Consider the following 72,089-nt stretch of genomic DNA (forward strand, 5'->3'; position numbering starts at 1 on the left):
AGTATATTTAATATATGTACATATTTGTTATTATTTCTATTAAAATGAGTAGAAATAAATAGTTTTTATTTACATAACAATATTAGTGGAAAGCTTGTGCTTGGAAAAAACATATTTGCTCCCACATAAAAAAATACATACACTGCTCCACAGAAAAAAAACAACTATAACACATTGTTTCTAACAGAAAAAAAACTATAACACATTGCTCAACACATAAAAAAACAACTATAACACATTGCTCCCCACAGAAAAAAAAACAACTGAAAAACACATTGCTTCCCGCAGAAAAAAATAACATTGGCTGACCCCCACAGAAACAAAAACAAACACATTGCTCACCACAAAAAAAAAAATCATTGGCTGGCCCCACAGTTAAATATAAACCACATTGTTCCCCCCCCCCAAAAAAAATTAATTGATGGCCACTACAGAAGAATATAAATCATATTTCTCCCCACAAAAAATAAAACCATTGTACAGTATACAAAGCAATTAGCAAGTAAGGCAAGGTACGCATGTCTAGATAGAAGCTGTTAAGAGGAGTGGTGCCTAACCCTTCCCCCAGGGTTAGGCACCACTGGGGGAAGGGTTAGGCACTAAGAGGGAGGGTTATGTTTAGGCATGAAGGGGGAACACAGGTTTAGGCACTAATGGGCAGGGTTAGGGTGTGGAGTGGGAAGGGTTAGGGTTAGGCTACAAGAACTGAGGGTTAGTGTGGGGGAGGTAAGTAAAGGTTTAGGTAGCATAGTGGGATTAGCGATAGGTTTTGGGGGGTGAGATTAGGGTTAGGATACCAACCATCGGGATGGATTAGGGTTAGTATACCAACCATCGGGATGCCGCTGTTGGTATTTTGACAGTAGGCATCCCGACAGTCATCATTACATACCGATTCCATTGAGCCTCAATTATTGCACCATCTGCACGCCTGAGCTTCCCAGAAGTGCTCAGCGGCAGCGCTTCCCGGTCCGCAGTACTGTTATCTGACCAGCAGCTCTGACCGCGCTGACCCTGCGGCACACTTAACAACCGCCCACGGCACACTAGTGTGTTACTGCACACTGGTTGAAAAAATGCTGGCTTACACCAATACTGACATGTGCAGTAACCACACGGTTATGGCATTTGCCTAAAGTCAGATGCAATAAAAATGTTAAAAATACAGAAAATAATCACAAAAGCTATAGTTTATTGCATTTTCGTTTAAGCTAGCTCAACATTGATACATACTGTATGGTGAAAAAAAATTAAATTTAGAGATGCGATAATAGGTGTTAAAAGTCTGAAATTTACAGGTCTCTATTGCGAATAATGATACATATGCCCCATAAAGCAACTAAATTTTGCAATAAAAATGTGATAACACATATAATACATGTATAAAAAATACACATATAATACATATAATACATGTGTGTAAAAATAGAGACGCTATAAAAACAAGAATATGCCTTTAAATGTTATTTCATCGCAAAAACATCTTTGATACATATGCACCTTATACTGAAGGTTAAAAAGTTCCAGTCCAGTAGTTCAAAATCTGAGTGTTGTTTTCATGGCTTAATAGTACTTCAGTGGTAACTAATGTTAACATCTGTAGTAGGAATGGTGATGGAGTTTTCCTGTGGGTATACTGACCTCAGGTTCCTCTTGGTGTGTCGTTCTGCTTGTAGGGCTGTTATGCGATTTTGAAATGCAATAGTGGTCATCTCTGTTTGTTGTTGCTTGTAGTAGGTTGTGTGAAGAGATAAGTTGAGGGTGTTGCTCCAGGGTACAGTTGTGGATGATACTATGTTGCACATAGCAAGGTAGAAATTTGTATTGGCAATCATCAGAGATGTGCGGTTCAGTTCTCCAGAAATCCGAATCAACCTGAATTTTGTGAATCCGGGTGAATCCGAGTCGTGGTTCTGATCTCCTGAGGGGATTCCGATAAATGAGGTCCTGATCTTTTCGTGTTTCGGAATTCGGATTTTAAATACGAGTTTTGGGTTTTGAATTGCAAAAATAACTTGATTTTAGCAGTTTTTAAAAAGTTTTAATATATACAGTATATATATATTTTTTGGAAAATCCAGATCCAAAACCAAAACACAAAAATGAATCCAGATCCAAAACCAAAACATAACTCTAGTTATCATTGTAGGGATGTCTTTGTTCTAGGAAGATGAAACTTTTCCGCTGCTGTATTACCCTTAAGTTTATGGTTCTTTGTCTATCAGTTGGCTAGGACTGATAGTGCCATGTGATTATAGTCTAAAGAGAGAACAGCTCTTTTGTTGTTTGATTTGCTTTTCTTGTGTTTCTAGCTCTTTTGTTGGTTTACTGCTTTGTATTCTATTGATAAAGATTTTAATGTAAATAGCTCTAATGGTACTATGTATGTTTATCTTTTTATCTGTTATGTCTACAGATATTAAATGACTATAGTTGTAACTTGTAACGAGCAACCTATAGCTCTTTTCTAGTCTGTAGCTCTTCTGAATGTTTATGGAGCTATTATATTGGTAGTTAAATTAAATCTGACAACTATAATACTGCTGTGCTTATTTATAATTGCTGTTTACATAAACATAGAGCTTTGTACATTCAAATAGCTGTAAGAGATTTTATAATGGATATTTATTGGTTATTAACAATTTAAAACAAATTATACGAATTATACTTAAATGCAGCAATAACTGTGACACTGATGTTTTCACTCAACATCCTATAACTGGCAGAAACAGCTCTCACAGACTAATCGGAAATTACTCTGGAGCTAAAGAGTGAGTGTCATTTTTAGTAGTGGTCAATACCGACATGCCAAAGGACGCCAACCTGAATGAGGTAAGTCCGGCACCTCATTAGCGTTAGCCGCAGGGGGGGAGGCTAAGGGGGTTAGGGTTAGATTTGGGGGGAGTTTAGCTTTAGGCATCTCTATGGGGGAGGGTTAGGCACCCCCCAGGAGGGTTAAGTTTGTGGTGCGGTAAGGGGAGGTTAGGGTTAGGCACGCCCAGAGGGAGGTTAGGGCTAGGCACTAGGGGGGAGGTTAGGGTTGGGCACCACTAAGGGAGGGTTAGGGTTAGGGGGGGAGTAGGGTAGGGATAGGGTACTTACCTGCCTTGTCGGGATCTTCTCCCTTCGGGCTGCCGGCATCGGGATATGAACCAGCGGCTATTCAGCCGCCGGGACTTCATACCTGTTCTGTCAATATCTTCTAGGATTTATAGAAAGCAGAAATGTTCTTTCATGACTTTCAAACTTGAATAGTTGTTGTGCAGTATCTGGAAGACACTGGTCACTTCTAACAAAAGAAAATATTTTACTAGCTTTCAGCTTGCCATTGGTCTGGTATATATCTATTATTTCCCCATAAATAAAGATGATTACAACTTATGTATTTGAATATAAAAATCTTAATTTGCATCTGAAGCGGGCCGAGAGCCCCCTAAAGACATCACAGGACTCACACATGATCCAAATAACCAAAATGATTTGAACACCTTAGCAGTACAAAAAAAATCATATTTGAAGTTTATCTTATATACAGTGGCGTCCCTCCCCACGGTGGCACCAGGTGCGGGGAGGGCGGTAGTACGCACAGCGAAGCTGAGCGCTAGGGAAAAAAGGGGTGTGTCCTTGTGGGTAGGGGGTGTGGCCTCACGGCTGAACCCCCATTGTAATCACTTCAGGGGGGTCCAGGAGGTGCGGACTGTCCCTGGGGACCACTCTGTGTCCAGTGCCGGCTCCCTCACTATGGGGTAGATTTACTAAACTCTGGAAAGTGATACATTGGAGAGTGATAAACTGCCAGCTAGTCAGCTCCTAACTGTCATGTCACAGGCTGTTTAAAAAATGACAGGAGCTGATTGGTTGTTAGTTTATCACTTTCCAGAGCTTAACACATCTGTCCCACAGGAGCCAGGTTCTGCACATAATGCTACGGTGCAGCACCCGGTTCATGTCTCTGAGGAGGAGTGGGCACTTTGGTGTCATCCCTCGGCGGGTGACACCTAGGTGCATCCCACACCTCACTTGTAATGCCACCGCTTATATAAAGTACATGTATGAAAATCACAGCAAACTGACATTTTACTATAAGATAAATAAAAAAAAACTTTTGCATTGCACCTTGCACAATTTCCTGAACATTAACCTTTTGGTGCTAAGGACAATATACAAATGTACGCCTTGCATTTAGTATCACTTTTAATCGGGATACATTAAATACTGTACATTTTCTGATACTTGTTAAGTTTCTGTCTCTTGTAACTGTGGATTCTAAGATTGGTATAATGACAAACTATTACTATGGTGATATGAATGCTTTTTAAATAAGATGTATTCCCCACTCCTCATTCTAGGTACTTTAGATTGCTAATTGTGTTTAAATAAATTAATACAGTCTTATAATTGACATTTCTTAACCAAAGCCATACCCAATCTTTAAAAAACCATGTAGGGCCTTAATTGTACACAGGCTACATTCGTAATGTGGATGGATTTACTAATGAATACTAATGGGACTGTATGTATGTCTTCATGCATTCGCAACACCCCACTTCTTCCATGTACGAAAGCAACTGTCACCATTAGTATCAGCACTTACACCTACCCCATGCTATGTGTAAACATTCTGTTTAAAATAGGCATCTCCTCGGTATATGCATGACTCAGAATAGGATGCAACTTTGGCTACGTGCCCATGACACACCCATGAGAGTTGACACCCAGAAATGCCCATTTCATGTACGTTGTGAGATGGAGATAGTATCTCTGGTTGATTCAAAGTTGCGTATGTTTGCTAAGGCGCTTGCGCAGTTTTCTAAAACACACTAGATGCGACCACATACGGACCTGCATCTCTGAAACAGGCCCTTATTGTTCATATTAAAATAACGGGGCCGATACTGTCTCTCAAGGCAGGGCTGCGGAGCAGGCTACTGGAGGGACAGGTGGTTGAGGAGAGAAGCTGTGGGGTGTAGGGGCATTACTGTGTCTGGCATAATGTATAATAGGCATTACTGTGTATGGCATAATGTAAAAGGGTATTACTGTGTGTGTCATAATGGTTTAAGGGGCATTACTGTGTGGCATAATGATGTATGGGGCATTACTGTGTGTGGCATAATGGTGTATGGGGCATTACTGTATGTGGCATAATAAGGGGGGGAGCAAATTACTGTTGCCCCGGGTGACAAAAATCCTAATTTTGGCCCTGGCTACTCTCTAGATGCTGAGTAGACTGAGCAGTTAGAGAATGTATAAAATGATTTGGACCATACAGGAAATCCTGCAGTTTGGATCTGAGCACTGTATCTGATGTGTGTACAATTGCAAACCACTGGTTAAACCACTGCTTAGTCAATTCCTCCCTCTCCCGATACATTTCTCTCGGCACTCTGAACCTAGTTTAAACACCACTTCTACTTTAATTGTATTTTGTTCATTAAATCCTAAAAAAATTAATTGTTAAATGTCTTCAGCGCATAACCATTATTCCTCTGCCGATAGGAGTTTTAGATTCAGAACATTAGTGTAACAATTTCATTCCCACAATGTGAACTACAGCACTGCAATAATGCTTTTCATCCCAAGTAATATTTTGTAATTCTAGACAGGATGACAGTTCTGGAGATGAGAAGCATAATGTATTCTTGTAGTGTTTTATTGCCCATAACTCCACTTGAACATGAGCAAAGGTATTGAACCATAAGAGGTTCAACAGTTATGCTCAAGTTTCACAAGTCTTATATACAAGACTATCACAGTATGTCTCTCTGACTATCCTTGTACAAGTTTAAAGACATTTGTCTTACATATCACTGCAACTGTAGAGGTTTATCACAAAAGTCACAAACTTGCTATAAACCAAACATTCTCAACCATAAAAAAAAAAATTCTCTCCCTTTCATTCTGTTCTTGAGATGCTAGCTTGCTTTATATCCCTATAATAAAGAATAATATTTGCTGATAATATTTGTTGTTCAAGCAGTTTTGGCAACGCAGAGAGCAATTTCTCATCTTTTAGTACAGATATAAAGCATTATGGAAACTTTCCGGTTTAAGTCAAAGGGTCACTAAACAATTCAAAATGTACATATACAATTATAACCAAATTGTTACATTTCTTTGTGACTAAAATTAATCTATACATATACTGTCATCACCAGGCCACAAATAACAGTTTGCTTGAACTGTTAACATTTCCTATGAGTACATTATTAAATGGCAATTAATGTTGGACTTAAAAACGTGTAAATATAAAAACATATAGGTTTGTCACAGCAAATGATATTATTTATAACATACTAGTATTTGGAATTATGAGTGAATTACTTGTGTCAGATTTTATCAAAACATACACTGGCAGATGCCAGGAACTCTAAACGCTAGTATCTGTTATATTCTGTGCTGAGTGTAGGACTTCCTAGCCAGATTCTTAGCTCTTTTTCAATGTATGAAATTAAAAGATTCAAAGTGAAAATAGTTTTACTATTTACTTTGATGTAGTAATAGTTTAATAACAGTTATAATTTAAAAACTGTTGTTTTCATTCTTATTTTTTCTGAAATTATGAATATTTTGTTTGCCTGAAATACCTGTGAAAATTATTTTAGATGTTGATGTAATCAACATCTTACTTTATTTATGTATTTATGTATGTATGTATGTATGTATGTATGTATTTATGTATGTATGTATGTATGAATGGCCAAACTCTGAAGCTTTGAAAATAAATGTAGTCACTCAATGAGGCATATGAGCTTTCTTCGTTACTGCCAATGTTGTACCACACTACTTTACCTCTTCCATTCCAAAACAATATTTTTGTTAGCGTTGGCTGCTCTCAAAAGCAATCTAACACCACCTTTACATTTGGTAGATGTGGTTGGACCTCTGTGAGATCATCACCAGGGTGGGTGGCAGCATGCTATCTTTATGGTCTTAACATTTTTCATTCTTCTAAAAAACAAAACCTTACATTGAAATAGACCCTTTTGTTGTACAAAATGCTATCAGTTTTTTCACTTTACCTGTCAGTGGCACTTGCCAGCCACCTTTTGTTACATCTTGTGTAGGTAAGACCAGGATGCCCCAATCTTTCAATTAGTTTAGGAACCTTAAGCATCAAATGTAGAAAATGAAATCACTTATTTAAAGTCATAACTGAAGTGTAAGTTCTCATGTGGTTTCTGAAACTGCACCAAGGGATTTTACCAATCTCTATGAGACACTTCAACATCCTTCGTTTCTTGTACAACCACCATAGGACATTGGTGTAAGAATTGTCCAATGCCTGTTCATCATCCCCAAGAGTGAGTTTGCAATTTCTTAATCAAAAATGCTAAGTTACACCACGGTGTGCTCTATATTGGAACACAACTGAGGTTCAAGAAGCACCAGAACCACATATTACCAAATTATACTTACTTTGAGGAACCCTATTGGAAGGTTATTGCTGTTCTTGGCTGCACACTTGAACTGTCATCCCCAAGATATCTACTGGCACAAGTCATTTGTATGACTTCATCATTCTGTTTTATGTGCTTTTTCACTGCCGGCATTATCACAGCTATCCTTTCTTTCATTTGGGAGGACTGCTCAATTACTCTTTTTTAGGGGTTGGCTTGTCCCTTCTATGTCTCTTCTATGTCTCTTTTGCTATATCGAACAGTCCCTCCAAATATCATTTGTATGAAATTATAATGTGAAAAACTGATTAGGACATTAGGAAAGCAACCAATCAGCTTCTAGATGTCATTTATGTAGTACAGTCTTAGAAATGACAGTTAGTATCTGATTGGTGGTTATGGGAAAGTATGATCTCAATTGAAGTGTTATGCAACAGTATAGCCTATGGTTACATATAACATAGACCATTATGAATAAAATATACTCGTAACCTTGGGCATATATTTCCATAAGTTAATTTCTACAATGGATAAAGGAATCAAGGGACTATGAAAATATAACACTTAGTATTAGACTGGCACTCTGGACATGGATCACAATATTATGTTGCATCTCTATGTACCCATAGCCACAAAAATCTTTATAAAATCTGCTCAGAGGATTTTTATGTAATATACCTTCCCTGGATTTTCTGGGTAATGCTGCTTGTGTTATGGTTCATCTCACCTCATTTGAGATCAGTGCCTCCACCCAAACCTTGACACATGGCTATCTTGGGATAATGTCTGGGATCACGAACATCAGGGAGAGATTTAGGTAACCCTCTGCCCTGCCACTTATTAAGACCACAAAAGTAACAGTAATGGATCATAATGTTTTGTTGCAAAAGCCGCCAAGGCCATGTTATGACCATGAGTAAGGCTTAACACCATTCTCGTCTATGGTTTAGAAATTTAAATCTATTCCATTATCTTTCACATGGTGCTGCAAATCCTGTTTTATATAAACCTAGTTGAAGTACCTGGCATTACCCGGGTTTAAATCTTCAAGTTATTAAGTTAGGCATTCCAGGCCAATTGCCACCCTTCTGTGAAGTTTTCATCTAAATCCATCCATTGGAAGACCCAGAACAGGCTCCCCGGGTCAAAGTTCTACCCAGTGGACACCAACGGGAGTTTCGACTGGAAACTAATAACTAAGTTATTAAGTTAGACATCCTAGACCAATTGCCAGGCATCCCAGACCAATTGCCATCCCTCCGTGAAATGTTCATCCAAATCTATCTAGTGGAAAACCTAGAACAGACTCACTGGGTCAAATTTCTGCTCAGCGTATACCAACGGGGGGTCCGACTGGAACCTCAAGCCCCTAGTATGTCTTCTGGGATCCAATATTACCACTCTGCGAAGTTTTTATCCAAATCCATCCAGTGGAAGGCTCAGAGCAGGCTCCCCGAGTCAAAGTTCTGCCCAGTTTACACCAACTGCAGGTCCTACCCTAACCCAGCTAAAACCTGGCCAGGAACCAACTGGACCACTTCGCGTTGGTTTCATCTCAGTCGGTGCAATGGTGTCTGAATGCATAACTGGACAGACCAACAAAAAGACCAATGAATTTATATATAAGGAAAAAAAACCTAAGATTGGAATCTACTAGTTTAAAGGTTTATGACTTTACATTTCTCAGTAGTGAGTGAAATCCAGAACCTTCCCAGATTTTCATGCCTACTTAAAAACTCCAAGGCTAGACAAGGAACATTGACCCCTTGGGTAGATGGTGGCATATTTCAACAGAGTAGTCTGTAATGGAAACACAGTCAAGCAACAACTTTTCCAACATCTACTTTTATTAATTAGGTTGCATTACAAATAACTAGGGGTGTGCACCGGCCACTTTTCGTGTTTTGTGTTTTGGTTTTGGACCTGGATCTTTCTTCGTGTTTTGGATCTGGATTGGATTTGCCAAAACCACCCTTCAGTGTTTTGGGTTCTGGATTTTGTGTTTTGGATCTGTATTTTTTTGGAAAAAAGCATAAAAACAGCTAAAATCACAAAATGTTGGATTCTTTTTGTTCCTATGCTATTATTAACCTCGATAACATTAATTTCCACTAATTTCCAGTGTATTCTGAACACCTCACACCTTACAACATTGTTTTTAGGAAAAAAGGTTTCACCGAGGTAGCTGGATGACTATGCTAAGCGACACAAATGGGCACACTCTAACAAACCAATCATTTCAGCGACAGGGTCTGCCACACGATTGTGGCTGAAATTATTGGTTCATTTGGGCCCCCACAAAACAAGCTGGCAATTAATCTGTCCCTGCACAAACGGGCTCTATAGAGTCAAGATGTCGTCCTCATCCACCGATTCCTCACCCTCTTCAGTGTTGTCCTCATCCTCAGAGAATATTAGTTCATCCCCGCTGGAATCCACCACCACAGGTCCCTCTGTACTTTATGGAGGCTGGTCTTCCTGGAAGAATTCATAATTAATTTTGATGAACATCATCTTCTCCACATTTTGTGAAAGCAACTTCCTACAACTTTTGCTGACAAGGTTACCGGCTGCACTAAAAACTCTTTTGGAGTACACACTGGAGGGGGGGCAACTTAGGTAAAATAGAGCCAGCTTGTACAGGGACCTCCAAATTGCCTCTTTTTCCTGCCAGTACAGGAAAATGCCTACTTGGATGCTGTCACCGATGTAATCCTCCACCATTCTGTCAATGGAGACAGTATCATATGCAGTGACAGTAGACATGTCAGAAATTGTTGGCAGGTCCTTCAGTCCGGACCAGATGTCCAAACCGGCCCTTGACTTATGACACAGGCGCACGCTTGGCACTGCTACTTTGTTGATGCACATGCGGCTAAGGCACACAAACACAGAAAAATATATATTTTTTATTTTTTTGTGCACTTTGGGGGTTACACCACCCTTCAACAGATGAGCCAGCCGGCCCTTGACTTATGACACAGGCGCACAAACATAAAAAAAGAGGGGTTTTTTTGCACTTGGGGGGGAGCACCCCTGATGGAAAGAGCACCCCCTGGAAATACTACAGCACCCCTTTAGGACTACAGCCTATATGGCACACTGCACACAAGTCACAAATACAGAAAAAAAAATTCTGGCACTTTGGGGGTTACACCACCCTGCAACTGATGAGCCAGCCGGCCCTTGACTTATGACACAGGCGCACGCTTGACGCTGCTACTTTGTTGATGCATGAGCGGCTAATGCGCACACAAGTCACAAACACCGAAAATTTTTCTTTTTTATTTTTTGGAGCACTTTGGTATTACACCACCCTTCAACAGACGAGCCAGCCGGCCCTTGGCTTATATACAGGCACATGCTTGGCGCTGCTACTTTGTTGATGCACATGCAGCTACTGCGCACACAAGTCACAAATACAGAAAAAAAAATATTTTTTATTTTTTGGAGCACTTTGGGGTTACACCACTCTTCAACAGATGAGCCAGCCGGCCCTTGATTTAAGACACAGGCACACGCTTGGCGCTGCTACTTTGTTGATGCACGTAGGGCTACAACGCACACAAACAGAAAAAAAAAATTGTTTTTTTGCACTTGGGGGGAGCACCCCTGATGGACAGGGCACCCCCTGGGCAACACTACAGCACCCCTTTAGGACTACAGCCTTTATGGGATACTGCACAACACAGCCCAGCCAGCCCTTATGGACTTTGGAGTGGACACAGCCCCTATGGACAACAGCAGCACAACACAGCCCAGCCAGCCCCTATGGACTTTGGAGTGGACATAGCCCTTATGGACAACAGCAGCACAACTCCGACCCTCCCTCTTCACTGTCCACAGCCAGAGTGAAAAATGGCGCCGACGCGGGGACCTTTTATAGCATCCAAAACCCGCGAGATCCTACTGCAGGATGATGACGTTTTGCCTCGATTTCAGGTCCGATTCAGGTGGGAAAACCCGAGCCTGACTCGGTTCCCGCCTCAGATCGGGGGGGATTCGGGGGGATTTGGAATTCAGAAATCCAAACCCGCTCATCCCTACAAATAACCAAGTAAAATAAAAAAAATATATAATTGCTAATCATGTATAGCTCTAACCGTGCATTCATTAATCTAGGGCCTATGCAGTGCCATGAATATAAACAGTCCTTATCGCCATGGACAGTTTCATTAAAAAAAAAAATTCCCCTTTAATGCATTTAAGATAACTCGCAGGTACAGCGGTGGTGATATCAAAATGAATAGATTGTCAGTATGTAGCGCTGAGAATTTTTTCTGTTTTTTTTCGCAAGGATGTGTAGTATTCCTCCCTCTAGAAACACATTGCATGTTCTTAATACCACGATACATAATTCCTTGTGTAAATTTCTTCTTGCAATCTCTATAAGGAATATTTATTTGTGACTAGCAATAATATAAAAAAAAGTTACCCGTATGATAAGATATTATTCCAGCAAACAAATAGTCAATGCAAAAAACACCTTCAACACGTTATTGCTTATCTTGTTTCATAAAACAGGTGCATAGCCGCACCATAAAGCCACAATCTTTAAAGAATGATGAATACAGCTGTCAATCATAGTAAAATAAATCCTAACTTTCTTTATTCCATAGAAGGTGCCTAACCGCACCGAAGAAATCCACAGTATTAAAAACAATGATGAATACATCTGTCCATCTCAGCAAGCGAATGCAAGTTTGCTTACCTTACCTTGGGAGTGACGAGCTTAAGATCTGAAACTGGCAAGTATGTTATAAGCCCGGGAGCTCGGTTTCCTCAGCCGTTACTTACCTCCGTTGTCTGATTAAGGTGTGTTAGGAATACTTAATCCCATAGAAAGATGACCACCTGCTGGCTGCCAACGCATTTTAATCCTACCGGGTTTTGGTTAGGATTTCTCTTTTATTCTTCCACAGTTCCAATACATACATTGTTGGCGCTTTTTAAAATAACATTCCTGTTATCATTTAAAGATATATAAATACGTATTTGTATTTGTACAAATATTCTAGGATATAAGATTTTCTCTTAAAAAAATATTTTATAAAGAAAACACAAAAGTTGATAATGAAAATAACATCAGTACAAAAGTAGGAAAGTTTTGTAAGAAGTCAGCTTTTAACCCTTTACATACAAGGGGATGTTTTGTGGTAACCTATGGTAAATTGGTAATGGAGGATTTAAAAATAATGATCAAGCATGCGCACAAGGCCAGATGGACACCGGTAAGTATCACCCCTACTTCAGAAGTTTAATTAATAAATATCTACCGTCACAATACCTGTCCGGCCTACGATGATGAATAGACCCCTAAATCTTAGGGTAAAAATAAAGTCAACCATTATTCATATATTTCATGCAAAAGCAGGTAATCTTTTCCCTTCATGTATTTTTTTTTTATTGCAAAATAGCAATTTGTTCCTAGCTCTATGGGGCATATTTATCACAATCCACATTTTTAATGCGGATGTGCAAAATATTTTTATATCTTAAAATGTTATTGAATAATCAGAAAAAAACATACATAAGTGATAGAAGATTAATCACAATAAGAGAGTAGGGGGTACATTTACTAAGGTTCGATTTGGCATTTTGAGTGATTTGGGGTGCGATTTTCATTTCAGTTTGTATTCGATTTTGCTTTTGGGTATTTACTAAAGGCCAAATCGAATGTAAAATCGAATTTCAAATAGAATTTTAGTCAAATCGACCTCAAATCGAACATCGGTAAAACATTGGTACTTTTACATAGCCCAACACAAAAAACCCTTATTTACTATCATTCGATTTGAAATCGTCCTCAAAATCGGACTTCAAATTGAACTTCAAATCACCAAATTAATAGACCTACTTCATGCTTTCGATTTGAGCATGAGCAGGTCGGATTGACACGGATACATGCAGACATCAGTGAGATGCCTGCATGTATCTGACTGTAAAAAGTAAATAAAGAGTTAAATGTTTAAAAAAATGTACGTGAGGTTCCCCCCCCCCAAAACAGAACCAGCCCTGGACTTTGCAAACCTAGGTCTGGTTGACTAAGTACAGGGTCTCCCTCTACTTAGTTCAACCATCACTGGGCTATGGGAACCAGGGCTGGCTCTGGAATTACAGGGAAAAATTTGTGTAGGGTCTTCCTGTAATTCACAAAACCACCACTGGCTCCCATAGCCCAATGCTGGTTGAACTAAATAGAGGGAGACCCTACGTAATTTTTTCCCTGTACTTAGTCAACCAGACCTGGATTTGCAAAGTCCGGGGCTGTTTCTGTTTAGGGGGGACCTCACGTCTTTTTTTTACTTTTAACTATTTGGTTGCTTGTTACAGTCAGATACATGCAGGCATCTCACTGATGTCTGCATGTATCTGTGTGAGAACGAACTGCTCATGCTGAAAGTGAAAGCATGTAGCAGTTCTATGCTGTCAGGGATTTGCAGTTAGTTTTGAAGTGTGATTTGCCATTCGATTTGTACGTGAACATGCCAAATGGAACAGCAAATCACTGTTCAAAACCCGACTCAAATCAAATTAAATTTGTTTTGCAAATCACAAAACAAATCGAATAATAGTAAATCTGGCAAAATCACTGGTTTTGCAACATTCGATTTGAGTCGGTTTAAGAAGAGCTAAATCACTCTTCAAATCAACCTGCAAATCAACCTTTGATAACTTTGGCGGTAGATTTCTGCATGTGTGGGACACCAGGAATGGGACCACAGGAGAAAAAAAATGCCATTATAATTGTCAGGGAAAAATGAGGGAGAGAGGAAGTAGGAAGGCGTGGGTATGAAAAAGTGTGCATGTCAGGATGAAATATCAGGGTTGGGGCACACAGGGGATGGAGAGGTGTGCCTGTTAGAGTGACATTATATACAGGCAATTAAGGTTTAGCGAAACCAGGAGAAGTAGTAATAAGGGTAAAAATATAGCAAATACAGTGGAGGCTGAGTAAATCATTTCAACAGCTAAACAGAAATACAGATAGTGGTCCAAGTGCTTGTATTTATATATAGACTAGCCGCAGGGGTTGAGAACAGTACTGACAGAGAGACGTGGAAAGCTGCTGAAAATGATGTAATTACAATGGGCAGCCACCAGAGGGAGCTTCATGCACAGGAATAAAGGCTAATAATCTTATTAATTCAATTCTACCATTTAGTGCCAGGAGCAATCATACAAAACAAAAGGAATTGCCCACCAAATTCCTATTTCAAGAGCAAACCGTGTCAGCACTATAGTAAAAATAGAGAGAGCAGTTAAGGCAGAATGATTACCATAGAGAGCAAAGGGACTATAACCAAGGGAAAAGGAAGACCTAACACTGAAAGGGAGCTCACTAACTCCATAGAGACTCACCATCACAGCACAGGATAGAGGTAGGGTGGGAATTCTGCCTGGTTCTAGGGCCAGGGAGCAGTAGCTCAACCCGGAGGCACTGGTTGCGATCCAACCGCTTGTGATGATTGTGTTTTAAGATTCTTTATAAGTATGTCATCACTAAATTTCTTTATGCAATGAGCACTATAGAACAGCCAATTCAATCAGGAATGGTAATTAAATAAATGTCAAACACCTGTCTCCAATAGAGATCATTAGCCCTCTATCTGAATGCACCTGCTTCTTGAGAAACGCGCTTGAAGGTATAGGTGCTGTCCCTGCTGCACTGTGCTATAGTTTCCCCCACTGCCCTTTGGATAAAATTCTTGCTTGGGATTTCAATTAACATGGACTTACAATCCTTTTGTATGACCCACCTGAGTTTGGCCTGATTCATTTACCTTGCTGCCACATGCCAGCCGGAACATTGTGATCCTGTTCCAGTTTACCAGCTACTCTATGATCGGCCAACCCGTGAGTGAGACTCCCTTTCACAGTGTGACCATTGCTGGAACTTCTACTTACTGCCAGTGGTACTGTCGAAACTGGATTATTGGCTGAGACAAGATCAGTTTAAAATTGAATCGCAGCGACACCATCTTGCGACTGGCCGCAAGACGCCATTTTGCAAATGGCTGCCTAAGCGCCATTTTAGATAAACTCACACTTTAGTACATGTGGTGATAATACTATTAGCATCATGCGATTGCATCCGTGACATCGCCATAAGTTACAGCGTTTCACCAAAAGCCCATTTCATGACTTTACATAGTTTGGGTGTTCTGGATAAAGTGCATATTATTATATATTGCATTAGCTAGAACAGAGCAAATGGTCACGTGATAACTAGCCTGTGCAGATAAGCTTCCTGGATAAAGTCTGCTCTCACTCCTGGTGGCCCGGCTAGAATACACACCTTACATTAACAGGCTTCCTGCAATCAAATAACTTCAAAGCCAAGAGTGTTGTCTTAGGTTTGGGTCTTGTAGCTGGGCTAATTTGCATCCACACAAGAGTCTGGGAGAATAAAGGGTTTTTCTTTTGAACCTGGGAAAGGTGGGGGCTGCTGAGAGAAGGGGCATGTGGAACTATAAGGCTCAGCATTCAACACTGCTAGATGTTCACTTAGTGAGATTTAAGTGCACCATTCCTCATACACACATTAATACGCACAATTGCGCTGTTAACTAGTCGCATATTAGCGAATGCATAAGACCTTGTATGAAAACACTGTTTTATTAGGTTCATGCGCACGCATTTGCCCCTAGTTAACTAGCATCTTTACATCACACCCCGCATACTTACACATTACATATCCACAAAAAAGGTTTAATAAGCCTTAAGGTATTAAAGATTTAAGTTTGTTCAGTTAGTATAAATGCTGTGAAATAAAGATATTTGATAACTAAGGTTTTATATATGCTAAGAAAGCCGTGTTTGGTTTCGTATTGATGCGTACTCTTTCAACAGAATTCCGGTATTATCGGTGTGGAGATCGCATCATGCATTCTCAACTTATGGACCGCAGAGTCTTCAAGCAACAAAATGTATATTATGAACAACTGTTAGGATGTTGCATGGGGGCGGGAGGGCAGAGACCCCCAGTTGTTAGAGGCTGGGATGAGTCTATTTGATCCAGCCTGTTAAATGCTCTGTAACAGATGCTTCCCTCCTGGGAACCAATGGCATAAGCAAGAAACTTCTCTATTGTCCTGTCTGTTCTGGGGGGGTATAAATATGTGTGCTCCAACACTGGGTTTTTAGTCTTCTTGCTAAATGCTGACTGAGGGGTTTCTTGCTGATGCCTAACATCTGGACCAGAATGCACTGCATATGTATACTGTACTTGGGTCTGTATTATTCCTTTGCACCAAATTGTGTCTGGATCAATAGCATGTAACTGACTGTACTTTTACCTGAATAATACTTGTGCTTTGGAACCACAGATTCCAGGTCTTAAGTCTTTATTTACTGTATGACTGCGTACGCAAATTAGCGTCATCCTTAGAGGTTTATAGGTAGGATATTAGAAGGTATAGGCAGGGGTATATAGACGTTCTGATCCAGTATCATCAGATGGGGGCTCATCGAGTGAAGTCACTTACCTACTCACACGGCACATACGGCTATTGATATCTCAGCAAAGGGTGGAGTGGCCACATGCAGGGTTTTCCTGCAACCGCTTTGTGCTGAAAAATCGCTATCCATTTTTGTGTGAGCAAAGGAAGCTGACTAGAATCCAGGGACAAGAGAGGAAAAAGTTTGTTTTCCTTTGTTGATAGAACCTAGCATTTAAAGGGGTGCAGCAGTATTGAGTATGCGGCTGAGTGGCAGTTTTGCGCACAGTAAAGATGCACTTTTGCATACGCAGCTAAAAAGTTGTCATACGGTTGTGTGGTAGTCGCATTATTTTGTATGTGACTGGTCGCACAATAGCGTATACATACTTCCGGTTGTGCTGCCACGGTGTTTAAACAAAGCCGTTGAGGTTTACATTTTTCAATTGTTATCAATATCTGGGTTAACGTGTATTTTTCTGCGCAGGAAAAAATGTGTAACAGTGAGTATTTGTTGGACAGTTAAGGGTATCGTATGATCCTTAAGGGCTAGGTGCAAGGGTTAGTCTAGCATCTCGGTAAGTAGCTTTACCATTCTATACACAGTAGCAGGTGTACATGTTGTCTTTGTTGTAGAGAGGTGCATGGAAGTGGCCGACATATAAACTTCCATAGGTGTGGAAGTTGCCTTACTAAATCTTATCTGGGTGTGGAAGTTGCCTTTTTCAAATCTTATCCAGGTGTGTGGGCGCCGCCAACTTAAATAGTCCACAGGTAAGTGAAAGTATCTTGATTGTCTTTCACCAGTTTAAATCTTTATTGAAAAGCGTAGGATTTTGTCTCAGAATGGGAGCCATGCAAACACTAGAGATGTTAGACAATGATGTGCTGCTAATGGAGGCGCCGATCGGATCGGCCCGTCGTATTATGCATACTAAGTATGGTACTTATGCAATAAAGTACTGTGATGTATGGTTTAAAATGACGGTGAAGAGTGTTAGACCGTATCCCAGAATTGGTAGTTTTGATAAGGATGTATTAGATAATGTCCGGGATCACATCAGTTTGATGCGCTCCCGCGAGGAAAAGGTCAAATATTGTGAATGTTTAAAATTGTGGCAGCATGAAGGGGATGCGTGGCTTAAAAATGTGCAAGTGACGCAAACTAGCGTCACGAGCACATTGCCAGAGAATACATCTGCGACGCTAAATTGCAATACGCGCGAGCCGCAAAATGGCATGCACGTGTGGCAAGGTAGCATTGTGCAGAGTAATGCCAGCAGTTCACGCTCACCTCCCCACCTTATGTGGATGGAGGTGCAAGTACAGTTACCAAAAATACCCATAAAAATGTGAAAGCAATTTGTACCCTCTCTTAAGCAACCATAAAGAAAATGTTTATGATGTGGATGATGAACCTATTGTAATGTCTGCCATTTCCCATGCTGTGCAAATGATAGATGCTGCATCACCACAATCATGGGTGGTGCCGCCATCTCCATCGGTAACAGCAAGGGAAGTGTTAACACCCTCTGCACCCGTAGAGGAAGTTGTTCATACCATACGTAGCAGCAGCAGATTAAACCCCCAGCCAGGTAACCACAGGTAGCAGCACTTCCTGTCTGCATTCCATTCGGATGATAACTGTTCCGAATGGAAATGCAGATGCGAACGGTGTAGTGCCCATGAGGGAAGTAGTAATGCATTGTCCTTGGACAAGAGCAGAAATAAATTCCATTATAAATGATTTCCCCGATCCCAAAAAGGAACTAGCCAAATGTCAAAGATTTTTGAGGAATTTGGGTAGTTCCCATGAGCCAACTAATAAAGATTGGCGTGTGTTGTTAAGGGCCTGTCTGCCACGCAATACCGACTTGACAAAATTTATCACGGATTGTGTATTGGATGGTGACGTTCCCTTAACAGACCAAGTAAACCAAGGTAACATTTCCCGCATTGTAACTCAATTGGGTATATATTTTCCAGTAGTAGTTAACTGGAACAAAATTTTCACCATTAAGCAAAAGGAGAGTGGATCTGCAGAAGGTTATTGTGACCGGGCTCTGCAGGCTATCACCCAGTACACTGGGTTAGAAGATATTAAAGATAGCACTCACCACAGGGGAATGATATTCATGGTACTCATGGATGGTCTGAAAGACGACTTAAAGACTCAGGTTCAGACCTCACAACCTGGCTGGAGGGGAGTCACAATAGATACACTCATAGAATCTGCCATAGAACATGATAAAAATATCACAAAGAAGAGAGAGACCCAGAGCAAAAAACTACTGGCTGTCAGTATCCAAGCTCTGGAAGGAATGACAATAACATCACAGCCAAACGACACACCTGCACCCACACACACACCTGCACCTGAACAATTACACGTCCTCACCAATCCCACACCATAGCAAACACATCCTTACCCCACATATCATACACAACCACAGGCCTCATGCTACCCACAAACTTCATACCTCCCACCATACCCTTATCCTCCATATCCTTACCCATACCCACCACCTTTCCCTCTTACTCAAATTCCATCAAAAATCTTTTCATCCATCCCTCTCAAAAACATGTTTTAACTGCAACCAAGCGGGACACATAAGTAAGTACTGCAAAGTAAAGAACACCACACATGAACACGGGTTTCCCATGGGTTCATAGGCAACCCCAGTATCTTCTCCAAGGCCTTATATGACTGTTTATAATCTTTTCAATCTGCCAATGTAACTGTTCTAATGTAAAATGTGGACGATTTATTGTTGTAATTTTAGGTCATGTTTAAATGATATTAAACTGTTGTGCTTTATCTCCCACTCTTAGGACACAAGGTTGCTAAGGATAAACGGCAGCCATGCCAGGCTAAGGTCGACTACTCGGAATACTATCCAACCCAGTGGCCCAGGCATTATTTAGAGCAGTAGCTATTAATAACAAGATTTAATTGCAGGAACCTGTATGCAGATACTATATCCCTAGAATTATTAAAAATGATGGGGGGACTTATTGCACAGGCGACATTTCCAAGAACATGTGTAAGGTGATGGGTAACAACACTAAGATTATCCCAGACTGTCTTTTCCTTTATTTGCCCCCCTTTGAGATACTGTTCAAACAGGCAGCCTCATGTGAAAATATGATAATGAGGTTACTGTGCAGTGTCTCAAGAAGATGAATGAGAATAACCGAAACTGAACGTGTTATTAACTAACATGTCTAATGCAAACTGTCATGATGTCAAATCTGGAGAATTTGTTATGATCCAAATTTTTTTTAGCTCAGGTTGTTTGACTGGTCGGTGGAAAGGTCCGTATCTGATGATACAACATCCTCAAAGGGTGGCCAAGGAAGATACGTGGGTCAATTCCACTCACTATAGGGAGGTTAACCAACCAGTGGAGATACAAGGTGGAGACAAGGCCGATAATGTGGACCTGTCGATTGCGAGCTTGTGCCGGAAGGATTAAAAAGGTGATGGTGAGATATCTGAGCTAATGAAATGTGTAGATCAGTGCTTCCAGCAATGGAGTGGTCTGTTGTGGTTATCCTAGTTCTTTCTTCCAGAAGTTTCTGTCATGATGATCTGTTTGGGGATACCCAGTTTCTGTGATGGGGGACCGATAAAGGAAATGTGAGCTGATGGCAGAGCTGATGGAGTGGAGTCAGGAGGAGGAGTGCTATACCAAATCAGGGGAGTGTCTGACCAATATTAGTATTGTAATTGTTATGTTATTTTGTTATTTGGGAAGAATACTTCCAGAAGTTATGACCCTCAAACATGTTGAAATGCTTGGTATACATAAAAACACACCATCACCATATCTTCACATGCAATATGAACATAGAGGCAAAAGAAACATGATACCTGGTGATGTGCATAAAGCCACTCAGTTAATTAGTGAGACAACTGGCTTTCAAGTTTTAGTCGCACTGGATCCCACCAGAATTGCTCGGGGTACATTAAATTTTAGATATATTCAGGAACTTGCTAAATTGATAGATAATATCACCGAGATGTACGATGACACATTCAGGTATACAGGGAGAGAACTGCAAGCGTACAAGAAAGAACTGGTGCAACACAGGCTAGTGTTGAATTATTTAACTGTTGTTACTGGAGGGTATTGCGTAACGTTAGCCACCCAATTTGGAGTAAAAATGTTGCACCTATGTCACCAATGATACCAGCGACCCTAAGGAGGTGATAGACTGGAGGATGGATGAAATTCTGCAGCTAAAATGGGAGTTTCATAAGAGCCATAACGCTTCAGTGGCTGAAGTAGGGGAGAAGATAGAAGTATGGGTTTCATGGCTGAACCCAGTGAAATGGTTCTTAGGTCTAGGGGAATGGGTCCAGGAAGTAATCGCCAGCATAGGCAAATTCTTGATCCTTATACTAATTGTCATCATAATAATTGGCATATGCGTCCGGTGTGTTCCTATTTTGTTGAAGTGTGGAAAAATGTAAAAATAGAGTAAAACAAAAGAACGAAACTATGATGGTGGTCAGTAATGACAATATGAATACCGAGGTAAATATAGAACTGCATTACAACCCTGAACTAGGAAATACCATCATTTAATGTATTATATTTAGACATGCATAGAATGTATTATTGAAATGTTATTTTTAAAACACCTCAGATAATGTAAAGTCTAAATTCCCCTTCAAGACTGCTTTTATAAGACTGGTGCATCCCCACATCTTTCACATGATCTTCCAAGATCCGCGGTGTGCGTATAATAGTAGTTTTATGTCCCCACTCAGAGACACATTATTGATGGATTAAGAACCACCTTGTGCCATCCCATAATAACACTAAATAATATGTAACTGCAAGCCTAAATTAAATTCTAATAGCAGATTGTGATAGCATGTTGTTCGCTATCAAACGGTGGACTGTCGAAACTGGATTATTGGCTGAGACAAGATCAGTTTAAAATTGAATTGCAGCGACACCATCTTGCGACTGGCCGCAAAACGCCATTTTGCGAATGGCCGCCTAAGCGCCATTTTAGATAAACTCACACTTTAGTACATGTGGCGATAATACTATTAGCATCATGCGATTGCATCCGTGACCATCTCCATAAGTTACGGCGATTCACCAAAAGCCCATTTCATGACTTTACGTAGTTTGGGTGTTCTGGATAAAGTGCATATTATTATATATTGCATTAGCTAGAAAAGAGCAAATGGCCACGTGATAACTAGCCTGTGTAGATAAGCTTCCTGGATAATGTCTGCTCTCACTCCAGGTGGCCCGGCTAGAATACACACCTTACATTAGCAGGCTTCCTGCAATGAAATAACTTCAAAGCCAAGAGTGTTGTCTTAGGTTTGGGTCTTGTAGCTAGGCTAATTTGCATCCACACAAGAGTCTGGGAGAATAAAGGGTTTTTCTTTTGAACCTGGGAAAGGTGGGGGCTGCTGAGAGAAGGGGCATGTGGAACTATAAGGCTCAGCATTCAACACTGCTAGGTATTCACTTAGTAATTGAGATTTAAGTGCACCATTCCTCATACACACATTAATACGCACAATTGCGCTGTTAACTAGTCGCATATTAGCGAATGCATAAGACCTTGTATGAAAACACTGTTTTATTAGCTTCATGCGCACGCATCCGCCCCAAGTTAACTAGCGTTCAGTTAGTATAAATACTGTGAAATAAAGATATTTGATAACTAATGTTTTATACATGCTAAGAAAGCCGTGTTTGGTTTCATATTGATGCGTACTCTTTCAACAGAATTCCGGTATTATCGGTGTGGAGATCGCATCATGCATTCTCAACTTGTGGACCGCAGAGACTTCAAGCAACAAAATGTATATTATGAACAACTGTTAGGATGTTGCATGGGGGCGGGAGGGCAGAGACCCCCAGTTGTTAGAGGCTGGGATGAGTCTATTTGATCCAGCCTGTTAAACGCTCCCCCCTGGGAACCAACGGCATAAGCAAGAAACTTCTCTATTGTCCTGTCTATTCTGGGGGGGTATAAATATGTGTGCTCCAACACTGGGTTTTTAGTCTTCTTGCTGAATGCTGATGAGGGGTTTCTTGTTGATGCCTAACATCTGGACCAGAATGCGCTGCGTATGTATACTGTACTTGGGTCTGTATAATTCCTTTGCGCCGAATTGTGTCTGGATCAATAGCGTGTAACTGACTGTACTTTTACCTGAATAATACTTGTGCTTTGGAACCACAGATTCCAGGCCTTAAGTCTTTATTTACTGTATGACTGCATACGCAAATTAGCGTCATCCTTAGAGGTTTATAGGTAGGATATTAGAAGGTATAGGCATGGGTATATAGACGTTCTGATCCAGTATCGTCAGTACTGTCTGCGGTTGACTCAGACAACCATTGGAGCATCACGCTATCCGCCCAAACAATTGGGTGTGAGTTTCCACTTTCCCAGCGATACTATTTCAGCAGCGCAAATCATTTGGAACTGCTCCCGCTTGCCGTCGGCTCACACATTCTATATTTCAGTACCTAAGGACAGTAATCAAAGGGGGATATTGGATATTTATATCCTACATCTGTGAGTATACTATCTCAGCATTTAATTCAAGCAAACAAGAGTCCAGAGACTTAATAGAGTATAATAACACGAACATTACTGTGTCTTTTAAATGTGTTTAGCACTTATGGATCATTAAGAAAAGGCTGACCTCTTAGATCTATGTTTCTGGACTGATACTAGTAATTTTGCTACTTTGTTTATCTTGAGCTCTCTTACATAGTATCATTATAACCTTTGCTTAAGCAGTGCAATGTAGTGGAATGTAGTTGTCCTGTCAGTTCGATTTGAATCCATACATGATGTTCTGACTCACTATGAGTGCTGCTCTTTCAACAGCTGCTGTCCTCCTTTGAGATTGTAGGCTCTCAGCAGGTCCTATCATGATCCAGCGGATCATGGTATACAGTTCAACTGGAAGGTCATGGATGTCACTGGTGACCTGTATGGTGCTTGCATCCTCGGCTGCTTTGGTAAAGTTTGCAATGCTTTTCCTTATCACGCGTGCTGCTCTGTAGATAGTGTCCATGTTGTCCTCTTCATTATCATGACTGTCCATTGCAGAATGAACCATGCTTTTCTCGAATGCCTCTGGGCAAAAGATAATTGTAGGTTGGGTCTTATAGGGTGCACAAATGGTGCACTCTACCAATTAGCATTTTGATATATAGGTGAAATAAACGTTATTACACCCCCAATAATAGAGAATAGCTGACTTCCTTTGATTTTTTGGCAGACATGACTTCAGGTGTGGCAAGGCATTGAGGATGTTTTCTTTTAGCTACTTTGTATTGAATGAAGGTACGTGATTTTCTAAACCTTCTATGCCAAGCATATTGATATATGTGGTTTTGATATCTTCCATAGGTAGGTATACTTGGTTCTGTGTTTGGACATCAATGAGGTTGATCAGCTCGAGCAGACTTGCATGCTGTAACAAAGGTACTTAGCTGCCTGTTCTGCTTCCACTGGTGCTGGCATGACGCTGTCCATAAAAAACATACTTTGTCCTGCAGGTTTTGTGATAGTGAACATCAATTGAATGTGCATCACCTGGTGCAATGCATGAGGTCAGTCTTGTTTCATTATTGCCTCTTTCAACAGCTTGTTTAAGAGAGTTGCCAGTGTTGATTGCCCTTACCTTATACAGATGCTCATCATCATCTTTCTGACAGAAGAAACATTGTTCCTAGTTCAGTGGACTTGTCTGTGACCTAGTGAATGGTGTTGAATAGCCGGATGTTGCTGGGCCTGCTTCATCCATTTCAGTTTTTCCTATTTTCTGTCCTCGTTTCTTGGCAGTGTGGAGGCCAGTAGCTAATGCATGTGCATTACGGTCATGGGCACGTTGGATTTGGTCCTTGTTGATTGCATTTGCAAAGCAACAATGATGATAGACTGCTTGATGTGCACAGAGTGTGTTTACTGTACAGCTTTGCAGTCATCGGTGAACTTCAACGTAGTTGTCATCATGCACACTGGCCCTCTCTACTACTACGTCCAGCGCACGCTGGTAGGCGTCTATCCGTGGATGTACTGTAGCACCAACTGTTCATTGTCAGCACCAGACTGACAGAGTATACACTGCTTCCAGTTGATAAACTCCGGAGCTGGACATGTAGCCCCTTCAGCAGCTTGTGGATTGTCACTCATGTTTAAAGCCTACAACATAGAAGACAGAGCAAAAAAAACATTACAATATAATATAATCCAACAACTGCTGTATACCACAATATGTAAACTACAATATAATACAAGAACTGCTGTAACAATTGTCTCAACACATTTGCAACATCTGCAACTAGGAGCATTTGATTCTTTGGCCCTGAAAATGGTAGTTCAGCTGTGAAAATCAAATTTCTATGTTAGTTAGAATACGAGTTATAGACGAAAACATTGTTTCCAGCAGCTATTTTGTAAATTTCAAGATGGCGGCCATGTATGTATCAAGGCAAATGGAAACATTATTTTTCTGATTGCTTATACAATAACGTTTACAGAAATGTATAGATTTCCTCCACAAAAATCCAACGACAGTTCAAATTCATATTTAGTGAACCTGACTATATAGCACATCTTCCTCTAATGGCTCAGGCCACGCCCCCATGCTAAATATTTTTAGCACAAATTTGCACTGTGAAATTTTATATTTTCATGTGAATTTACACTTAAGCTCTTGCCAGGAAATAAGAGCCCATCGTATCCCTCTGCTTCATGGTTCAGGTCCTCGGAACACACTGTGCATGTGCAGCCTTTGGAGAAAGATTCAGGGGAGGATTCAGGGGATCCCTCTCCAAACAAATCCCCAATACAGTAGCCCATAGGCTACTAAAGGCTCTGCAGTCGGAAATGGAGGGTCCCTCCATGGTAAATCCAGGGGATCCCTAATATTTGCTTTGGAAATTCTTTTTTTTCGGGGGATATCCTGCAAATATTAATTGATAAATAGGCCCTTATATGAGAGACTAAATGCTGTCCCTGACATTGCCTGGATTTTTTATTCTCTCTCTCTTTCTATCTCTCTCTTTTTTCCTCTCTCTTTCTTTAGCACTCACCTTAATCTTTTTCTCCCCTTCTTACTCCTTCTCTCTTTTCTCCCTCATATGTATGTTTCTCTTATCAGCACTTGATTTTATTATATAGAAGCATAACCAGCCAGGGCTCTGTAGAGCTTCTGCTGGTTTTTAAAATACAGGGGACAAAGGGCCCGATTCAGACTTGGGAATAGAGTGAGATATTTCTCTCAACTGATCATCTTGGTGAAACCATGCTGCACTGCAGGTGGGGCAGATGTAACATGTGCAGAGATATTTAGATTTGTTGTTTCCAAACTGACATCTAAATTGTAGAGTAATAATAAAGCTGTGCAGTATTTGTGGACTACATGCAAAAGCAGCCAGTATTTACCCCACATGTAAAAATTTATGTATTTACACCCCTTGCAGTACAACATGGTTTGTTCAGGTTCACAGTTGAGAGAGATATCTCTATTCCCAAGTCTGAATCATGCCCAAAATGCGTAGAGATCCCCTGTATTTTAAGAACCAACACTAGGCTATGTAAAGCCTGTCCTGGTTCTAAAAATACAGGAGACAAAATGTGTAGGGGTCCCCTTTATTTTAAGTACCAGCACAGGGCTTTTCTAAGCCAGTCCTGGTTGTGGAAATACAGGGGCAAAACGAGTAGGGGTTCCCTGTATTTTCCATAACCAGCATCGGGCAGGGGTATAATGCCACAGCCAGGGGAACTTTTTCACCGAGTCCCCTGCCAAAGCATTACACCTGACCACTAGTCAGCCCAGGCCAGGGATCCCTGTGGAGGTGGGGACCCCCCCAATAAAGTGGTCCCTTCTCCAGGGCACCCCAGGCCTGGGCTGGTAGCCCAGGGCTATCCCCTACAACCCTGGATGCTGGGTGTCGGGTTAATAGTGTAAAATGTGGTGTAAAAATAGAAGTAAAAATATAGTCTTTTGCACTAGAACTACATGTCCCAGCAAGCCTTCCCCGCATGCTGGTACTTGGAGAACCACAAGTACCAACATGCGAGGCATTACGGACCCGCTGGTACCTGTAGTTCTACTGTAAAAGAAATAAAAAAAACTACAAGACTCACATACTGTGACAGTACAATTTTATTTAAACATACATCCACAGTCACATACACACTCACACTCACTATCATACATACTCACCTAGTATCCCTGTAGCCAATCACGTCCTTTTGTAGAATTCCACGAATACCTGTAAAAAATCCAGTATGGACAGGAGGATGGGTATGTGTTTACAATGATTTGGCCAGGGGACCCGGTGAAAGGGTTCCCCTGGCTGTGGCATTATACACCCACTGGTTATGGAAATTACAGGGGACCCGTACTCATTTTGTCCCCTGTATTTCCACAACCAGGACCAGCTCAGTAAAGCCCTGTGCTGTTAATTAAAATACAAGGGATCCCTATGCATTTTGACTCCTGTATTTTAAAAACCAGCACAGGCTCTAAAGAGCCCGGGGTGGTTATGCTTGTGAGGGGAAGGGGGGTGCATGTAATTTTTAAAAATGTTTTTTTATATGTATGCAAAGTAACATGCACATATCTCATACTCGCTATCCTGAAGCCGGTCTATTGTTTTTGCGATTTCACAGTTGGTAATATGTGCGAGCGAAGCTTTCACACTTTATTACATTGCCCAAGTTATCTTGAGAATGGGAAAACATCTGGATGCGAAATGCTGTTTTGCGAGTTATAGTAAAGCCCCAAAAATTTGAGTTTTACTATAGTCACACCCTATTACATTTGCGAGTGAGTAAAAAATGCGAGTTTAGCGCAAATTCACACTCTTTTACATTTGGCCCCATATCTCATATTTTAAATATATGACCATCAACAATTTTATCCCACTAAGAACAGTTGGTAACAGTGGGAAGATACTACTATGTTTACAATTGAGACTGATCGATAGATTGGGGAACAAGACCCCTCATGGCCACAATATGGATTATAAAATGTTTTCTTTGAACTGATATGTGTCCATTTAAGGTACAGAGAATGTACATTTAAGGCACAGTGAATGTTTGTCTCTGAATTCTTTTGAGATTACTAACTAATATGTCATGGTTTCATTGATCTTTTGCCCATGGTTTCATTGATTTTTGCAGTCTGGTCTGATATTATTTGTCTGTCTATAGTTCTACCTGGTCCTATTTAATTGTCCTGTTTTATGAATTTATTTCTACTATATTATGATTTACTGCCTATGTTATGGTCATATCTAATGGCCAACTTTATATAATGTCCTCCTTGGTCCCATGTTTGTATTACTGTACACTGAAGAGACAAAAGTCATGGGAAAGCAGTATGTAAAGTAGAGATGTGCAGGCTCGGATTAGTTTGGATTTTGCTGCCAAATTCTAATTTTCTCGACAAAAAGCTAATCTCAGAAAGAGGCGAAACATCATCTTTCATGGACAAGCATAATCTTTCATATACTTTTGTCCAGGAAGATGATGTTTGTCCATGAAAGATGACATTTTGCCTCTTTCTAAGACCCGATTTTTGGCCAAAAAAATCCGAATTTGGCTGGAAAATCTGAACTAATCCAAGTCTGCACATCTTTAATGTAAAGGTAATAGTAGGTGGTGTCACCATACTGTGAGATGTCCTGACCTGCATCAGCTGTGAGTCAGTCTGAACACTGGCTAGACAACGTGAATTATCAGAGGTCGAATGGGACATGATAATGGGTGCCCAATGGATATGACATTCCATTTTCAAAGTTGTGTGGACATTAAACATTCCTTGATCTACAGTGTCACATGAGTACTGGGAATACCTCAAGGAAGCAATACCACCCATCGTGGACAGCACAGAGGCCGTCCATGGATGATTGCAATCAGTGGTGTCTGGCCAGAATTGTTCGACAGACAAGCGCCACTGGCTCAAATCGCATCCATATTCAATGCAGCAGGTAAGTGCAGTGTTCTTTAGCTTCCATGGGATATGGGAGCAAAAGACCCACCAGAGTGCATCTTTTAACACTATGACACTGGACACAATGCCTCACATAGGTTCGTGACATCACTAATTGAACCATGGAGGACTGGCAACATGTGGCATGGCCAAATGATTCATAGTTCAAGTTGTTTTGGGATGATGATAAGGTTCAGTTGTTGCGCAAACACAATGAGGCCATGGACCCCAGTTGTCAACAAGGCACCATGCAAGCTGTTGGTGGTTCCATTATGGTACAGGGTGTTGTCACTTGGCAAAGGTTGGGTCCGCTGGTCTGCCTGAACAAGGTTATTGACTGGTAACTGCTATGTTGCATTGCTTGTTGACCATTAGCAGGCCATCATGGACTTCATGTACCCCAACAATTCTTAAATATTCTAGCAGGATAATGTACCATGTCTTCAGACCCAAGTTGTCCAGAATTAGTTTGATGAGCATCCTGGAGAGTCCCAATGAATGATGTGGCCACCACGTTCACCTGACATGAACCCAATCAACATGAGCCAAATCGAGTATTTATGGGACATGATATATAAAATAGGTAGTAACTTGCACCCTAGACTGCTGCTAAGTACAACTATTAGGAACACCAATCCTATAAACTCTATTATACACAAATGGAGTAGTTTACAAGCACTGTATATAAGGTATCTTTAATCCGATTATTGACTCCTTTCACACCTTCACACATGAAAAAAGATTATAGATTATGCCCTACAGCCAATGCTTAAGAAAACTCCTTTGTATTTTAAGGATACCATTTCTACAATTAATAGATTAGCTGCGGTAAGATGGGGGTCAAATTGTTTTCTTATTACCTCTGATGTTACATCATTATATACAATTATTAATGATGAATTGGGTTTGAATGCCACTAAGTTTTTCTTGGATAAACAAGAGTTCTCAGATGTCTATAAGAAATTCATTTTGGAAGGTATGTCTTTGATTTTACAGTATAATTTTCTTTGGTTTTATGATTAGTTTTATATACAGTTATCTGGTACCACAATGGACACCAGACTGGCCCCAAACTATGCCAAACAATTTATGGCCTCTTGGGAGGAACACTCCATCTGGAGTGGGCATGAGTTTGGTACCAGCCTGGTGTCCTGGATGTGGTACATAGATGATAATTTTTTTATTTGGCAAGGTGATAGGCAATCATTGAAGGAGTTTTATGATTATTTGAATACTAATTCATGAAATATCTATCTTACATTCCATATCAATGAGGTAGAGATTCATTTTTAGACCTCATTGTATATATTTATCAAGGATCAATAAAAATTAGGAATTTTAATAAACCCACTGACTGCAATTCCTTCATCAACTCCAACAGTAATCATCACCAAAACTGGAGAAGTATTTCCTTCAGCCAGTTTCAGAGAATTAGAAGAAATTGCACATGGAGCTGTAAGAGTCCTGAGCATCAGTTTTGAAACAGCAATTTATCTCCAAAGGGTATGATAATGGGATGGTGGATATAGCTATGGAGAAAGCTAATAAAATGGATAGGAGGAGTTCCCTGGAAGGCAGAGGAATTTCTGCTAAAAAGGAAAAGTTGATTTTAAGATGCCATTCATCACCAGATATCAAAGCCAGCACAAACTGATGGAGAACATTATTAGGAAACATTGGGGAATCTTGACTAGGGATCCAGCTTTCACTGAATATATAGGGAAACAACCTTTATTTGTTTATCAAAAAGAAAGAAATATCAAGGATAAGGTTGTTAGCAATACCTTTTCTATTCCTAAAACCACTAGTCTTAATAAGTCCAAAGGTTTTTTTAGATGTGGTACGTGCACAATGTGCCGGTTATGTAAGAGTAATGTGAATAAAACCACACATTACAAATCCACACAAACTAATCAATCTTAAGAAATAAAAGATTTCATAACTTGTCACAGAAAATATTGTTTATATTTATTGGAATGTTCATGTGGATCCTAGTACATTGGGAAAACATCCCATATGCAGAAAGAATGACTAGCTGAGTATGCACAAAACACTAAGAAGGGCATGGTGTCCCATAATGCCTAATTTCATATTTAACAAAAGCATTAATGTGATATTACTCAATTGTCATATACAAGTAGTACATCCCAATTGGAGAGACAACGGTAGAGATGTGAGATTGACAAAAGCCGAAATGAAAAATATTTATACATTAAAAACATTGTCCCCTAGGAGACTGAATGTAGAATTTGAGGTTGACTGGATTTGGGGTGAAACTACATGTGCCTTAGTATGAATTTCTATATGTATTATTGTTTATACTATTATTTGTAGTGGTGATGTTTTATGTTTTATCCTTTTTTATGCATTTTATTTGAATGATGAGCACAGATTCAGTAGGATTATGGGCCTCCTGATGATTGTATTCCACCTGATGACCACTAGCTTGGTTTGCATTCCATCAGATAACCATTTCCAGTGCATCGTGTTCCACCTGAGAATTTCGGTTCTGTGTGTTCCATTCACCGGAAGCCAGATGGCAAACTCCATTGCCACATATGGAGATTTACAGTGGCACCTCTGTCTGTGGGAACATAACTAAATGGAGATTTCAGCAGGAGGAGAATAACAGGAAAGGACAGTTCTGGTTTTGATAAGTGGACTTTGGCCACTGATTACAATAAAGACCAGGGGTTGATGGTTACAGAAGCTCTGTTAGTATCATAGGGATATAGACTGTGTGTAAAGGATTCTAGGTCCAGTTTTTAAACATATGAGAAAATAAATGAACCAAAGAGATACACAAATAGGTGCTAAAACAGGTGTATACTTATGATGTCAAATCATAAAACATCCCCTGGGGATTACAACATATGCTTCTTTCTTTGTTAATTTCTTCCTTCTGAATCTCAAATCTTTCCCTCCGTGAGGTTTATACATAAAAAAGGAAGAACATAGAAAGTGTTACTAGTGTGCAACACATTCAACAATATGCTGAGGAGGACAAAGATTCACACATATAGATATCTAAAGAGGGTATAGAGCATACCCCAACTCACAAGGAAAACACAGTGTAGACTCCCATAAAGGTATCTTTACGTAGGAAATACTTTCACCAGTGTATATCAAACAGTGAAAGGTACTGCGTACCATTAACTCACTAGAAAGTGGATGAAAAAGGTGGAAAAAGGTTTATTTTATAATGGCGTACCCCACTCACACAATATCATACTGTATGCTTGCACATCAAGGTTTCTTTAGGTAGATTCCACCAAATTTGGATCCACTTGTGGTACAGTATATATCCCAAAAAGAAAGGTATAGTATTCCAAATGTTGCCGATCAAAAACATTTATTCATATACAGTCCATAAAAAATTGGTACCCCAATGACAATGAGTTCAACAGAAATATAATAAAAGATATAAAAAAATACAATGAAAATACAATAAAAAGGATGTTCCATACAATGATCACAGAGAGGAAAAAATGAGTATAAAAACAAATAGGCTTCTGGAAATCCGTTTTTTAAAAGTCACAAAAGTTTTTAAATGCAAATTCCCAGGAATGACATACCTCTGGATCAAACTAGAAAAAAGCACACTTCCTTATAGTCGACATTTATGCTACTCGTCAATCTCTTTGTGACTACTATATTATATTCAAATAATAGTATTTGCAAACCAGATTATTTTGGGGAATGAAAGCAGAAAGAGCAGAAACCTCTGAAGGGAACATAACCCAATCCCCACCCCTCCCCAACAAGATTTTGATTTGGGGCAAAGTCATTGTAGAGCATTCACTCATCTTTACAGCTCTGAATAGTAACATATATTAATGTGATTTAATATGGAATATGCTATTATATTATTGAAAAAGATTTGTTCAATATACTTGTTTATATATGTCAAAGATAAATGCTTAATGTAGTGTATAAGTAACTGTAAAAGCAATAGCTTTTTTAAGTATGACATTTAACAGTTTAATTAAATTGGCTTAAGAAAATTAAGAATTATTGAAATTTTTATGCACTTAATGTACTTTTTAGATTAAACAGTAATGGTATCCTATTGCAATTTTAGCAAAATTAAGCTATGAAAAATGTGAAATTTATATGCCTTCCAAAAATGTAGAAGCATTATAATTGCTTTAGCCCTCATTATTTAATTGACGTGTGAAAGGAAGGTCATTGAAAAAAGAGAGGTCATTTAGAAGCCTGCCAGTGTAAACCCAATGACTTTTGCGAATACTCTGAAAATCAGTTTTTCTAACTAGAAGCCCTTTTGCTTCCATACTTAACACATTTTTTATTGTTTCAAAGGATATTGCTCTTTTATACACAAATATTAACATCCTTATTTCTAAAATGCCTCTTCTGGCTTAACATTATTACGACTGACCTTTTGTCAGAGTCTCTGTGTCACCCCTGAGGGTTGGAATTGGCTTGGGCAGGCATGGGAGGCTGGAGAAGCGTGTATAATCGATGATGTAGAATCGGACAGGGGCCAATGATGTAAAACGGATGATGTAGAATTGGATTGGGATCGATGATCACAGGTATCAGGCTGGAACCAATGGTAACAGGTATTGGACTGGAATCTATGGTACCAGGTTCCAGGTACTGAAACCGATGGTAACTAGAAGCTAGTCTCTTAGTTAGACCAGACTGGAACAATGAGGTAGATGGAGACTTGCATTCACCAAACTGAAACTGGATTTGGACCGACTGGGACCGTACAGATACAGAGTACCAGGGAACTCAGGACAGAGCTATGACTTCAGCAGAAGCGATGTTGTACTGGCTATTTTGGCCAGTCAGGAATTGGAACTTAAGCATTCAGGGACTGGATGCTGCAATCAGCTGGTCTGGGAGCAGCACTCTGAGTGATGGAGGAAAGTCAGATGACTGAGTCCAACATGGCTGCACCCATACTGAGTTTTTGAGGGAACTCTAGTGTGCAGCCTGTGTGCTGTGGAAGAAGGGGCATATCTATAATGGGTGCATTGTGTGCGGTGCACATGGTCCCCCGAGTCCAGGGGGGGCCCGCACTGCACACCCTGCAGTCATATTTTGTAAAACTTACCTCCCTGAGGTCCCGTGTTGCCTCTCCCAGCGCTACTCAAATGCGGGAAAATGGCCGCCGCTGCCATTTTTCTGACGTTTTGCGCATGCGCTGTGAGGAAATCGCTGGGAAAATGGTGCGGCGCAATTGCCACGGTGACCTGCACATGTGTTTTAGACTACGGGCACACTCTAGTGCACAGAGTCTATTGATTCTGCAGTGGCCAGCCAGCCGCATCAGTCAGCTGCCGGTCGCCGAAGTGAGAAGAGGGGGCCCATGACAGGGGATGCACACGGGCCCACTCCTTTCTTAAGATGCCCCTGTGTGGAAATGTAGAGAGAACAGCAGACACTGAGAGCAAATGCATCTTCAATCTCTGCAGTTTAAGACCAGCACTACTATTAGGACTTCAAACACTGTTCTAGTCAGGAATCGGTAGACATCACAGACAGAAGAATTCTCAGGTGAATAATCAGCCTGGAAGGAATAGCACAGTCTAATGCTCACATTGTTGGTATTGCAGCCTGCATGCTGAGCAGACTTCCCAGGCAAATCAGAATATCCTGTTCCACAGGACAAGTGGCAGAGGTAAGTGGAGGTGGACCCCCCCACCCCCAGAGAGCTGCAGCCACTGTGGGAGTCTGTGACTCAGATCATGCAGTGCCACCGCATGCCCCCTTCACCCTTGTTATGCCCTCTCCTTTGCTCCCGGCTCACAGGAGTAGAGCTTGTGGAACCAGGAGGGAGCTTTATTAAGGTAAGAGGACATAGCAGGGAGGTATCTTTTCAGATCTCTATGCTGTATCGGGTGCTGTACGCCATCTCAGGATGGCGTACAGTATCAATGTCAAGTTCCAAAAAAAATGCTTTTATGGAACTTGACGAATTACATAATTTCCACATTCCCATACTATAGTATGAAGACTGTGGAAATTATCAGGGGACAATTGTAACCAGGAGATATCAGTGATATTTCCTGCGTTACATGAATGATGAATAACCCTGATCCTTAATTATTTTTTTTTTACTGAATACATTTTTATTAAAGAGAACAGCTGTACATGTTAAATACAATAATCCAAGTTACAGTATAGTGTTCATAAAGTACTATATTTAGATTAACTTCAAATCAAAAAGGAAAAGAAACACAGAATGAGGGGGAGGGGGCAAAAACTAGAAAATATCATCAGTACATTTATAAGAAAAAGGCTAATGCATACACCCTATGGAGATTAATGCAGAAACAATTACAATTAGATCCCTAATCTTGCTTGTCATAGAAAGAAAACGAACTGCGATTAATGGAGAGCCAGACTTGAGGAAACATGGTTCTGATGATTAATTTCTACAATAGATAAAAATTTTAATTTTCACCTGATGATGAATAGACCCCTATGCCTGTTATTTCAATCTCTTTAGGTACATTGTGATGTACTGAAGAAAAATATACAGGAATAGAATGTAGAGCACTCCATTTTATTATATTTCTCCTATGTTCTAGGAATTTGCATTGTAAAGGGGGTGTAGTCCTGCCAATGTTTTGGTTTTTATGTGTACATTTAAGTAAATATATTACATAAGAGGAGTTGCAATTGATAAACTTTTTAATAGGGTAGGAAAATCCTATGATAGCTTGAGAGAAAGTGGACTATTATCGATTATACAAGTACAGGTGATGCAAGCGGTACATCCGCATTTGAAACATCTGTTTGGTTTGGCAGAGAGCCAACTGGTGGACTCCAAAATATACTCAGAGCTGTCCAGTCCCTTTTTATTTTTTTTAAAACTCAGTGCTAGATGATTTTTTAAATTGTTAAACTTTTTAAAAATTTCACAAGGAGCTGAAGAAATTACTTTTTTGAGATCAGTATCAGTTAATAAAATAGGAAAATTACGCTTGATAATATTTTTGATCTTATTTGAACAACTATTAATTTTAGAAACTAATCTGGGGCATTCAATAATGGTGTTAGAAGCCTCTTTGGTTCCATCTTTAGGAATAAAGAGATCATCTCTTTAATGATCTAGTTCTATCTAGAGTGTCAGAACGCAGAGAATCAGGATATTTTATCCTCTTGAAAACTTCCAACAGTACCTGTGCCCGAGAATCAGCTTTGAGGTTGCATTTATCAAGTATGTTCTATAAAATAATACGTAGGAGCTGATTGGTTGCCATGGGTAACTTTTCCACTGGCACACTTCTCCACGCTTTTCACTGCTTCATACATCTACCCCACAGTGAATCCAAGGTTTACAATGTGAACTCTCATAGTGTAAAAAGTTGTGTCAACTTCTTTATGAGTAACTATCCTGTCATCCTGAACCATTAAGGTGATATCAAGGAAGGAAATAGTGGTCCTATCAAAAGAACTAGTGAAGGAGAAATTAAATGTGTTTGAATTAAGGTGTGTGATAAATTGTGTAGCAGAGTGTCCATCCCCATCCCAAATGAAAAACAGATTATCAATGTAAGACCATAAGCACCAGTCTGTAGCCCAGCTCGCTCCCCCACACATGCACATGCATGTCCTCAAAGACACCCATGTATAGGTTTGCAAATTTGGTGAAGGTGTGATGTGATTGACTTCATCACCCTGGCAATGGTATACGGGGTGTAGGATCGACCAAATACATGACTGACCATTCGTACAGTTGATACTTCCAGTAAAATCTTAAAACCTTCTGTGGTTTGGAGAAAATATAATGGAATGAAAAGCATCCCATAAGTCTATTTTTAAGCAAAAAACTATTTTGATCTAGGAGAACAGGTTTACCTTGTAGACATTATATACGGAATTTTTTGGGTTTCAAAAAGCAGTTTGAAGCCTTAACATTTTATACTTTTCTGAATGACACATCTGAGTTCATGATAAGGATTGTATGGCTTATCCAACCATTTAGATAAGGATTTTCCAGCTCTATTTTGCCTTGGCATAGTGCTAGTTCTAGTGTTTTAGAAGATGAGTGCCTCTTACATAAGGAAACTGCACTAATTGCAAACTGTAGGCAAACCAAATAGTTTTTTTCACAACAACTTGTTTATGGTAATCTGTCTCCATCTGTTTAGGGAATGTGACAATAAAGAATGTATACTTACTGGTATTGCATCCTCTGGTAGAGGTTGAACAGTTCAAGGGAGCTGTTCCTCTAGAGTCACAAATTCTAGCTGCAAACTCTCCTCTGTGAGTTCTGGAATAGCCTAAATAAGTATGGTTCAAACTTCTGGCCATAGAAGTATGGGCAACCTTGAAGTAAGGGCTATCTGAACATTCCTGAGTTATTTCTTTAAGATCAGAGAAATTGGGAAAATCTAGTGATCTGGGTGCTTGACTTGAATGCCTGCTCTGTTAAGACATCTAGACCTTCACATTTTTGTGACAAAGTTGAATGTTTGTCAAACAATCAAAGTGTTTCTGCCTTTAAGAGGGCATATATCTAGAAGCTACTATCATTACCAGAGAACAGGCTCATTCACCTTCATTCTCTCCTTTATATAAAATGTACTAAAGTGGTTCTGCTGCATCAGAAATTGTAAAATACATTTTCCTTAGAGTCTTTTCTATGGAATCTGCCAATTCTAAGCTGGGTTAATGAGTAGGTAGGTCAGGAAGTCCCATGTGACTTCTGATCAATATTATCCTCTGATTAAAGAAGCTGCCAACTTGATAACTTTTTCAGATTCCCTATCTACTCTACGCTAGAAGGAAGATGTACCTAGCCTTGGAGAGAGATAAATTGGTGAAGTTTCCCGAAGCAACTTATCAGCTTTTAACTGTCATTAATCTAGCACAGTTTTTGAAATTACAATTATAAATTGATTGGTTGCTTTGGACTACTTCTTCAATTTATCTCTCTCCATGGCATGATACATCTCCCCTTTTGAGAGTTAGAAGTAAAGGAGGAAGGACTTTATGAATTAGAAGGATCTGATATGGCTATACTGTATGTTGAGAACAGTGACGGATTTTACCTCCAGTATAATCCGCCACAGCCACCCGCAGTGAGACAGTGAGTCTTCCCGGGCACCGGCTTGCTATTAGAACTATCTGCTAATCACAGCCAGACAGGTAGTCCCAAGGGAAGTGTTTTCTCCCCCTGGGACTGCCAGTCCATGCTATGATTAGCTGAGAGAATCTTTCTCTTGCCTTGCCAAGAGCGCTATCTGGGTTCTAAGGGTGTAGCCTGTGCTGACCCTAGGAGCCCATGCTTCTGTGCATACGCAGATCGCGGGATCTTCCAGGTGTATTGCGCCATGCACCTGGCAGGAGCCAAAGAGAGAAGAGGACAAAGCCGGCAGGCAGCCCCCCTTCCAGGAAAAGGTAGGAATTGCCGCTGGTTGAGAACCCTTATTCTTTGGATGGGTTTTTTCATATGACACTAGCTACGAGCAACACTGTTACTTTTGCTCTGGACAACAGTTACTACCCTGCAATGGACAATGGACCAGATGATTCAGATGTGGATACAATGCCATTGCGCATGTGTGTAATCCGTATACACAGCAATTGAATTGCAATTACGCTAACACTGTGAGTGACAGGTAGTGAGTGACATGTAGTCTACATTTGGGGGAGGTAACATGGGATGGATAGAAAATGCAGGAGTGTCGAGCCATTTAAACACTATTTTCTGGGCGTCCATAAATTAGCCACTGTGTCCTTGCTCGCAGCAGGAGACCCCTCGGTATGTCTGTAGACCTGTTGTGTCTGCAGCATCTTAGATTAACTCAGAAGGCTGATGGCCACCTGATCCTGTTCAATGTTTACGATATTTCCGCTTTTGTGTGAAAGTGGATGTGAGATGCTTTCAATGGGCGTCTCTGTGCACTGGATGGTGAGTGGTGCATTAGCATATTTTTGCAATTTGCTAATCATTGATAGATTGCAGCTGCAATGGCATTTGCATCCACTTCTAAATCAGGCACAATGTCAGGGAATGACCATGCATCTATCTGTGTCATTTTCTTATTACTGGAAATATCTTTGAATTTATTGATAATAATAAACATGTGTCTGCAGCTTGTGCTTACCTTAGAAATAGATTCATTATGAGTCCTTTCTTACCTGAGAATTTTAGGAAAGTTTTCTTAACAGATTTGTTTCCTTTTTTTTTCTTAATAATAATTTCCTGTGAGGAGAAAGAGTAATGAGCATAAGGCCTGATTCCGAAATTTACGCTAATGCAATCCCAGCTGCAATTTCTTACAGACCACATAAGTAAGTGAAAATATTCTAATGTCTACCAAAGCATAGGGATGCCCACTGCTCCCGGAATCGGTATGCTTCACCGCCAGACCCATGCCAGGTGGTTGGAATCCCGACAGCGGCATCCCGCCAGAGGAGGAAATCCCGATAGTCCTAAGGTAATTATTGACTAACCTATTTCTACCCCCTAACCCTAACCTTCCCTTAGGGGTGCCTAACACTAACCTTCCCCCCCTGTGCCTAACCCTAATCCCCCTCTAAGTGCCTAAACCTAACCCCCCCTTCCCCGCCACCTAAAGTCCCCCGGGGGAGTGCCTAACCCTAACTCCCCCCGGGGGTGCCTAACGCTAACCCCCCTTCCCCTAGCCTAACCCTAAGTCCTCCCCGGGAACCCTAAACCTAAACCCTCCGCCCCCCCCTCCGCGGCTATCCGCGCTCAGCACCCAGCGTCCCTTCGATTGGGATGCCAGGCGTCGGGTTCCCGGGATATGTCTAATGACAGGCGTCGGCATATCGATGTCTGTCTTTAGACCCTTGCAGGGATATGACAGTCGGGAAGCTGACTGTCGGGATTAGGTCCGCCGGCTTCCCGACTGCATACCCTGCTGCCTTCTCTGTGCAATGACGTGCGTAACATCGACGCATATCGGGAAGTCATATAGCTTGTACAGTAAGACAAGTCTGACCTGCCTCAAACACTGCAGGTCTCCTGGCATGCGGAGAGCTCTCATGCGAAAGAGATTGCAGTGGCTAATTTATGCATGCCCATGTAATGGAGTTTAAATGGTCAGGTATGCCTGTGTTTTTCTAACCACCCTTCGGTTACCTCCCACATATGCTGACTACTGTACCTGTCACTCACTTTGTGAGTGAATCCTCTGTGTGGGCATAATCATAATACAGTCGCCTTCCATGCACAGTGTGGAATTTGCACATGTGCAATGGCTAACAATCGCTCGATCTGCGTAAATATCGGCATTGCGTAAATCTCGGAATCAGGCTCATAGTCACCTGCCTTTTATGACCCTTTCTGGGGTCCATTTTGACATTTATAAGTGAAAAATGCAGTGTGTCTGTGTCTGAAATTGACACTGCATCATCCATTCTGATGCACTGACAGAAAATCTGATCCAGTGAAGTATCTAAGAGGTCTATTTATCAAGCAATGAGAACTGTGGGGAAGTGAACCAATGCTGAAGTTACCTATAGTACCTAATAAACTTTCAAGTAGCATTTATCAAGTACAGTCTATAAAATAATAGGTAGTAGCTGATTGGTTGCTATGGGCAACTTCACTGGTTTACTTCTCCACACTTTTCACTGCTTGATAAATAGACCCCTGAGCATTCATCCGCTGGAGGGAAAGCTTGTGAAGTCAACTGACAAGCTCCATGCTCTGCGCATGCACATCCTTACTGCTTTGATAGATAGGGACGTGATTTTCAAATAATACTTTTCCTTCCTTTTGTGGAAAGCCGTGCTGGGATCAAGTGTCCAGCACTTGTGCAGCAAGTAGAGATGTGCTCCTTGCGGGACACATCGGCGTCCGGTGCTGGGATGCTGTTTCTGCTTCCAGTGCTGGGTAAGCACAGGTGACATGCACTGCGGGCAGTACTAGGCTCCCAGTGCGGGCTTACTGCAGCCCGCCGCCCAGTAGCCGTGAAGCAGCGGCTGGTTTTTGGCTCTGGCTTGTGGTTCAGCAGCCAATAGGTGGCAGACGAGATGAGCCAATCGCGGAGAGCCACGTAATAGCCCCTCCCACTTGTGGTGTCTTATATTAGACGCAGCTGAGTGGGAGAATTCAGTCCAATGGCAAAGCGGGGGGCAGAAGACCTCCCAAAAGAAAAGTAGAGGGAAGCCACAGAGTTCCGGTGGCTGTGGAAGAGGCCATAAGATGCTGTTGTAAAGAGGGAAGATAGGATGTGCCGGTTGGATACAGAGAAGAAGAGGCGGTGCCGCTGTCCAGGATAGGCCAGCAGCAGAAGAATGCGGCTGAGGATCGGAGAAAACTGCGGGGGTGGAAAGTAAAAGAGCTAACTAAGCTCCCTCCGCAACTTCTTCCACCATAGCAGGTAGGCCTACCATTAACCCCTCCCTAGACCACCAGGGTTGTTGGGCACTAGGCCCGTGGTGTAAATCAGGCAATAGGTCAGTGTGCATATAGGCAGGCACAAGGCAATGGCTACATAGGAGGAATTAGGCCTAATAAAAGGTATTGGTCCACCCCAAATAGGTGTGAGAGACCTGGGTATTAGGCCCAGGTCACTAAGTAAGCAACCCATTAGGCAGGCCCATATGCCTGAGCCCTGTATAAAGTGGCCCTAGGCATTAGGCCCAGGCTGCTACTTGAGCCCCCCTCCATTAGGCAGGACATAAGACTGAGACCACAATATGGAAAGGGACTCTGGGCATTAGACCCAAGTCCCTCCTGTGCTCTGCAGTAGGCAAGCATAAAGCCTGAGCCACCAGTAAGACTCTGGGCGCTAAGCCCAGGGCACTGAGGGCCTGATTCAGAGACGGACGCTCTGAAAGAGCGCTCGCTCTGAATCAGGGTGTTTTTTTTTATTTTTGGAGCGGCCTCCTGGCTGCTCGCATAGCTGTGGGTGACCACCCACAGCTATAGTAAGCGGCCAGGTTGATGGTCGCGATGGTCAAGACCATCGCGACCATCGGGCTTGCGACAAGACCCTTGTGGTAGGGTCTCGTGGCCGCAAGCCCCAGAGAGCTTCTGGCTCTAATAGAGCTGGAAGCTCTCCCACTGACATCACTTGTGATGTCAGTGGGGCCGCCAACAAACGGCAGGCGTTTGCTTGGGAGCGCCTCTGTTTGTGAAGCCACCCCCCTGCCACGCCTACCCAACGGGGTGAGCTGTCAATCACCATCGACAGCTCGCCCCCTTTGGTGCGAGACCCGGAGCGACGGAGCACCCGTCGCTAGCCAGGTCTTGCGCATGCACATGATGGAGCTGGCTCCGTCGTGCGCATGCCCAGTGGGCAAACATTGACCCATTTGCGAGCGATTGTGACCAGGTCTGAAACAGGCCCTGAGTTTGTTGCATGGGCCTGGGCAATAGGCCCAGATCACTGTGTTAATAAGTAGGTAGCCCCTGAGTAAATGTGCAAGAGAGGTGTGAGTTGCTGTATGGCACTCCCCCTCCAAATACCCTGTGGAGAGCTGTCAGGCTCCCACCAAAATGTAGTGTTTCCCCAAGTCATATAGAAGTGGAACTGGCCAGCTCTAGTTAAGCAGGTAGCAAACAATTAAAGTGACAGTACTGTGTGATTACCATCTGTGATTGTTGTTCCATGCAGGGCAAAAGTTTAATAGTTTATTGTTATACATTGTTACACACACTGTAGGGTGAGGGCAATATTATCATAGTACAGTATGTGTAGTAGTGTGACACAGGTTTAGGCCCTGCAGGGTTGTGGTGTTTGACTTTCTCCTTACAAGGACCTGTAGGTGAGTGAGCAGATGAAGAAAAGAGTTGACATGGTGAGCAATATCTGTGCATAGTGTCTTTCACTGTCTGTTTGGCTCTTTCTGTCTATCTTCCTTATGGGTGGACAGTGGGCTTTGCACTCTGAGTTGTAGGTGAAACTCTGGATCTGAGGCCAAAAATGCCAGTGATGATCTTCACTTAAAAACCAAATATATTTGTAGTTGTCCTTGATCCAGTAGGGTGCGTTGGTCAACGTGAGGAAGGATGGCTCTCACATCATCTCCTTCCTCCTAGGTAGTCGTGTCCATGTCCAGTCTGGAATTACAGGACTGTCTAATCAACAAACGGCCTGAAGGTGAGAGTGTGCGATGCAAGGTAAGATACTGAAGTACACCTGCATGGCAGCAGGCACCACTCCGCACCCCTCTTACATTTTGCGTAGTCAGCAGGATCACAGACGGCGGACATGATGTGGAACACCACCTAGAGGAACTCCCTATGGACAGCCATGCAGCAGAACCATCCCGGGATGTGCGAGGACAAGAGTGCCTGGGTCACGGGGTCTGGAGAAGACATCATGAAGATAATGCAGCAGTCGATAGAGCGTGACAAGGAAGAGTGCTGGGAGAAGGGGTGCAAGAAAGCTGCTGTGACCCCTTGCAAGACGTGTCAGCGGTCGGGACATTATGCCAGTGATTGTCCCTGGCAAGAGATTGTGGCAATGGAAGACCAAGAAATGTCCCCGTTGCAGATCAAACAGATGGTCCAGCAAGCGGTACGAAGATGCAGTCAGAAGAACCTGGTGAATAGGGGACCCTGGTGTATGCTATGTGGAAATTATGGGCATGAGCATAATAGCTGTCCACATGATGAAGAGCGGCACCATGAGGATGAAGAGTTCTGGTGTGAAGGATGTGGAGATCCTGAGCATGAGCTCCCAGATTGCCCCTGGGTGGAAGAGCAGAAGAAGGCAGAGATATCTTCTGTGTTGCAACAGGTGGAGCATCACCGAGAACTCTGGCGCAAGGTGGCCAAAGAGCCAGTGTATGCGCTCTATAAGGAGAAGGGACATGAGCTTCAAGTTTGTCTGTGGGATGAAGACCGGATGATTTTGGATGGCCGAGATCAGAAATCACTGGAAGAAACCAAGGTAATGGAGTGGAAGAACCTGCTGGAATTGAGTTTGCAGATGCCCATTCCTTCTGTGCAGGAGCCTAAGGGTAGAGATCCCTTTGTAGAGGAGGTGGCTACGGAATGCCCATTGAAGAAGGTGGCAGCAGCACCCCCGTACTGGAAGTTTCAGCGGCAGGGACACTTGGCCCATGAGTGTCCCTGGGAAGATGCCGTGGCACTGTTATGCCCCAAAGAAAAGGCCCCAGTGGAGAAAAATCCTTGCCCGCAGAGGATGATTTAGGATTACTGGAAGGTGAAGATGCCGTGCTATAAGGAAATTGCCATCTGGTGCAGGAGTCTGTGGAGAAGAGTCCAGACTCATGGGAGACAGCAGCCATAACTGAAGACAGTCCAGCTCATCAAGAGAAGGTGGATAAAGACCGTGGCAAAGTGAGAGCCCAAGGGTGTAAATGGCAGGATCTACTGGAGCTGTGCTTGCAGGTGACTACCCTGTGTGAAGAGGGGGAGCAGGTCCTGGAGTGTGACAGCCTGCCAGGAGTGATGGTCTGTATGGACAGGGAAGGAGATGATTGTGATGACATGGGAGGACCGGTTCCTGAAGAGGATGTGGGACCGTTGGAGATGCCCCACGAGGATTTGTGGAAAATGTCAGCAGATACCCGAGAGGAAGAGGATGCCCCGGAGGAATCCACTGCTGGGTGGTGGTTAGTGCCACACCCTGAAGACAGAGAAGTCACCCCAGAAGACTTGGAAGAAGAGTGGGTGGCTATGGCACCCTCAATAGGAAGTTCCCCCTGGTGGCCCATCGTGAGTGGCCCTACCAAGTTGCCACTCCCACAGAGGATCTGCAGACTAAAGTCAGGAGGAATGAAGATGGGTAGCCCAGAGCCATTGAAGCAGGAATGTGGGCTACAGTCGGTCCCAGCTGGGCCCTCAAACACAACTTCGCTGGCAAGACCATAGAATACCCTGACCTACGGACAAGGGTGATAGAAGAGGACTTTATAGGTACTACAGAGGAAAAAGGGGGGGAAACATGGAAAGCCGTGCTGGGATCAAGTGTCTGCTCTCAGCACCAGAACAGCAAGTAGAGCTGTAACCCCTGTGGGACACACCGGGGTCTGGCGCTAGGATGCTCTTTCTGCTCCCAGCGCCATGTAAGCAGAGGCGGTGGGTAGCCGGCACTGGGACAGAGTATCTGTTCTGTTCCCAGTGCCGGTCAACCGTCGAGTGCGGTGGGCAGTACTAGGCTCCGGTTACGGGCTTACTGTAGCTCGCCACCCAGAAGCCTTGAAGCTGCGATGGGTGTTTGGCTCTCGCGACATCTTGAACACGGCTTGTGGTCTAGCAGCCAATAGGAAGCAGACACGATGAGCCAATCACGGCTTGCCATGTAATAGCCCCGCCCACATATTGTATTGGACACTGCTGAGTGGGAAAAGTTACTCCGATGGTGGAGGGGGAGGAGAGAAGACCTCCCAAAGAAAAGAAGAGGGAAGCCACGGCAAGAGTTACAGCAGCCGTGGAAGAGGCCAGAAGATGCTGCTGTCAAGATGGAAGATAGGAGGTGCTGGCTGGATGCAGAGAAGAAGGGGCGGTGCCGCTGGCCAGGATTGGCCAGTGGCAGAAGAATGCTGCTGAGGACCAGAGAGGACTGCTCCCCCCACAACTTCTTCCACCATAGCAGGTAGGACCTCTGTGAGGCCTACCATTAACTCCTCTCTAGACCAGCAGGGTTATCGGACACTAGGCCCGTGGGGTAAATCAGGCAATAGGCCTGTATACATATAGGTGGGCACAAGGTCCCGGCTACATAGGAGGCATTAGACCTAATAAAAGTTATTGGCCCACCCCAAATAAGTGTGAATGACCTGGGTATTAGGCCCAGGTCACTAAGTAAGTGCCCCATTAGGCAGGTCCCTGTATAAAGTGGCCCTGGGCATTAGGCCCAGGCCACTACCCGAGCCCCCCTTCATTAGGCAGGACATAGGCCTGAGGCCACAATATGGAAAGGGACTCTGGGTATTAGGCCCAAGTCCCTCCTGTGCTCTGCAGTAGGCAGGCATAAAACCTGAGCCACCAGTAAGACTCTGGGTGCAAGGCCCTGGGCACTCTGGGCCTGATTCAGACTGGCTCACGAGCGCTATGCGCTTGCAAGCAGGTCAATGGTGGCCCAGTGCGCATGCACACGATGGAGCTGGCTCCGTCGTGCGCATGAGCGAGACCCAGATAGCGATGGGCAAACTGTCGCTCTGTGTCTCGCACCAAAGGGGGCGTGCTGTCGATGTTGAGTGACAGCACGCCCCCTTTGGTGGGTGGACCAGGGGCGTGGCTGCCCAGATGGAGGCGTTCCCATGGGAACGCCTACCGTCTGGGGCCGGCCCCACTTACATCACAAGTGATGTCAGTGGGAGTGCTTTCGGCTCTGTTAGAGCCGAAAGCACTCTTGGGATTGCGGCAACGAGACCTTACCACAAAGGTCTCGTCGCAAGCCCGATGGTTGCGATGGTCTTGACCATCGCAACCATCATCATGGCTGCTCGCTATAGCTGTGGGTGGTCACCCACAGCTATGCGAGCGGCCAGGAGGCCATTCTGAAAAATCAGAGGGCCGGCCCTGATTCAGAGCGAGCGCTCTGTCAGAGCGTCATGCTCTGAATCAGGCCCTGAGTTTGTTGAGTGGATCACTGGGTTAATAAGTAGGTAGTGTGTAAATGTGCAAGAGAGGTGTGAGTTGCATATCTGTTTATAAACCTATAGTAAAAAATACGGAATCTCACTTTATATAAAGTAATGGACATTTAGCTCAGCTGTCTAACCATAACCTCACCTCCCTGGACCCTAAACCTGACCCTCCCAGGGTGGTGCCTAACCCTAAGTCCCCTCGGGAGTACCTAGACATAACACTGCCCTCCGTGGCTAAGAGCTAACAGTGCCCGGTTTACCTTTGTTTGGAAGCCGCCTGTCTAGATTCCGGCGTCGGGATCTAGACGGGCATTTGGATTTTGACGTCTGTCTTTAGTCCCGTGTTGGGATTTAGTCAGATGGCTTCCAGGCCATCAACATTTTGACCGCATCTCCTAATGGTTACATCATGTGAAAACTTGGGCAAGTGCATTTGCTATTTGTGTATGTAGGGAAGGATGGTGGGGGGGGGAAGGGGGACGGAATCATTGTGGGGATTGCCTGCCTGTCTCCCGTCTATGATCTATGGTCCCACCAACCCAGGCTGGCAAAGCCCAGGGTTAATTGCCCTGACATAAGGGAGGATTACCCTGGGATCAAAATCTCATGGAGAATGCACAACTCCTCACTACCCCACACAGGGCAAATAAAATACAATAAGTGGATGAATGTGTGATAAGAACAAACCTAACACTTAAGTACTCACAGAAATGGAAAAATGAAAAAGACTTGTTACACAATGTTTTAATAATTTATTTTCCTAAATTTTTGTTCTCTTTGTTTTTAATAAAAATGTAATGAAAAAACAATTATTACATAATATATCAATGGATTGCAGTAAAGGTATTAAACCAGAGCCGGCCTTAACCAATTTGATTCCCTAGGCAAGATTTTGACTGGTGCTCCCTAGCACTGCAGCTAGTTCCGCCTCTGACCCAGTACTCCTCTCCTAGCACAGCACCCATCACCCAACAGCACAAATCACAGCAGCAGCCAGCAAAACCCATCACCCCTCAGCCATAGCAATCCTCCTCCACAGAGCTGTAACTAGAAATTTTGGTGCCATGTGCCAACAAAAGCATTGGCGTCCCCATATTTAAATAGGGACAACACACTCCGAAATGCAACCTTATTCACATTACACAGGATAGTGTCCCTTATTCATGTTAATTCACAGTGTAGTGTTCCTTATTCACGTTATGTCAATAGTACCCCTTTACTTTATACAAGTTATGCCTCACAGTAGGGCCCCTTCTTCATGTTACATCACACAGTAGTACCCCTTTACCTTATACATGTTATGCCTCACAGTAGTGCCCCTTATTCATGTTATGTAACAGGACAGTGTCCCTTATTCATGTTACATCACACAGTAGTGTCCCTTATTCACATTACACGACACGCAGTGGACCTCATTCAGAGTCTCTCGCTAGATGCGATCGCTTGCCCCCAGCGTATGCAAATTTGTCAAAGTGACGCCACGGGAAGCGATCACTCACCAAGGCATAAGCACGCCCACCATGTCTTAGCGAGCGGCCAGCGTACGCCCAATCGCACAGGCAGAACCACCCACCAGCACACGTCATCTCCAGGAAGTTTATTAAAACATTGGTACATCGAGGACAATCGGACGCGATCACAGCGCTTGTGGTTGCCTTACCCTACCGCAAGCACTGCGATGACTTCAGTGTAAAAAACAGGCATGTGACGTGTACTATGATGCTGCATGTTAATTATGCACGCCTCTAAAACGGCATTGAAACACTCAGGCACTCCTGCGTTCGCACCTCTACTCCTCCGTTATTAGTGACCTGCCCCTGTTACCACCCACAAATGGCCTCTCCTGTCACTTATTTCACTGAGCTGTCTTTGCTGGGCGAGTGAGCAGCCTGCGATCGCACAGAGTAGTTTGCACATGTGCAGAACGAAGCATGCGCAAACCATTGGGCCGCTTGCGAGTGCACAGCACTAGCGAGAGACTCTGAATGAGGCCCAGTGTCCCTTATTCATGTTCCGCCACATAGTACTATCCCTTTACTGTATACAAATTATGCCTCACAGTAGTGCCCCTTATTCATGTTGCATCACACAGTAGTACCCCTTAACCTTACACAAGTTAAGCAACACAGTAGTACCCCTTTACTTTATACACATTACGCCTTACAGTACTGCCCCTATTTCACATTACATCACACAGTACTGTCCATTATTCACATTACACCACACCGTATCATTCCTTATTTACATTATACCACACAGTAGTGTCCTTTATACACGTTACGCCACACAGTAGTGCCACTTGTACACACAATGCCACACAGTAGTAGTGCCTATTTTACACATAATGCCACACTGTACCATTTGCTTATTACTCTTTTGTGACCCCAGCCTCAGCATATCTTTAACCTCTTTATTTACTACTTCACTTATTACCAGGTCAGTTATTCCTGGAGTGACAGTCTGGAAACTGCATAAACTGGTTAAAGACTTCTTCTGCTGAGATAAGGGATAACTCTGACCCTGGATCTACAGTAATCTGAAGCCACAGTCATCCTCACTCATAAGTATGTGTACAAGTAAGGCCCCCTGCTTCCTACAGGTCTTTATCCATAAGCTTGCTCACCAGTGTAGGCAAAAGGAGTAGGCCTTCGTCCCAGTAATGGCATGATAGTGGGTGTTCTGCCATTCTAAAATTGATCACTATTTGTTCTTTTAAGTGGAAGGAGAAAATTTTATTCAACGTAGTTGCGTCTGCAGATAATCTATTGCTTGCAGGGAAAGAAAGCCAAAGAGCAGAAGTTAAATCATTACTGAGTGATATGTTCAGATTCAAATATCTAGGGCCTGCACAGCAACTGCTGGGTCTGGGGATCATACAAAATTTTAATGCTGGGACTGTTACAATAGACCACCAAGGATACCTTGAGGCAGAGCTTATCACATTTGAAATGACAGGCTCTAAATATAGGTTCTGCCAATATAATTTACCTGTTGGAGACCACTTCTGTTGAATCTGTGCCTCTCCTGTTGCAGCCACACAGCAGTGCTCAATAAACAGCTGCCTGTATAGGTGGGTACACACTGCTCAGATATATTAAACACAGTGGGCTTCCCCACCAGGACTAAACAAACACAGCGGGCTTCCCCGCCAGGACTAAACAAACACAGCGGGCTTCCCCGCCAGGACTAAACAAACACAGCGGGCTTCCCCACCAGGACTAAACAAACACAGCGGGCTTCCCCACCAGGACTAAACAAGCACAGCGGGCTTCCCCGCCAGGACTAAACAAACACAGCGGGCTTCCCCACCAGGACTAAACAAACACAGCGGGCTTCTCCGCCAGGACTAAACAAACACAGCGGGCTTCCCCACCAGGACTAAACAAACACAGCGGGCTTCTCCGCCAGGACTAAACAAACACAGCGGGCTTCCCCGCCAGGACTAAACAAACACAGCGGGCTTCCCCGCCAGGACTAAACAAACACAGCGGGCTTCCCCGCCAGGACTAAACAAACACAGCGGGCTTCCCCGCCAGGACTAAACAAACACAGCGGGCTTCCCCGCCAGGGCTAAACAAACACAGTGGGCTTCCCCGACTGCAAGCTGCAACTCCGGATCCCGCTCTTTCTTTCACCTTGGGTACATGCCTCTTCTGCCACTTCTCCATAGCTGCGCCCCTGGCACAAGAGGTGGAATGTATGATTAAATGTTTATTTTATAAGCATATACATCCCTGACATAAAAATCACCCTGTTCATTGATTAATTTAAATCGTGCTTAAGTATGTGTAAGTTTTGTTATATAGCACTAATTACTGCACAGTTCTTTACATCTGTAGAATGCACAAACAGGAAATGATTACAGATGTAGAATGCGTGAGCCATGAAATTATTTCAGATGTAGAATGCGTGAGACAGGTAATGATTACAGATGTAGAATGCGTGAGCCATGAAATTATTTCAGATGTAGAATGCATGAGACAGGAAATTATTACAGATGCAGAATGCATGGGATAGGAAATTATTACAGATGTAGAATGCATGAGACAGGAAATGATTACAGATGTAGAAAGCATGAGACAGGAAATGATTACAGATGTAGAAAGCATGAGACAGGAAATGATTACAGATGTAAAATGCATGAGACAGGAAATGATTACAGATGTAGAAAGCATGAGACAGGAAATTATTACAGATGTAGAAAGCATGAGACAGGAAATTATTACAGATGTACAGTAGAATGCATGAGACAGGAAATTATTACAGATGTAGAATGCAGATTTCAGATGTAGAATGCATGAGACAGGAAATGATTACAGATGTAGAATGCATGAGACAGGAAATGATTACAGATGTAGAAAGCATGAGACAGGAAATGATTACAGATGTAGAAAGCATGGGACAAGAAATTATTACAGATGTACAGTAGAATGCATGAGACAGGAAATGATTACAGATATAGTAGCCTTCACCTTCTATGTGGAAGCCCAGAGGTGTTGATTTTGAGTAGGAGGCAAAAAGGGTGCAGCAGCCAGATTTACTACCTTATGCTAATGCAAGAAAAAAACACATTACAATGCTGACAATTGTTGATGGTAAAATATGGACTCAAAATTAGATAAACTCGTGAAGTGCCAAGCTACATAATAACAGTGATGATGATTCAGACTTTAAATCATGTTAGTCTATTTACCAGTGTATACCTGTAGCTCAGAAATAAATATAGTAATTGCATAGTTGATGCCTAGAATTTAAAATAAATATAATTACTTTAAAAACAAAAATTAGTTAATGTTTATCATTGACTGTAAAATTGTTACTACTTTTTCAGGTCAAACAAGCCATATATCTGCGTAATACTCTTTCTTCAATCACACCTAAATTGCATGCTGCAGGTTCCAGGATGTATATCAATTTTTCAAATACAAGGAATAGTTGTGGGACATAGTTGGAAGCTAAAATGTGTGTAAATGTTCCAGCATTCATATTTAATTTAATCTTGTATTGTCAGTCCATTCGTTGCCAACATGTAGTTGTTCCATCTGAATTGAGTAACTGTTGTGAATGTCGCTGTGTATTGGAGAGAAATAAAATGTGCTTAGCAGAGAGTTTGCAATAATGCCAGCTGTTTTTACTGTCCAGCTCCTTAACAGTTGCCCAGGTGCCTTCCTATTCCCTTCCAGATGGTCCCATTTGATTTGATCGCACTGTACATAATGCATTTATAAATCCTGCCACCAGTCCAACTAAAGTATTAAGCCAAAGGAGACTTCAAACATAATAATGAACAAATGTTCTCCATTTAGTCCATCTTCTTATACTCTACTGTACGGTATACATTAGATTTCTGCTTTCATTTGAACCACACTGCTAGCATTTAGCAATCTACTTTTAGATACAAATTGTTTTTTTCTCATATGGCTTTTTTGAATACAATAAATAAATATTAATGCTAAATATGTATACAAAATTTTAAATAATAATAATAATAATAATAGAACTTAATGGATAAAATGTACTAAGTGGCGGGTTCTAAACCCCGGCGGTTTAGTGGCAGTTTTGCGGCGGTTTTGCTATCAGCAGATTTACTAAGGCTGAAACCACTGCAAAACCGCCGTCAAAACACATTTTAGAACATAACGGAACAGGGCTGTAATTTAGAAACCGCCGCAAAACCGCCACCAAACCTCTGGGGTTTAGAACCCGCCGCTTAGTAAATTGTGCCCAATTATATAGGATACTACATCAGAGAGCTTAGGGGTAAATTTACTAAGATGGGAGTTCTATTTAACAAGTGATGTTGCCCATAGCAATCAATCAGATTCTACGGGCAAAATTTACTAAGCGGCGGGTTCTAAACCCCGGGGTTTGGTGGTGGTTTGTGGATGTTTTGCTATCCGCAGATTTACTAAGGCCAAAACCGCTGCAAAACCGCTGTCAAAACACATTTTAGGGCAAAATTTACTAAGCAACGGGTTCTAAACCCCGGCAGTTTGGTGGCGGTTTTGCTATCCACAGATTTACTAAGGCCAAAACCACTGCAAAACTGCAGTCAAAACACATTTTAGAATAGAAAAGCGTTGTCATTTAGAAACTGCTGCAAAACTGCCACCAAACCCCCGGGGTTTAGAACCCGCCGTCAAACCGCCACCAAACCGCCGGGATTTAGAACCCGCCGCTTAGTAAATTTTGCCCTACTTCTCATTTATCTAGCACCTTCTAGAAGATAATAGCTGGAATCTGATTGGTTGCTATGGGCAACATCACTTCTTAATAGAACTCCCATCTTAGTAAATTTACCCCCTAGTGTATATATACACCCAGAACAGATTAAAATCTCCCATGCAGTTGCTTTGAAGCATACTACATTACCCTTGGTAAATATTTTGCTAAACGTGCACAATCTCACAAACCAAACACTAGGCTAGATGCAGAGTGAGCACTATGTTGGTTTGTGAATTTTGCGGATTTAGTTGAGCCATTGTCTGCAAACATTAATACTTAATGTTATTCTCATTTCTTCTCGCTCAACTCGTTTGATGTTTTCTTGATAAATCTTTTGTATCTCATATTTTAAATCCAATTTCTTTCTTCCCTTTTGCAAACAAATTCAATCAGACTTTACAGAGTTGTGTTGTTATAGGAAATTGTGACATGTCTGTTACCTGGAGTAAGTTTTACCTTGTATATATGTGTTCTCTCAATATTTTACGTGGCATAATTATAACCATTTAATGTGTTTAACTGTTTATCATAACACATTTGATTTTTCTCATTAAATATACAATTTCATTATGGTGTTTTTATGTGACACATAGATATTTATTTTGCTATTTATATTAACTGATGGCTTATGTGGTTTTTGCCATTGACCGAAGACTTTGCCCACTTTGACACAAGCAGCTGCAAGAACATATTCTGCCTAGGGAACATGTCTACAGGTCACATGTAACCCTCTTTGGGATGCTAGATGCAGAGTATGTGCAGTACTTTGTCCCCTTATGTCATCATGGATATCTACAGATTGGGCAGAATGACCAAGAGCCAATGTTCAGCAACTACAAAGCAATACCACCACTGACTACATTGTTATCTGTGTTACATTTCTGTTAGAGATAAACAGTTTCGGTTTGGTGAAAAACGAACACATGTGTACTTTGGACTTCTGAGTAGAACAGAGCTCTCACTTGGCTCTTCTCACCAAATTCATAACTCGGATCGAAAAACTGGATCTTGCATATTTTGGATTAATGCATGGCAACTTCCGGTCCTCGAGCAACCGGAGCCGGAAGTCACCGTTAGTAAGGGTATTTAAGAGAGCCCACATCACCTACACCTCCAAGCCTTGATAAAGGTACATAGGGTACCGAAACGCGTTGGCAGGAGGGCGAATCACCGCTGTAGCACCAGCTCTTGGAGGATTAATGGACTTGCAGATCTGAGGGATCCAGATTACCTCTCTGCAAATTCAATATCTCGCCCATAATCTTCAAATTTCTAGTAAAACAGCCACCTGACATCAGACTCACCGAGCTGAACTTTTATGTGTTATGTTTGTGTTTTTATCTATATGTTCATGTCAATAAACAGTGTACACTTTTACTGTTGTAAGATTATGATTAGTGTACCAGACAAAGCAACATAGATATCACTATCATCACATATCGGCTTATTATAATTGAAAATTCTGAAAGTCCGGTACAATTAGTTTTTTTTGAAGGTAGCGCTCTTGCCAGTTTTTCACTTCTTTTTGTATATTTTGGATTGCATTTAAGTCCCTCCCTCATGATTTCAGATGCTGTGAGGTGGTCAAAATTGATGGGAAATTATTTTTATTGATGTTAATAAAATTATATGAACAAAAACAGTTCTGAGTTACATGATATTTGCTGTTTTTATCAATATTAGAGCAGTCCTAAACCAAAACGGAAACAAAACACTTGAGGGTGGTTTTCCCCCAAAAAAGTCCCAGCCAATCGGCTCCTAACTGCCATGTCACAGGCTGTGTTTAAAAAATAACAGGAGCTGGTTGGTTGGGACTTTATCTCTGTTCACTCTATCTCCATCCAAGGCTTAGTAAATAGACCCCTTAGAACCAAAACATGGGGTTCTGTGCACATCTCTAATTTCTGTGAATCTGGGTCTTTCCAGACCTTAGCGGCTGTTGTGGCCAAAATGTCCCAGAGTACTCAAGCATGTACTGTGGGCATTCCTGTCGCATCTCAACCAGTTTACTAATCTGCCATTGAATGAGGAATCCCTTGTGCCCCTAAATAAGCAGTGCAAACAAATGCTGACTTTCTGCATGTATGTCAAAGTTGTATTACTAGCTGTTGCACCCAACATTGCATGTTTGTTTGTTTTTGAATGTTGTTGGTTTTATCTCTCTCTTTCTCTCTGTCTCCCCCTCCCCCTCTCTCTCTCTCCAGGTGGAATACCTCATCCTCTCTTTTTCACTCAAAATCTCCTGATGGACTGCCCATTTCACTGTCTTTTATTTACTTTGTCCTTGTGGTCTCATATTCTGAAATATCTTTATTTGGACCGCAATTGTACTGCCACTGCTGATAAATTAGTCAACCTGCAACCGGCTAGTGGCCAAATCACTTGGCTGAGACAGGTGGTGAGGCCTTGCTCCCTCAGGCTCTCTGGGACTAGGTACTAAGTCTGTGAGAACTAGGAAATTGATTATAGCTGACAACCTCCCTTATACAGCTGGTCCTGTTGGCCTGCTGCTCCTTCACCTCATGAAGGCTGCTGTTGGAGTCTCTCAGTCTGCTGTGGATGTTGTCCAGACTTTGCAGTATCAAACTTGTGGTCTGTGTGTCACGAATGGTGCCTGTGAGTTACCTGTCTCAGGTGATGAGTGGGATTCAACAGATACTGGCATGACTGGAACCACAGATGACATAGATAGCTCTATTGCAAGATTTATGTAGCAGTGAGAACTGCCTTTGATGATGAATGACAGGAACTTGGAGGAACCGGACTGGGACCGGCAGGAAGACTTGTTGAGTTGAACTGGTGAACTTGGAAATTGACTCTGGACTGGAATTAATGTGGATTGAACTGATGAACTTGGAAATTGACTCTGGACTGGAATAACGTGGATTGAACTGATGAACTTGGAACTTGAATCTGGACTGGAATAACGTGGATTGAACTGAAGAACTTGGAACTTGACTCTGGACTGGAACAACATGACAATGGCAGAAGGGAAATCAGGTAATGCTGAGACGAGGGCTAAACAGGGTAATCCAGAAATGGTGTGACAAAGGCTGGAACTCAGGTGCAGGCTGGATAGAGTAATTGGGAATAATAGGTTCAGGAAGGAATGGGTAGGTTTTGGATTTTAGGTTCAGGGAGGGAGTGGGTAGGTAGAAGGAGCAGAAGTTGATCCACAGCAGGAAGCATGATGCAGGTTTGCAGGGTGCCAGGGACCAACCAGGAGTAGGGCTAGCAGAGCACAGGACTAAGGTCAAGAGCAGAGGAACTCACTATTAGCTGATTCTAGCAGGATGTCTGGATTGACAGGTATTGCTGTAGCAGGTTTCCAGGATGCACTGGGGGTTTCTGTAGCAGGTTTTCGGGATTGCACCAGTGGTTGCTGTAGCAGGTTTTATGGATTGCACCAGGGGTTGCTGTAGCAGGTTTTCTGGATACACTTGGATACAGAAACAGCATGAACCATACACCACGGAAGTAACAAGATGTTCAGGCCCAGAATGCTATCAGGGGAGGATATATATACCCTGGGTCTGGCTGCAATTGGTGGATATGGACAGTAGTAAAAGGTGGTCTGGCAGTAGCATTCTGAGTGGTGGAAGACACAACAGGGAGTCAGAACTACACCTGTGATTCCAATCAGGGCTAGCAGTGTTCACAGACAGGAAAGGACCCAGGTTAAATAATCACTGTGGAAGGAATGCAGGGAGAAGTGCTGCAGCCAGCATGATCAGAGCACATACAAGTCCATGGAGACAGTTGGCAGGGGTAAGTCTACAGGCAAAAGGTGCAAACTAGACAGGTTCGTGACAGTGTGTCTCTAGGAGTCACACTGTTGGTGATTGTGCCGGAGATGCTGATGAGGAGGAGTTTTGTGTGGGTGGCAGCTCATCATCCTGCTCTTTAGATGCCTTTGGTGGTTGCTCAATGTCATCGAGTTGATCTCCCGTAGTGGGTGCTTCATCCGCATATATGTTTTTACTTAATTTTTGCAAGCAAACGTTTTACTAATTGGGGTGTAACTACCCTCATACAACATTGTTTAGCTATACCTCTTCTTTATGTGTAGTGTTTGTTTTGATTTGATTTGATTTTTAACTTCTGAAGTTCAACATGTTTATTTAAATTGTATATGCTTTAACCATTCCTCTGCTCTTATGTTTACAATGCCCGCTATCCAGCTAGACCTGTTTGCTGCCTTCTGTGGAGGGCGAAAATTGGTCTGCTGTGGGACGCAAGCTTGCTGTCTCCTTGGCAACTGACCCCGCAGAACCCAGAAGTGCGGCCGCGCGGGACTTTTGGTGGGTGACGCATGTGACCTGCGGCTGTGAGTGGATGGCTTGGATGATCGGGGGGGTACATATGTGGGTATGTGTCTCTATGTCTGTGTGTTTTGTGGTCCTGACAAAAGGGGTATTTATCGCAAAACTTTGATCCATCTGGAATACAATTTTTGCATTGAAAAAAGTCTCTGAGTGCCGTCCTTCTTTGTCTGGTATTATGTATAGCACATTGGAAGGGCACCTGAGCATGCTGCCACAGTGATCAGAGTGCTGGCTGACAGTGGATGTGTGTATATATTAGGGGTGAACGGGTTCGGATTTCTGAAATCCGAACCCCCCCGAGCCCCCCCGATCCGAGGCAGATCCGAGTCAGGCTCGACTTTTCCCGCCTGACTCGGATCTGAAATCGAGGCAAAACGTCATCATCCCGCCTTCCGGGTCTCGCGGGTTTTGGATCCTATATAAGGTATCTGCGTCGGCGCCATTTTCTCAATCGGCTGTGGACAGTGAAGAGGGAGGGTGGGAGTTAGGGCTGGCTGGGCTGTGTAGTGTAGTGTAGTGTAGTGCAGAGTAGTGTTGTGCTGTGCTGCGCTGTGCTGCTGTTGTCCATAGGGGCTGTGTCCACTACTTCAAAGTTCATAGGGGCTGGCTGGACTGTGTTGTGCAGTCAGTTCTCCATAGGGGCTGTGTCCACTCCAAAGTCCTGTGCAGTGTCCCAGTCCTAAAGGGGTGCTGTAGTGTTGTCCAGGGGGTGCTCTGTCCATCAGGGGTGCTCCCCCCAAGTGCTAAAAAAATAATATTTTTTCTGTGTTTGTGAATTGTGTGCGCAGTAGCCGCACGTGTATCAACAAAGTAGTGCCAAGCGTGCGCCTGTGTCATAAGTAAAGGGCCAGCTGGCTTGACCGTTAAAGGGTGCTGTAACCCCCAAAGTACACTCCAGTCCAAACCAAATAAAAAAATATTTTCTCTGTTTGTGAATTGTGTGCGCAGTAGCCGCACGTGCATCAACAAAGTAGTGCCAAGCGTGCGCCTGTGTCATAAGTAAAGGGCCGGCTGGCATGACCGTTAAAGGGTGCTGTAACCCCCAAAGTACACTCCAGTCCAAACCAAATAAAAAAATATTTCTCTGTTTGTGAATTGTGTGCACAGTAGCCGCACGTGCATCAACAAAGTAGTGCCAAGCGTGCGCCTGTGTCATAAGTAAAGGGCCGGCTGGCTTGACCGTTAAAGGGTGCTGTAACCCCCAAAGTACACTCCAAACCAAATAAAAAAATATTTTCTGTGTTTGTGAATTGTGTGCGCAGTAGCCGCACGTGCATTAACAAAGTAGTGCCAAGCGTGCACCTGTGTCATAAGTAAAGGGCCGGCTGGCTTGACCGTTAAAGGGTGCTGTAACCCCCAAAGAACACTCCAAACGAAATAAAAAAATATTTTCTGTGTTTGTGAATTGTGTGCGCAGTAGCCGCACGTGCATCAACAAAGTAGTGCCAAGCGTGCGCCTGTGTCATAAGTAAAGGCCCGGCTGGCTTGACCGTTAAAGGGTGCTGTAACCCCCAAAGTACACTCCAGTCCAAACCAAATAAAAAAATATTTTCTGTGTTTGTGAATTGTGTGCGCAGTAGCCGCACGTGCATCAACAAAGTAGTGCCAAGCGTGCGCCTGTGTCATAAGTAAAGGGCCGGCTGGCTTGACCGTTAAAGGGTGCTGTAACCCCCAAAGTACACTCCAAACCAAATAAAAAAATATTTTCTGTGTTTGTGAATTGTGTGCGCAGTAGCCGCACGTGCATTAACAAAGTAGTGCCAAGCGTGCGCCTGTGTCATAAGTAAAGGGCCGGCTGGCTTGACTGTTAAAGGGTGCTGTAACCCCCAAAGAACACTCCAAACGAAATAAAAAAATATTTTCTCTGTTTGTGAATTGTGTGCGCAGTAGCCGCACGTGCATCAACAAAGTAGTGCCAAGCGTGCGCCTGTGTCATAAGTAAAGGGCCGGCTGGCTTGACCGTTAAAGGGTTCTGTAACGCCCAAAGTACACTCCAGTCCAAACCAAATAAAAAAATATTTTCTGTGTTTGTGAATTGTGTGCGCAGTAGCCGCACGTGCATCAACAAAGTAGTGCCAAGCGTGCGCCTGTGTCATAAGTAAAGGGCCAGCTGGCTTGACCGTTAAAGGGTGCTGTAACCCCCAAAGTACACTCCAAACCAAATAACAAAATATTTTTTCTGTTTGTGAATTGTGTGCGCTGTAGCCGCACGTGCATCAACAAAGTAGTGCCAAGCGTGCGCCTGTGTCATAAGTAAAGGGCCGGCTGGCTTGACCGTTAAAGGGTGCTGTAACCCCCAAAGTACACTCCAAACCAAATAAAAAAATATTTTCTGTGTTTGTGAATTGTGTGCGCAGTAGCCGCACGTGCATTAACAAAGTAGTGCCAAGCGTGCGCCTGTGTCATAAGTAAAGGGCCAGCTGGCTTGACCGTTAAAGGGTGCTGTAACCCCCAAAGAACACTGCAAACGAAATAAAAAAATATTTTCTGTGTTTGTGAATTGTGTGCGCAGTAGCCGCACGTGCATCAACAAAGTAGTGCCAAGCGTGCGCCTGTGTCATAAGTAAAGGGCCAGCTGGCTTGACCGTTAAAGGGTGCTGTAACCCCCAAAGTACAGTCCAGTCCAAACCAAATAAAAAAATATTTTCTCTGTTTGTGAATTGTGTGCGCAGTAGCCGCACGTGCATCAACAAAGTAGTGCCAAGCGTGCGCCTGTGTCATAAGTAAAGGGCCGGCTGGCTTGACCGTTAAAGGGTGCTGTAACCCCCAAAGTACACTCCAGTCCAAACCAAATAAAAAAATATTGTCTGTGTTTGTGAATTGTGTGCGCAGTAGCCGCACGTGCATCAACAAAGTAGTGCTAAGCGTGCGCCTGTGTCATAAGTAAAGGGCCGGCTGGCTTGACCGTTAAAGGGTGCTGTAACCCCCAAAGTACACTCCAAACCAAATAAAAAAATATTTTCTGTGTTTGTGAATTGTGTGCGCAGTAGCCGCACGTGCATTAACAAAGTAGTGCCAAGCGTGCGCCTGTGTCATAAGTAAAGGGCCGGCTGGCTTGACCGTTAAAGGGTGCTGTAACCCCCAAAGAACACTCCAAACGAAATAAAAAAATATTTTCTGTGTTTGTGAATTGTGTGCGCAGTAGCCGCACGTGCATCAACAAAGTAGTGCCAAGCGTGCGCCTGTGTCATAAGTAAAGGCCTGGCTGGCTTGACCATTAAAGGGTGCTGTAACCCCCAAAGTACACTCCAGTCCAAACCAAATAAAAAAATATTTTCTGTGTTTGTGAATTGTGTGCGCAGTAGCCGCACGTGCATCAACAAAGTAGTGCCAAGCGTGCGCCTGTGTCATAAGTAAAGGGCCGGCTGGCTTGACCGTTAAAGGGTGCTGTAAGCCCCAAAGTACACTCCAAACCAAATAACAAAATATTTTTTCTGTGTTTGTGAATTGTGTGCGCAGTAGCCGCACGTGCATCAACAAAGTAGTGCCAAGCGTGCGTCTGTGTCATAAGTAAAGGGCCGGCTGGCTTGACCGTTAAAGGGTGCTGTAACCCTCAAAGTACACTCCAGTCCAAACCAAATAAAAAAATATTTTCTCTGTTTGTGAATTGTGTGCGCAGTAGCCGCACGTGCATCAACAAAGTAGTGCCAAGCGTGCGCCTGTGTCATAAGTAAAGGGCCGGCTGGCTTGACCGTTAAAGGGTGCTGTAACCCCCAAAGTACACTCCAGTCCAAACCAAATAAAAAAATATTTTCTCTGTTTGTGAATTGTGTGCGCAGTAGCCGCACGTGCATCAACAAAGTAGTGCCAAGCGTGCGCCTGTGTCATAAGTAAAGGGCCGGCTGGCTTGACCGTTAAAGGGTGCTGTAACCCCCAAAGTACACTCCAGTCCAAACCAAATAAAAAAATATTTTCTCTGTTTGTGATTTGTGTGCGCAGTAGCCGCACGTGCATCAACAAAGTAGTGCCAAGCGTGCGCCTGTGTCATAAGTAAAGGGCTGGCTGGCTTGACCGTTAAAGGGTGCTGTAACCCCCAAAGTACACTCCAAACCAAATAACAAAATATTTTCTGTGTTTGTGAATTGTGTGCGCAGTAGCCGCACGTGCATCAACAAAGGAGCAGCACCAAGCGTGCGCCTGTGTCCCATAAGTAAAGAGCCGGCTGGCTCATGTCTTAAAGGGTGGTGTAACCCCCAAAGTGCACTACTCTCCAGCAAAAATAAAAAAATATTTTCTGTGTTTAGCCGCACGTATATATATCAAATCGAAATAACATAAATGGAGGACCAAACTTTCTCCGATAAAAATAAAATAGAGAAAGATCAAGAACCACTTCCTCCTAGTGCTGAAGCTGCTGCCACTAGTCATGACATAGACGATAACATGCCATCAACGTCGTCTGCCAAGGCCGATGCCCAATTTCATAGCACATACAATCCCAAATGACAAAGTTCAGGAAAATGACCTTGAAAAAAACATTTAAATCATCTGAAGAGAAACGTAAACTTGCCAATATGCCATTTACGACACGGAGTGGCAAGGAACGGCTAAGGTCGATCCCTATGTTCATGACTAGTGGTTCAGCTTCACATGACGATGGAAGCCCTCCTCCCACTAAAAAAGTCAAAAGAGTTAAGCTGGCAAAAGCACAGCGAAGAAAGTGCTTTCTAAGAAGATATCACAAATTCCAAAGGAGAGTCCAAGTGTGGTGGTGGTTGCGATGCCTGACCTTCCCAGCACTGGACGGGAAGAGGTGGCTCTTTCCACCATTTGCATGCCCCCTGCAAGTGCTGAAAGGAGCACCCACAGTCCACTTGCTGATATGCAAATTGAAGATGTCACTGTTGAAGTACAACAGGATGAGGATACTGGTGTAGCTGGCGCTGAGGAGGAAGTTGGCGAGGAGGATTCTGATGGTGATGTGGTTTGTTTAAATCAGGCTCCGGGGGAGATAGTTGTTGTCCGTGGTATGAAAAAGCCCATCACGGTCATGCCTGGGCAGAAGACCAAACATTCCACCTCTTTGGTCTGGCAATATTTCTATCCAAATCCGGACAACAACTGTCTTGCCATATGTACCATATGTAAAGGTGGAATAAGTAGGGGTAGGGACGTTAACCACCTAGGAACATCCTCCCTTATACGGCACCTGCAGCGTGTTCATAGTAAGTTACTGTCAAGTTCAGAAACTTTGGCTAAGACCGTAAGCAGTCCAGGGACACCTAAATCCCGTTGTCCTGTTGTATCCAAGCGCCTGCAAACCACACCATCAACTCCCTCCTCATTAATTTCCTCCTTAGTCAGGATCGGAAGTAGTCCTGCAGGCCATGTCACTGGCATGACTGACTCTCCAATCCGGGATTCCTCCGGAGGATCCTGCATTGCTACGCCTCCTGCTGCCGCTGCTGCTGTTGCTGCTGCTGGGAGTCGTTCATCATCCCAGAGAGGAAGTAGGAACACCACTACTTTTACTAAATAATTGACCCTCCAACAGTCCTTAGCGAAGAGGATGAAGTACGACAGCAGTCATCCTGAAGCAAAACGTATAACTGAGGCCTTGACTGCTATGTTGGTGTTAGACGTGCGTCCGGTATCCGTCATTAGTGCAGTGGGATTTAGACAATTGATGGATGTAGTGTGTCCCCGGTTCCAAATCCCGTCTAGATTCCACTTCACTAGGCAGGCGATACCAAGACTGTACAGAAACGTCAGAAAAAGTGTCCTCAGTGTCCTGAAAAATGCCGTTGTACCCAATGTCCACTTAACCACGGACATGTGGACAAGTGGAACAGGGCAGACTAAGGACTATATGACTGTGACAGCCCACTGGGTAGATGTATCACCTTACGCAGCAACAGCAGCAGCGTCACCAGTAGCAGCATCTCAGAAATGCCAGCTCGTTCCAAGGCAGGCTACGCTGTGTATCACCGGTTTCAGTAAGAGGCACACCGCCGACAACCTCTTAGAGAAACTGAGGGAAAACATCGCCCAGTGGCTTACCCCACTTAGACTCTCCTGGGGATTTGTGATATCTGACAACGCCACCAATATTGTGCGGGCATTACATCTGGGCAAATTCCAGCACGTCCCATGGTTTGCTCACACAATAAACTTGGTGGTGCAGAATTTTCTGAAAAGCGACAGGGGCATGCAGGAGACGCTTTGGGTGGCCCGAAAAATTTCTGCCCACTTTCGCCATTCAGCGACTGCATGCTGAAGACTGGAGCGCCAGCAAACACTCTTGAACCTGCCCCGCCATCACCTGAAGCAAGAGGTTGTGACGCGGTGGAACTCTATATGCTTCAGAGGATGGAGGAGCAGCAAAAGGCCATACAAGCCTATACATCCACCTATGACATAGGCAAAGGAGGGGGTATGCACCTGACTCACCTGACTCAAGCACAGTGGAGAATGATTTCCGTGTTGTGCAAGGTTCTCCAGCCCTTCGAACTTGCCACACGTGAAGTCAGTTCAGACACTGCCAGCTTGAGTCAGGTCATTCCCCTCATCAGGCTTTTGCAGAAGCAGCTGGAGAAAGTGAAGGAGGAGCTAAGACGGAACGATTCCGCTCGGCATGTGGGACTTGTGGATGAAGCCCTTCATTCGCTTTGCCAGGATTCCAGGGTGGTCAATCTGTTGAAATCAGACCACTACATTTTGGCCACTGTGCTCGATCCTAGGTTTAAAGCCTATGTGGTGTCTCTCTTTCCGGCCGACACAAGCCTGCAGATTTGCAAAGACCTGCTGGTGAACACACTGTCAGCTGAAGCAGAACGTGACACGTCAACAGCTCCTTCTTCATTTTCTCCCGCAACTGGGGCTGCCAGGAAAAAACTTAGCTATCCTAAGCAACCCACTGGCGGTGATGCAGGGCAGGCAGGACCAAGTTTGGACATCTGGTCCGGACTGAAGGACCTGGCAACAATTTCTGACATGTCTACTGTCACTGCATATGATACTGTCACCATTGACAGAATGGTGGAGGATTACATCGGTGACAGCATCCAAGTAGGCATGTCAGACAGTCCATACCTGTACTGGCAGGAAAAAGAGGCAATTTGGGGGCCCCTGTACAAACTGGCTCTATTTTACCTGAGTTGCCCCCCCTCCAGTGTGTACTCCGAAAGAGTGTTTAGTGCAGCCGGGAACCTTGTCAGCGAAAGGCGTAGGAGGTTGCTTCCACAGAATGTGGAGAAGATGATGTTCATCAAAATGAATTATCAGCTCTTCCAGGGAGACCAGCCTCCAGAACGTACAGAGGGACCTGTGGTGGTGGATTCCAGTGGGGACGAGTTAATACTCTGTGAGGATGAGGATGTACACAACACTGAAGAGGGTGAGGAATCGGTGGATGAGGAGGATGAGGATGACATCTTGCCTCCGTAGAGCCAGTTTGTGCAGGGACACATTAATTGCCAGCTTGTTTTGTGGGGGCCCAAACGAACAAATTATTTCAGCCACAGTTGTGTGGCAGACCCTGGCGCTGAAATGATTGGTTTGTTAAAGTGTGCATGTCCTGTTTATACAACATAAGGGTGGGTGGGAGGGCCCAAGGACAATTCCATCTTGCACCTCTTTTTTTTCTTTGCATTATGTACAGTTTGGGGCCTAGTTTTTCAAACTGCCATCCTGTCTGCCACTGCAGTGTCACTCCTAGATGGACCACGTGTTTGTGCCGCCCACTCCTGTCGCTTAGCATAATCATCCAGCTACCTCGGTGCAACCTTTTGGACATAAAAACACTATTGTGAGGTGTGAGGTGTTCAGAATAGACTGGAAATGAGTGGAAATTAAGGTTATTGAGGTTAATAATAGCATAGGAGCAGAAAAACCTGCAAATTCTGTGATTTTAGCTGTTTTTATGCATTTTTTCAAAAAAATACAGATCCAAAACACAAAACCCAGAACCCAAAACACCGAAGGGTGGTTTTGGCAAAACCAATCCAGATCCAAAACACAAAGAAAGATCCAGATCCAAAACCAAAACACAAAACACGAAAAGTGGCCGGTGCACACCCCTAGTATATATATATATATATATATATATATATATACACACATAAACATATATACACACACATACATACACACTTGATAACCAGCACCAAACAGTGCATGAAATCATTATAATAAGAATAACGTTATGTTCAATAAGATATCATGTGCAAGATATTTAACGTGTCAGTGCTAGAAGGTTGTCTACAAACTGAAAATACTGATGAAGATATATATACTGATGTGCCCAGCTATAACGTGGCATCACAGCGCTATCTCTCACGCCACTATGGCGCGCCACACACCACGCCATGAGTCGCGCCACAAAGAAAGTTTATTAGTGAAAAAAGTCATTACGTATAATAGAACATTTTGCCCACCAGATGTCACTTTTCCTAAACTACATAGCGCATGCGGCAGATTTCATTAAGTGTAATACAACTTTTTGCCCACCAGGTGTCACTTTTCCTAAACTACATAGCGCATGCGTGTGATTTCATGATGTGTAATACAACATTTTGCCCAACAGGTGTCACTTTCCAATGTACCGTATGGTATGTTCTGTATCACCGGCCGATGATTGTTTGACAGAAGCTTAGACATTAGACTTTACAAACTACAGAACTCTATTAATGGGTGAAGCGTGTGGCCTAGCGGTCTAATGCCTAGTCTCACTGCTTCTCCTCTCTTCTTGTTCCGTGGGTTCGAGACCTTGAAAATACAGTATGTTTTTTTAATTTATTTTTAAAATCTTCACTTAAAATATTCAGTATTCAATACAGTACATGTGGAGCGCATGTCTGCCCAGTGCTTCGGGAGTCAAACAGCAAAACTAGGATTTTTATTATTGTACATACAGTACTGTACCTTAGAACGCAAACTTGCGTCAATGCCGGAGCTGACAGGAACGCGGACATTGTAGTTATTTATTATGACCATCAAGTGGCAATGGGCCCTGTTAAAGAAACTGGTTTCTGTATATCAAACTGACTGCGCGTTTAAACCGCAAAATTGCGTCAATGTCTGTGCGTGCCCAGTGGTCGGATTTTAATCACAATGGAATGTGTGCCCCATGTCCAGTGGAGCCAAGCCATACATTAAGTAGTGCTATTTTATGGCGCATACCCAGTTGTCTGTATTGCCAACAGTACTGTTGAATTTTCACACTAGTGCCATTCTGCACTGTCCGAGACTTACAGTACCGCACAGTATACACAATAGTAAATTCATTACTACAGTACATAAGGTGCTACAGTAGTGGACTAACAGCAGTTTGTAGGGCAGATGCAGAGCGCAAACTTGCGTCAATGAAAATGCTGTCTTAGACTTGGTAACATTATTAATTTAATATGTTTAGTAACTGATAGTTGACTGTGTATAAGAGAGGGGTCTCTATAGTACAAACTGACTCGGCGTTTAAACCGCAAAATTGCGTCAATGACTGCGCGTGCCCAGTGGTCGAATGTGTACCCCATGTCCAGTGGAGCCAAGCCATACATTAAGTAGCGCTATGTATGACTCTCGCAGCCACCGTAGCGCCAATCCATCGCAGCCACCGTAGCGCCAACCGTGTAATACAGAGAGCTCTCTCTCCTACAGATCCCACTACTACTGTACTTAGTGTGCAAGGTTGGAGCAGCATCACCAATGTCATCAGTTTGGGATGCAACGCTATTTTGCGCATCAAACGCACAGTCAGCTTTGAACACAGAGCGCTCTCTCACAGACGGAAAGCACTCTCAGACACAGTCCAAGGGACGTAGCCATAGTGCGCGAGGCTGAGACCGCATATGCGTTGTCGCATGTTTGCGTTTTGCGGTTTCTGGGCGCACAGTTTGTGATGCAGAGGCCTGTCTCACATTCTAGACTGTAGTTTCACTAACAGTTCCTGCAGTTATGAAATCACTATTCTGTGGTGCTAAATTGTAGGGCACCGTCACTTTTGAATATTCAGTACAGGCACATTCATAGCGGCACACTAGTTGTCCTAGCAGACGGGGGATGGTGTCTTTGGCAATGGTGACAATTCGTAGCATTTTTCAGGACACTAGGGCAGAGCTGACTGCTTACAGTAAATGGATTAACAAAGCTTCCTTTATTATGGTAATGTGAGGCTCTTGGCTTGCTTTGGGGGAAGGGACCTGATGCACTGTGTTTGACTCTCGGCCCACTGGGCATGCGCCAGAAATCCCATTGCAACCCTCCTACTGGGCATGCGCCCGCCAGAGATGGAAATGCAACAGAATACAATACTGTACCGACTGCAGTAATACAGCCAACTGCGCATGCTCAGTGATAGCATAGCGCTACATGGCGTATGGCTTGGCGCCACAGATCCCATTGTAACCCCCTCCATTTCTAATCCATCGCAGCCACCGTAGCGCCAACCGTGTAATACAGAGAGCTCTCTCTCCTACAGATCCCACTACTACCGTACTTAGTGTGCAAGGTTGGAGCAGCATCACCAATGTCATCAGTTTGGGATGCAACGCTATTTTGTACCCGCATATGCGTTGTCGCATGTTTGCGTTTTGCGGTTTCTGGGCGCACCATAGCCACAGTATGAAATCACTATTCAGTGAAATACAGTACAGTACAGAGCCCTCTCTGGGCACTACAGTGTCCAGAGCAGACAGTGACAAAAAAAAAATATACAGTACGGTACAGTATATTATTTTCCAGGGATCGAACCCCGGACCATAATTCTACCAAAGTGATCACCTAACCACTAGCCCACACGACAGCTACAGTACAGTGAACCACAGAGAGTGGCCTCATCCTTGTGCACTTCTCCCGCTGCTGTTTTTAATTAAAAAAAAAAAAAATGTCATACTGTAATGCATCCCATATCAGTGAAAGCTGTGCGTGCATCTAATTATTCTACAGTATCAGTTATACCGTGACAACAACTCCGGCAACTTCTCTACTATTCAGTTACTGCACCGTACCGTATGTACAATACAGTATGTGCAGTGATTTGTACAGTATATTATGCGACATTAAAAATACAGTATGGGTTGTGCGAACATGCAAATGCTGTGAATATGATAGACATTCAGTACAGTGGAGCACTCGCCACCCAGCGGTTAAGCACTATATTACATGCAATTACAAAAGTGGAGCACTCGCCACCCAGCGGTTAAGCACTGTATTACATGCCGTACCATATCCTTCGTTGAAGAATACCACGGTATTCCACAAGTCCATGGCGCGACTCAGAGGCCTGCACGCCACGCCACAAGTCCGTGGCGCGACTCACGCCACGCCATGAGCAACAAAATAGCTGGGCAGATCTGTACCTTCAAATGAGAAGCGAGCCAAGTATATAAAGTGCATCAAGTGCTTATGCAATAAAATGTGTCCAAAATGAGGTTACTAGTGTCAGGGGTTAAAAAACCTTCTAAACAAATGTTTAATGTATCACATAAATCAGATGATGTGGTCAATGCATGTAAACAACCTACACAAAATTAAAATGACTTTATAGCTCATCTATTAGGTACCAATGACAATTCAAGAAATTGAAAAGTTAAAAATACATTTATTTAGACTAATTTTATATAAAGACAAAAACAAATTATAGCAAAATAATAAAAAAAATACTGGAAGCCTAATTGGTATACTAAAAACAGTTTATATAAGCTCACTAACGTGTATTATCGTGTTACCATATAATAACAACCTTCTTAAATACAATGTATCTTAACTTCTAAAAATAAAAACACAGACAACAGTGTTGGCATTTAAATATTTTGTCAAATTTATTTATGACAAGTCATTACATTTTAGACTATAAGTTAAAATTAATAATGGTGATGGCACAAAAAAAGAACGCACAGGACAATAACAACAAAACAGCTCAAACAAACACACACACAAGCCAAGCATTAGTGATCAACTCTCCTTTACCTTCAACCACCTGTCCAGGTGGTATAGCCATTTCCCGTCCAGGACAATTGGCTGTCACCTTGCTGCACTTTAATGAGCACACCCACTAAGCCTAACTATTAACATAAACTAACTCCAAGTGTCGTTCGTTTCCACCAAGCGAGGCCTGAACCGATGCGCCACCACCATAACTTAACCCTGTAATAAGAAACACCTCAACCAGCAGAAACCTCTCAGAAAAGATTATCCAAACCTGCAGGACTAAAATGTACGCCACTCCACGAAACAAATGTGCATCCTGGAATTGAATCAACACATGTTCCACTACACCACCACCATTCTCCAACATGTACCTCACCACTGCAGTATTGACCTTCCTCCTAGACACATCCAACCACGCACCAGAACCAGCACAACTACAAAGACTCTGTTGACAATGAAGGAACACAACAACTTGCAGGAAGGCAGAGCTTCCGCTGTCAAATGGATACACCGACAATAGAGCGCAAATCCAACACAGTGTGCTGACCAAAATCATTCCCACATAGATTCAGTACCTTATAATACAGAAAGAAAAAAAAAAAACTAAGCAGTCGAACCGCAGACACACCATACCAACAAGACATGGAAAATGTAACAAAGAGGGGGGAAGAGGGAGGGTAACAACGTAGCTAACCATACTAGAGGCAAAAAACATAGAAATGCTCCGGAGTAAACTAACCATCATGCCATATCATATTATTCAGAAGCCAATTGGGCCCCCTGGGGAAAATAAAAAAAATTCCTCATAGACTCCCACAGTAGGTCGGCGAGTGGTTAGGCCTCTGGTGAGCTAGGTTGAAGCAAAAATAGCTAAACCCGGCCGAATATAACGTCGGAACGTAGCAGAATGCCACCAACCAAGGGATTGGATATCCCCGTCAGATAAGCCAGCAGAAGCCACAGATGAAGCAGCTCCTATTCTAAATGAGTGAGTACCAAACTCACCCGGCTCGAGCTCAGAAAAAGCCAACCGCTGCAAAAACATGAAAAAACTGCTAATCCTTGTGCATCAACCATGCCCCATCCCATCACGATGCATCTCAAAGGCACACGCCAGCGCCACTGGACATACTGCAGGAATGGGATATGGTTGAAGTGAAGGCCAGCACCCTCTACCAGCTTGGTCCATACTGAAGCACTGTATAAGGCCTAGCATCGCTTCCGGGCATACAAATTACGTCCGCAATAGTAAGTGGTGGGTCAGCCTTCTTTAAAGGGGCAACTAATTAGCAGACCCAAAACACTGCATGAAGCATCATGGCAAAAACCTATTTGAAACAGCAAGCATTCAAAGCTGAAAAATAAAAACAAACTTAAGGGACCACAGCCACCAAGTAAAGCAATATGGACATATAAATGGGACACCTGCAGTCAACCGCTTTAGGGGTCGACCTGGACCAACCCCTGCAGGCCCCTGAAATTATGAAGGACCTGAATGGGCCGGGCCTGTCATATAATGCAGAGAAAATAGACACGCCTGCTAAAATATGCCATACCACAGCGAGCGAGCGCCCTTGTGAATACAGATCCCCAGGGGCGCCGAGAGGGGGGGGAGCGGGTACAGTTTACCCGGGCCCGGGCTTCCAGAGGGGCCCGGCGGGGACCCGGGTCTGGCGCGCCCCCCCTCACTTCCTCCCTTCTTCCCTCTGCAGCAGCCCAGCACACAGCGTGTGCTGGGCTGCAGTGTGAGATTGCTTGTGGCTGCTAAGCAGCAGCCACAGCAATCTCCTATGCCTGAAGGGGGGAGCGATCACACTGATCGCGCCCCCCACTGGCTTTGCGCCAGGCTGCAAGACAAGATTTTTTAAAGGGGGCATGGCCACACCTGCTGCAATTAGGCCATGCTCCCTCTTTACCGGGGCCCCGCATGGATCTCTACGCCCCTGCAGATCCCAAATAAATGTCAGCATGACTCTCTGCTAGCTCTTACATGCCTGAGCCACCGAAACCAGAGAAAACGGTTTCTAGCCAACCTACCTTACAGCGCAAAGTCCTGGGGGGCAATGGCCCTCAAAGCTAATTCCTAAATGCCGGCCTGATGATCTGCCAAACATAAGGACATGGGTCATCTGCCTTTTAATGGAAACAAGAGGCAGTGGTCCTTGGATTTTATATTGTGTACACATATATGCACATAATATAACATATCTGGTGTATTGTGTATTGTTCTTATGAATACGTTTATTTGGTGCACTACAGAAGTTGCACCAGTTGTTCATTATTTTTTTATTGTTCAATAAATTGATTACTTTAATGCACTATGTCTACGTGATAATTATGTTTTACATGTAAATGAGAGTACCATCGACTGACATATATGGGACCCCAATATCAGCATAATTGGGAAGTATTCCATAATTCTTATTTTGGCACCCTGCGCACTTGAATTGTCACAGTAATATTTTCGCTACATATATTTTAAGTATCTTGGGGTGGTACTTTTTTGACATTTTATCTGCAGTCATATCCAAGTGCCATAGGCGCCCAAGATCACTGCTAATCATATTTTGTGTTTGAACCTACCAGAGCGGCCTGAGGAGCTAATTTCTCGAACGGCAACAGTGCATGTCGCAATCCCAATCTGTATACCAGGCACATACCTGGCAACAAATTGGACATTAAGCAGCAGGCAACACAGAACAATTCATGCTATGAAACGAACAACCGGAAGAGAGGACGAACTCTGAGGTCAAGTGCCTGCAATGCGCCCAGGTTGTCGCAACATAATCATACTCACATTACCGAAGCGGTCCCCCAAGAGTTCTAGAGCAACCACAATGGGGAACAGCTCAAGCAACAGCTTGTTCTTAGTGAACCCCTACGCAACCCACGTCAACGGCCAAAGTGAAGCGCACCACGAACCATTGGGGTAAGCTCAAAAAGCCAGTTGTGACAGCAGCGTCAGTAAAATTGGAGTTGAGTGTTACTGCAGGAGTACTCAGCCACTTCCCTATGGGGATATAGACAATAGCCAGCGCCACATATGACTGAGGCATATAGGGGATACCGTCTTACAGAGATCCGCCACTGACAGCTGTGGGAGTTACCAGATACGGCATGGAAGTAAGCCTTTTCAGGGTGAGGCCTCCATTTTTTAAAATTTTCTTTTGTAGACATAATATATATACTGTATATCTAATATATATATTATTATAATAAAGGCAAAGTACTGTGCTATTCTAATGTATGTTATGAGTCTGTCTTATTAGTGAGAAAGAAACAGCTTAATGAATTTACATGAAAA

At 43.1% G+C, this 72,089-nt stretch overlaps 2 pseudogenes; one reads left to right on the top strand and one right to left on the bottom strand.

Moving 5' to 3' along the window:
• Nucleotides 1-23,621: 23,621 nt before the first annotated feature.
• LOC148442306 (uncharacterized) lies at nt 23,622-43,020 on the bottom strand (annotated as a pseudogene).
• Nucleotide 43,021: 1 nt separating this feature from the next.
• Nucleotides 43,022-44,777, top strand: LOC148442307 (uncharacterized; annotated as a pseudogene).
• The last annotated feature ends 27,312 nt before the right edge of the window (nt 44,778-72,089 follow it).

The sequence above is a fragment of the Taudactylus pleione genome, unplaced genomic scaffold (genome assembly GCF_031769625.1).
Source record: "Taudactylus pleione unplaced genomic scaffold, aTauple2 ptg001573l, whole genome shotgun sequence".
Lineage (NCBI taxonomy): Eukaryota > Metazoa > Chordata > Amphibia > Anura > Myobatrachidae > Taudactylus > Taudactylus pleione.